The sequence below is a fragment of a genome, unplaced genomic scaffold (assembly GCF_019419815.1).
Source record: "Pyrus x bretschneideri cultivar Hongxiangsu unplaced genomic scaffold, Pyrus_bretschneideri_v1 Contig15, whole genome shotgun sequence".
In the NCBI taxonomy this organism is placed as follows: domain Eukaryota; kingdom Viridiplantae; phylum Streptophyta; class Magnoliopsida; order Rosales; family Rosaceae; genus Pyrus; species Pyrus x bretschneideri.
Window position 1 is genome coordinate 124,315 of NW_025999446.1, and position 62,624 is coordinate 186,938.

General features: G+C 38.8%; 5 protein-coding genes across 5 annotated transcripts; 2 read left to right on the forward strand and 3 right to left on the reverse strand.

Annotated features, from left to right (window-relative positions):
• The first annotated feature begins 1,286 nt into the window (after positions 1-1,286).
• On the forward strand, positions 1,287-7,406 carry LOC103945270 (calcium-transporting ATPase 1). The gene is given in 9 exon segments (XM_009355817.3): positions 1,287-1,590; positions 1,689-1,901; positions 2,959-3,013; positions 3,136-5,087; positions 5,491-5,649; positions 6,170-6,341; positions 6,449-6,747; positions 6,895-6,907; positions 6,910-7,406. Coding segments are annotated over 8 exon segments (3,048 nt in total). The 5' UTR covers positions 1,287-1,590; positions 1,689-1,727; the 3' UTR covers positions 7,134-7,406.
• Positions 7,407-7,979: 573 nt separating this feature from the next.
• Positions 7,980-9,803, reverse strand: LOC103945342 (cyclin-D5-1-like). Its single transcript, XM_048580154.1, has 5 exons — positions 9,068-9,803; positions 8,870-8,956; positions 8,454-8,778; positions 8,188-8,285; positions 7,980-8,096 (listed from the first exon to the last, which is right to left on the reverse strand). The coding sequence occupies exons 1-5, from the start codon at positions 9,245-9,247 to the stop codon at positions 7,980-7,982; spliced, it is 807 nt and encodes a 268-aa protein (XP_048436111.1). The 5' UTR covers positions 9,248-9,803.
• Positions 9,804-10,604: 801 nt separating this feature from the next.
• On the reverse strand, positions 10,605-12,186 carry LOC103945344 (cyclin-D5-1-like). Its single transcript, XM_048580189.1, has 5 exons — positions 11,752-12,186; positions 11,534-11,620; positions 11,168-11,450; positions 10,952-11,085; positions 10,605-10,866 (listed from the first exon to the last, which is right to left on the reverse strand). Exons 1-5 carry the CDS (start codon positions 11,890-11,892, stop codon positions 10,795-10,797), a joined length of 717 nt encoding a protein of 238 aa, XP_048436146.1. The 5' UTR covers positions 11,893-12,186; the 3' UTR covers positions 10,605-10,794.
• A 7,689-nt stretch (positions 12,187-19,875) lies between these two features.
• On the forward strand, positions 19,876-23,307 carry LOC103945271 (interferon-related developmental regulator 1). The gene is made up of 13 exons (XM_009355818.3): positions 19,876-20,119; positions 20,448-20,619; positions 20,743-20,823; positions 20,936-21,018; positions 21,108-21,223; positions 21,339-21,449; positions 21,549-21,658; positions 21,847-22,156; positions 22,233-22,310; positions 22,406-22,456; positions 22,588-22,677; positions 22,800-22,877; positions 22,979-23,307. Exons 1-13 carry the CDS (start codon positions 20,110-20,112, stop codon positions 23,024-23,026), a joined length of 1,338 nt encoding a protein of 445 aa, XP_009354093.2. The 5' UTR covers positions 19,876-20,109; the 3' UTR covers positions 23,027-23,307.
• An 810-nt stretch (positions 23,308-24,117) lies between these two features.
• LOC103945275 lies at positions 24,118-36,213 on the reverse strand. Its single transcript, XM_048580155.1, is given in 19 exon segments — positions 24,118-25,654; positions 25,759-26,177; positions 26,368-26,465; positions 26,877-26,942; positions 27,229-27,342; positions 27,436-27,530; positions 27,950-27,997; positions 28,000-28,010; positions 28,105-28,165; positions 28,168-28,263; positions 28,387-28,879; positions 30,647-30,844; positions 31,291-31,338; positions 31,435-31,516; positions 31,619-32,273; positions 32,377-33,531; positions 33,643-33,910; positions 34,587-35,326; positions 35,747-36,213. Coding segments are annotated over 19 exon segments (6,273 nt in total). The 5' UTR covers positions 36,048-36,213; the 3' UTR covers positions 24,118-24,329.
• Positions 36,214-62,624: the final 26,411 nt, after the last annotated feature.

Genomic DNA, 62,624 nt, shown 5'->3' on the forward strand with positions numbered 1-62,624 from the left:
CTTTCCCAAAAACACAAAAAACAGAAGAGAAAAAGTAACAAACAAAAATACTAATGGGCCCCGGCTTTAATAACGTGCTGAGTTGCCATCACCTCATTGGCTCCCAATTCCCCATCAAAGCCACCCCACATGGAACTGGAACCTCTCCGGATCCAACGATCTGAGCCCATTGAGCACCAGAGTATTGAAATTTGATTTAACGATTATAAACAGAGAATCTCTCTCAAGTTATAATAATTGTAACCGTTGGATCAAATTTCAATAGTTCGGATGTATCACTCAGTGGGCTCATATCTTTTTGTATCCGGATCCACCCCACATGGCCGAAACCTTCTAGTCAATTTCCACTGGCCAAACACACGGCTTTAGAATATTGTTTAAAGAAAATATTTACATTTTATTTAAATAATATTTTAAAATTGTTTTTATAAATCGTTTAATTGTACATATATGTCCAATACACAAAAAATCCTGCTTATATCTGTAATTCAACTCTCATTATTTTTTCTCTCCGTAAACTATATTCTATTAAAAAAAAAATTAGATAACATACTAGGAGCATCTCTAAAGAAAATGTCAAATTCAAAACATTAAATTTCAATTTGATGACTAACTTGACAATTTGATATATTATTAATATTTTTCTTTCATCCTATATGCAAAAATTTATTATTTCATTTATGTTTTAAATAAAAATAATAAAAGTTGGACTGTTGTTTGTTTAAAAATAATACTTACATATGATATCATTTAAGATAAGAGAGCATTTTTGCTCACCATGCTCACCACCCTATTTATCATTGTTAGATGAGTTTGAATTTCGAGATTCGTGTAGTAGAAAAACACAAATATCAAAATTCAAGCTCATTTAACGATGAAAAGTAGGTTGGTGAACATACACCATACTAAATGATGGTGAGCAAAAATGCCCTCTTAAGATAAAACAAGTGGAGTACGTTTGAAAATAGCAAAAACCTCATTTGACGCCAGCATTAATTTGACATCTCCTTATTTATGTTCGGTTAGTCTTCTTTTCTATATCAGCTTTAACATCTAAGTTGAATATGGTCTAACAACAAAAAAAAAATTAAAATAATCTACTAACGGTATCAATTTGACGATTATTTAATTTACACCAAAAAAAAAAAATATATATATATATATTAAATTTCTGGAATTTCCCAAATTGACCGCTCCCTCTGTTTCCTAAACGCGGTAACTCTGACACCACGCGGCAAAGACATTACTTTAATACTTTTACCCACTCTGTCACGCTCATCCCTCAACTACTATTCCATGCTATAATGGACCACTACCAGATTATGGTCGTTGAAATGTTGAAACGTTTCGTCCGAAATATTGATCGGAGATATTGAAACGTTTGAGGCCAGAGAGCTCCACAGTTTCTACAGCTCGGTCAACGCACAGTCTCTCTCCGTCTTCAGCTTTCCGCCGTAGCCGAAAGCTGCAAGAACAGTAAGAGAGAGAGAGGGATTTGGAGGAGAAGACCAAGTCAGATTCTGTGGCCGTCTGTGGCTGAATGCTATACCACATCAGAGAGAAAAAGCCGAAAAGAAAAAGCGATTCCAGGTACTGTCGGTAAAAGCACTTTTGGTTCAGCTTGCGTTTGAGTCTTTGGTGGTGTGCTTGAATGAGTAAGGGTTAGGGCGGTTACTGTGTGTATAAAGGCTAGGGTTTCTGGTTTGCGGTGAAGCTGAGAAGTTGAGATGGAGAGCTATTTGAACGAGAACTTTGATGTGAAGGCGAAGAACTCGTCGGAGGAGGCGCTTCAGAGATGGAGGAAGCTGTGTGGATTTGTCAAGAATCGGAAACGGAGGTTCAGATTCACAGCTAATCTCCCCAAGCGTTTTGAAGCTGAGGCCATTCGACGATCCAATCAGGTATAAATCGGTTACTATTTTGGTTTCTCTCTCTTTTTTTTGTTCTGTTTGGCTCCTGAGAAAATTTCATTTTTGGAAATTTTTTGGTTCTTTTTGTTGATCAGTTGAGTGTGATCCAAGTGCTACACTTAATTTGGATTTCTAATTGATTAATGTTCGTTTTCTGCGTGCTTATAGATTTACACTTCAGCTGGATTTCTAATTGATTAGTGTTCGTTAATCTGGATTTCTAATTTGTTAGTGTTCGTTAATCTGGATTTCTAATTTGTTAGTGTTCATTAATCTGGATTTCTAATTTATTAGTGTTCGTTTTCTAACAAAATTAAAGTGTTGTATATAGAAAGTTGGGAAGATCATCTCTCAATCGAAATTCGATGATAGGCTAGCTAAGTAGGGAAAAAGTAGACTCGCTGTTGTTCGTAATTTGGGATTATGTGTTTCTGGTGCATGCTGAACTATCAATGCTGTTCCCAGATCCATTTCAGCTTGAAATAGCCATTTTGTTCTGTCTCATCTTGCTGAATGTCAAAACGAAAACCTTGGCCAAGTACATATTGTACTAGATTTGGTTGATGGTATATCAACTGTTCTATTCTGATAATCTGTAAAAGGACTTAAAAATTGATGCATTGCGTGGTATGAGAGTTTGTTCAAGGGGGATGTGCGTGAACGTTGGGACTCGTGCATGATTATCATTTCAGAACCATGCACGGTAAAATTTTTAAGCAAACTCAACAGCTTTAAATGACCTTAAGGTGTACCGTCCACCATAAAAAGAAATTGAGGATAAGTTCAATTCTGTGGTGAACCATAGTTGCTGTTTGATAAGTTCAATTCTGTGGTGAACCATAGTTGCTGTTTGATAGAGTATGAAATTAAGGTATACCGTCCACCATAAAAAGAAATTGAGCAGATATATTTATACTTAATGGGGATAGTAACTAGTAAAAAATATATTCATGGGCATACTTCATGTAGAAAATATATTGCTGTCTTATAAAAGAAAACTTTATTTCTTAGTGTGTTGTCCTTCGTTCTTCTTCGGTTGAAATAACAGGAGAAGTTTAGAGTTGCAGTTTTGGTTTCACAAGCTGCGCTTCAGTTTATCCAAGGTTAGAATCTTAACCTACTTGGTTCTAAAGTTGTTTATACAGACGATATTTTTTATATTTTACAAACAATGTTTCTATTTGTTTTATATGTTTATTTGGTTTTCAATCTTCAATGTGTGCAGGCTTAAGTTTGCCCAGTGATTATACCGTACCTGAGGAAGTCAAAGCTGCGGGTTTTCAAATTTGTGCTGATGAGGTGGGATCGATTGTTGATGGCCGTGATTTGAAAAAGCTGAAAAGTCATGGTGGTGTGGAGACTATCACAGACAAGCTTGGAACATCCAGTATCAAAGGAATTTTTACTTCTGAGAAATTGCTTAATAAGAGAAAAGAAATATATGGGGTTAATAAATTCATTGAAAAACCGTCCCGTGGATTTCTTGTTTATGTGTGGGAAGCCCTTCAGGACACTACCCTCATGATACTTGCATTTTGTGCCTTTGTATCTCTGCTTGTTGGGATAATGACAGAAGGTTGGCCAAAGGGTGCCCACGATGGACTTGGAATTGTTGCTAGCATTTTGCTTGTTGTGTTTGTCACTGCAACTAGTGATTATAAACAATCCCTACAGTTCAAGGATTTGGAGAAGGAGAAGAAAAAAATTACAGTTCAGGTTACTAGAGATGGATTCAGACAGAAGTTGTCCATTTACGATCTACTTCCTGGCGACATTGTTCATCTTTCTATTGGAGATCTGGTCCCAGCTGATGGACTTTTTGTTTCAGGGTTTTCTGTGCTGATAAATGAATCCAGTTTAACAGGAGAGAGTGAACCAGTTAATGTCAACACTACGAATCCTTTTCTCCTCTCTGGAACTAAAGTTCAGGATGGATCATGCAAGATGCTTGTAACTACTGTTGGAATGAGAACCCAGTGGGGTAAACTGATGGCTACTCTTAGTGAAGGAGGAGATGATGAAACCCCCTTGCAGGTCAAACTAAATGGTGTGGCAACCATCATTGGGAAAATAGGCCTGTTTTTTGCTGTTGTGACATTTTCTGTATTGGTTCAAGGATTGTTCAGCCGCAAGCTTCAACAAGGATCACACTTGATCTGGTCTGGAGATGAAGCATTGGAAATCTTGGAATATTTTGCTATAGCTGTTACAATTGTTGTTGTTGCTGTTCCAGAGGGTTTGCCTTTGGCTGTGACATTGAGTCTTGCTTTTGCCATGAAGAAGATGATGAACGATAAGGCACTAGTCAGGCATCTGGCTGCTTGTGAGACAATGGGATCAGCCACAACTATCTGCAGTGACAAGACTGGGACACTAACGACGAACCACATGACTGTTGTGAAAGCTTGCATTTGTGGTAAAATCAGAGATGTGGGAACGTCTGAGGAAGCTACTAACTTTGCTTCTATAGTTCCTGAATCTGGTTTAAGGCTTATACTGCAATCTATTTTTAACAACACTGGAGGAGAAGTTGTTAAAAACAAAGATGGCAAGACTGAGTTACTTGGAACACCCACTGAGACTGCTATTTTGGAATTTGGGATGTTGCTTGGCGGTGATTGCAAGGCAGAACGGGAAGCAACAAAAGTTGTTAAAGTTGAGCCCTTCAATTCTCATAAAAAGCGAATGGGTGTTGTTCTAGAGCTTCCTGAAGGTGGCTTCCGGGTGCACACTAAAGGTGCTTCTGAGATAATATTAGCTGCATGCAACAAATTCATGGGTCCTGATGGCGAGGTTGTTCCCCTCGATAAAGCATCCATTGATCTTTTGAATGGCATCATTGAACGTTTTGCTAGTGAAGCCCTTAGAACTCTCTGCCTTGCATACATGGAGGTCGGCAATGAGTTCTCAGCTGAAAGTCCTATTCCCACCTCAGGGTACACATGTATAGGCATTGTGGGTATCAAAGATCCAGTTCGTCCTGGTGTCAAGGAGTCTGTTGCAATTTGTAGGTCTGCTGGTATTACAGTCAGAATGGTTACTGGAGACAACATAAATACTGCAAAAGCAATTGCAAGAGAATGTGGAATTTTGACCGAAGGAGGTTTGGCAATTGAAGGCCCAGTGTTTCGTGAGATGGGTGAGGAGGAATTACAAAAAATTATTCCAAACCTTCAGGTACAGTTTCTTATTTTTCTGAAACGGCACTTGTGCAGAAACATGTTATCAAATTTTCACAATCCCGCCAGTGAGCTGTCTCAGAAACATTTAATTAAATGAATTTTACTTAACAAATTCCCTAGACTAGTGGACTGTTAAACCTGTTGAAATTCCTTATTCCCCTGTTACCATTATTGCACAGCTAATTATGGTAGATATGCAACTTCATGTCTTTAGTGGGAAGTAGAAATACAAACAGTGACATAGCACTAACCATATGAACGATAAATACATTATTTCTTCACTTACGGGTGACGTGCACCTTTAACCATAAATAATAGAACAATTTTCTTGTCTAATTTTGCTGTTCCCTTCCACTTCAAGTGACTTTTCTAATGATGCAATTTGATGTTATGATCAGGTAATGGCTCGTTCTTCACCAATGGATAAACATACCCTTGTAAGACACTTAAGGACCACTTTTCAAGAAGTTGTGGCCGTGACTGGTGATGGTACAAACGATGCTCCAGCACTTCATGAAGCTGATATAGGACTTGCAATGGGCATTGCTGGTACTGAGGTATTTACGAAGATGTTGCTTCTTTTTGTGTCTTAGTAAAAGCCTCCTCTCTCTCTCAAATCGTAAAGTCGCACATTTCCACAGTTGATTTTCCTGTCTTATAAATATAACATGCTAAAAGATGTAACTTTTTTACTTCTTAGGTAGTTGTTTCTAGAGAAAAGTTCAATCACTATTTTCTCTCTCGTGTCATGCCTGTAAATCTATTTTCTTGCGTTACAAACATTCAATTCCGGTAGATTTTGATTGGAAACTATAGTTGTACAATCAGAGTTGCATGATCTTATTACTAAATTGAGATATCAGAAGAATGCACAAGGGTTGCAAAGTGGTGGTGGTGGTGTTAAGACTAAATTTTATGAGGTTACATTTGGATAATACAAGAAATAAGTGAATCCTTTGCCCAAGGACGTCTCATTTACTCTCTTCTTCTTGTGCATGGATACCCTGATCCTTTATTTTTAGATGAGCTTGATCGTTTTTGATATTCAGGTAATTAAGAATGTGCTAATTATATCAGGTGGCAAAAGAAAGTGCTGACGTGATAATTCTGGATGATAACTTTTCTACAATTGTGACTGTGGCCAAATGGGGACGTTCAGTGTATTTGAACATCCAGAAATTTGTTCAGTTCCAGTTAACGGTTAATGTGGTTGCACTTATTGTCAACTTCTCTTCTGCCTGTTTAACTGGTAAGCAGACTGCGATGCATTCTCTCTTGTTTAAGTTTCTTATTTTTTTTTCTCATGAAAATATTTTATTGGCTAACTTTTTGTTTTGGGGTTGATAACGCTCATAGGAAATACTCCCCTTACTGCTGTTCAGCTTCTCTGGGTCAACATGATCATGGACACTCTAGGAGCCCTTGCATTAGCCACCGAGCCACCTACTGACGATTTAATGAAGAGAGCACCGGTTGGCAGGAAAGGAAACTTCATCACTAATGTGATGTGGAGAAATATCCTAGGGCAGTCTCTGTATCAGTTTGTGATAATATGGTTTCTACAGACCAGAGGAAAAGAAGCTTTTCAGCTTGTTGGCCCAGACTCGGATTTGATCTTGAACACCCTTATCTTCAACTCATTTGTGTTTTGTCAGGTAATTATGAATCATCGGGGGATGTGATTTAATCGTTTTGCGGTTGTTAATGAATGGAGTATTGGAAAAAGTAAAATTCAAATTCAGGACATGACTACTCAATACTCATCCACATACATTCATTTGAATGCTACTGTCTTCTTTCAGGTTTTCAATGAGATCACTCGAGGGAAATGGAGAAGGTTAACGTCTTCAAAGGCATAATGCAGAACTATGTTTTCGTGACTGTACTCTCTGCCACTGTTATCTTTCAAATCATAATCGTCGAGTTCTTGGGTACATTTGCGAACACACATCCTCTAAGTTGGAAGCAATGGTTTGCCAGCGTTGCACTTGGGTTCCTCGGCATGCCGGTTTCAGCAGTTCTGAAATTCATCCCTGTGTAACAAGACTGAAATCAACCGGAACTTGAACAGGTACTTCTCCACTTGGCTACCGATGGATGTTTTGTTATGGCATCATTTCAAAGATCATTCTTTTGACTCCATAAACTCTGAAAAGCTCACAAATTCAAGGCTAAATGATAAACTCTCCCGCTTACAAAGTGATAGTTTTTGTGAACATGAATGCGTAGGACGTATTCCACCTGTTCGAGCGTCTAACCAGTTGTACTTTTACAAGGATTTAGTTTGTGCTAACAGGTTGAATGTTTTGCTTAATCGTGCTGTTCATTCCTAAATGCTGATCCTTCTCTTGTAATTGTTTGCGTTATTGTCGATAATTAAACCACCGATTGATGCATGCTGCATAAGAGACTGCTTGTACTATAGTTGGCCATGGCAATTTCCGGGCATATACCGGAAATTTTGCCGTAAAATTTACCATGGCATGCGACTCCAGCTCTTTCGTCGAGAAAACAAATTACATGATATGCCATGCAATCTTCTCGTATCTTCGCTCTCATCCAAACATCAGTCAAAGTTATCAATGGAGGTGTCACGTGATGAGAGAGATACTAACACAAGAATTTACTCCAATTACAATCTTTTGAGCCAATTACAGTTTTACCAAAGCTGTGAACAAGTAAGAACTATACACTCTCAACCAATTACGGTTTTACCTAATTTGGTCACATGTGATATTTACTATTACCAAAGTAATTCCACTCTGCTATCGAAATTTCTTTAGCAGAACAGAATCACAGTTCTCTGATGTAAATGCAACTCAAAAGAGTTCTCTACATCATCCATCCATGGGGATCGAATCAAACGGAATCAGCGGTCAATCGGTTTTTACAGACTTCTCTGCTGAACTGAAGAACTAACTGCAACATTTACCGGGATCGATCGGTCCTTCAGACTCTTTAGCTCCTTCTCCTGCATCCGATTGTAGCATAAAAACACAGCTTCCTGCAACACAAAGGCCAATGAGTCCAAGATTAATCAAAATCCAGTCTTTAATCTACTTAATTAATCAACTAATGCGATAAAGAAAACTAACAATGTCCAGAAAATTCAAGTCAGGAACCGATTTTATCATGACTTCCACTGCTTCCCTTGTTAACTTCTGATCCACTGCCATTAAGGTGGCGGCGGCTGCTACGGCAGACGGTCGATGATGCATTAAGTTAATCTCTGTAAAACATATGACGCATTAAGTTAATCTCTGTAAAACATAGTGTTAATTAACAAATTATAATTAACCATCTAAATCAACCAACAACAAATAAAAAAAATATTAATTAAGTGATTGATCAAACATGAAACATTGTTCTTGAAAATTAACAGAAATACCTGCTATTCCAGAAAGGAGGTGTTTCTCAATTCGAGATTTCACATCTGATGCAGGTCCCTGGCATAACTTGGAGATCAAGTAACCGAGAAACGCAAAGGGTGTGATCAAACTCAGCCTCCAATCTAAGTGATCGAGAAACGCCAACTCCGTCGTCCCAACGAAATGACATGGAAAGGTGTAGTCTCCGACGGCGTATTGTGACAGTGGTGGAAGTTTCACGTCCAACTCCTCCATCTTTGCCGCCAACGACAGGCACACCACCGAAAGCAACCTCTTTGCAGATTTTGGCTCTTCTTTCTGCAGAAAAAGAAGAAGAAAAAACCATAAAAATATAATCTTTAAAACCAGAACTGTTAATCAAATCAAATTGTAAAGAACAAAATCCTACAGGGTCGGAACTCAGCGAATAGAATCGATCGAAATATGCAATAGCCAGATATGCTGTCAAGGGCTGAAACCCAAGTTCTGCACTTCTCTGAATTTCAAGAACACCCGATTAAATTCCCAATTGAAACTTCACAAATGTTGGTTCAAATGATCGATATTTCGAAAACAAGAAATGGGGTTTTGGAGTTCGGAGACTAACCTTGAGAACCCATTTGATGGATTCAGATCGAGCTTCCAAAACCCAGCTGGGAATGATCACATTTTCGTCTTTCTTGAACCCGAATTCCATCTCTCTGTTGATTAAGTTCATCAGTTGCTCTTGTTCCAGTGCACTATCGGAGCAGTAGTTCGTGCTGATCAATGCGTTTTCATCTGCCATCTCTCCGTCCAAAAATGTTAGACTTTCGTGGCAACAAGCGTCCGGCGAGAAGGGATCGTAGTTATCACCACCGTCGACCTCCGTTGTTTCTTTCTTGGCAAGAAAGGTGCAGAAAATGTAGTAGAAAAAAGGAATCAAATAGTATGAACTCAGTGAGCCAACAAAGACTGAATACGACGGAATATATTTATAGTGAAAGTGGATGCAGAGATGTGACACCGTTTTGACGGTTGCAGGTTTAGCAGAGTAGTCTGTTCACTCATCTGTTCCTGCTTTGTGAGTACCGCAAGCTTGAACGCTAGGTGTTTGGGCATATGTTCGTGTGCGATTGATCCTAGCATCTCTTGTCCCTTCGGGGACATCCAGTAAAAAAGATCCTAGCATTTCTCATACTTATATGCTGCATCGTTTTTGCGAGAGCATATTTTGCTTCTACATCTCAAATTAACCGTCAAATTCTCTGGCTTCAAGTTTTCAACATTCACTGAAAATGCCCATATAATAAGGGCAACTCCAGTCGTTCTAGGAGGACAAGGGCAAGGCAAGGTGATGTCAATCCAATGAAATTGCTCTTATGATAGTAATTGACTTGGTGCAGACTGTGGTTTGAGAGAGAAAGAACAAGGGGAAGTGCGATTACTATTCACAAATATTTCTTTTTAATGTTTTATGCCTTGTAAGTGTGTAACTAGCAAATTTGTTCTTAGAAAATAAAACTTTATATTTAACCCGAACTTTAATTTTAAAAACAAAGTAAAACATAGTATTACAACAAGCATAATTAAAAATAAAAGGCAAATGAAGAAGATGATTGAACTTTATAAAGTTGTTAAGTGTGTTTAATTTTAACTGTGCTGTTAAAAAGCATTTGTACTTTTTAAGAATTTTTTGGTAGTTTTTAGCTCTTTTTATCTTCAAATTAATTTAGGCTGTTGATTTACTAAATTTTGTTTGAATCAGATGCACTAGATTGTGCCACGTTTGACAACCTTAAATTTTTTATTCTTTTTTAACGTTGGAAATCCAATGGTTTGCAAGGATAAGGCAACAATCTCCAAGGGACTAGGTTGTGCACGTGGGTGGGCCCACTACTGAATTAGGCAACTGCGATGGCACAAGCCAAGACAATTCTTGCAAGGGCAACTGAAAGGGTACAAGCCCTTGGCCTAATTGCCCTCCATTTATTAAACCGGTGGACCACCTTTTTTTGGGGCTAGGACAATTCAACCCAATTACCCTATTAATTAGACCATGAGTGGAAATGCGGTGTTTCTGAATTTCGGTCTACATGGTATTTACACAACTCTTTTTCTCTGTGCAAACTTGAAATGTGTGTATTAATTTCTACTTGGTGTATCTGAATTTCCATGTACAAACTGGTACTTAACCAATTCTGTTTACTCTGTTTCTCTGTGCTAGAATTAAGTTCTGTGTTAAACTAAAAAATTCTTAGTTGCAGACGTCTGGACCATGTGACCATTCAACCGCACAAACAAAGCATCCATCCACTGGGCTCGAATCAAGCAGCATCAGCGATCAATCGATTTTTACAGACTTGGTTCTTTAGGTTTCTCCGTCTTTAGCTCCTGCAGTATATTGTAGCATGAAAACACAGCTTCCTGCGACACAAAAGGCCAATAAGTCCAGTACTTAATTTATATGAAACACCAATTAAGTAATGAGAAAACGGCTAAATAAACTCACAATTTCCAAAAGTTTCAATTCTGGTATGGTGTTTATCTTTAATTCCAATGCTTCTATTGTTAATTTCTGATCCAGTGCCATCAAGGTGGCGGCGGCTGCTACGGCTGACGGTCGTTGATGCATCAAATTAATCTCTACATTAACATTAAAACATGATTAACTAACCATCTAAATCAACTCACAATTAATTAAGTGATCAAATAGGTATAGAAGTACCTGTGATTATAGAAAGGAGGAGGTCTACAATCTTTAATTTTACATCAGATGGAGATTCTTGGCACAACTTGGAGACGAAGTAATCGATAAACGAGAAGGGTGTGATCATACTCATCTTCCATTCCAGTGCTCCCAACACCATAAGCTCCATTTTCTGAATCAGTTTACGTTCGAAAAAATGAGGATTTTCGACTTCATATTGCGACAGTGATGGAATGTTCTGCTCCTTCATCTTTGCAGCCAGAGATAGACACGCCACTGAAAGCAATCTAACCATAGCAACCTGCAAAAACATGAACTGATTCTCGCTACACAATCACCATAAACACCGAATGGAATACAGTTCTACTAAACACATTATCTTACAGGGATTAGTCTCAGGGAAATGAACCGATCAAAGTATGTCATGCACAAATATGCTGTTCTAGGATGAAATCCAAGACCCGTTCTTCTCTGAAATCCCAAGAAACACCAATAACAGGAACACAATCAATTTCGACTCAAAACGACTTTATTTTATTTTATTTTTATTTTTATCGAAACTTGGAAAACAAGAAACTGGGTATTTGAGATTAGAGACTAACCTGGAGAACCCAAGTGATGGATTCCAATCGAGCGTCCAAAACCCAGGCGGGAATCACCAAATCTTCGTCTTTCTCAAACCCAAATTCGATCTCTCTGTGGATTAATTTCTGCAACTGCTCTTCTTCCAATGCAAACGCCATCGTAATAGTTGTTGAGATTGAGGAATGCCTTTGGCTTCTACAAAATCTCCGTTGAAGAGAAATCTGTGACTTTCTCAGCAAGAAAGGTCCGGCGATAAAGGATCACTATTTTGGTTTCTTTTTCTTTCTATCTGTTTATTGCATTCCGCGCAGAAAATCTAGTAGGAACAAAGTAAACAGAGTCGGATAATATAATCCCGGACTGAATAATCCGAGATTTAGAGAGAGAAAGAATGGTTGACCAGCAAGACTGAAAAGGACCGGAGACGAAATAGGGTTACAGTATTTAGCAAGAATGTGACACCGGTTTAACGGTTACGGATTCAGCAGAATCGGGAAACGGGAATTGTTAGGGATGAATATGAGATTATCTGTTTGTTTCAGAGCCCCTAGGAACGTGGCTAGATTGTATGGTTAACAAAAACGCTTATGATTAGAAGCAACTTTTTATGTGATCCGGCTTATTTGAGAAGTGTTTTTAAATTATTGAAAATATTTTTAGAGATTTTATAGAATCAATTCTTAGTAAAAGTGAAATTAATCTGGAAAAACACTTGACTGCACTAGTGTTTTTTGAAGAAATCACTTTCAAGTGCTTTTGGAACCTAAAAACGTTTTCTAAAGCACTCTCAATAATTTAAAAGCACATTCCAAATGAAATTTAAAGAAGGAAAATAATTTTCACACAACCTAACCTCTTACACAACCTATTTAATCATGGCCATTGATTTTGTTTTATTTATTCAATCTGATGGCTAAAAATAAAAAAGGGTGTGTGAGACAATTTTTTTTTTTCAAGCACTAGGTAGTTAAGCGGTACTCCACATGTCACAATATAAGTAGAGAAAATGAGATTTTTTTTTTTTTTTTTTTTTTTTGTGTGTCCTTCCATTTATTTTATATCACGTGGTGTACCCGATTGAATTCCAGGCACTTGAAAAAAATTTCTCATATAAGAGGCTAAAAAGTAAAAAGTGTGGGAATCACTTTCTTTGAAAAAATGTATTTGCACTTTTATAGAATCAACAACCTGTCATTGCGCATGTGAATGAACAGTCATGATTTTACAAGATGAACACTTCGTTCAAGTAGGTTTAAGAAAACGCTTACGATAAAAAGCAATATCTATGTGATGGTATTTAGAATAAAATATGACACCTTTGAATGAATATATCATTGATTTTACAAGATAAACTATAGCTACAATAAGAATGCTATTGTAATAGAATTTAAGTTATTAATTGCAAATTCTTATGTATTTGAATTTTTATAAATTGGAGTGAGTATTAGTTTTGGTAAAATGTCATTCCCGTCACGCCTTAGTGTCATATACCTATTTTGTAGAAGTCCTCGTATCTGACACTCATAATATTATAGTCATTATATTAATCATTTAGGATCTCCTAATATGTTTTGAACTCTTGAGATATCTTGTATCTTAAAATTTAGCGATTATACATTGCAGAATATAGAATTCTCCGGAGCACAACTTATTCTTGTAGTCAAGGAGGAGGGCACATGAATATGGGTTTTGTGTTCCCTATGGTTTGACTGTCCCAGATTCCATTCCAATTCAAACTTGCCACTTATAAAACAAAAACCCTGAATCCACCGGGCAGCCTGCTCACATGGCTAGCCAACTTCAAGCTTCCCATATTTTGTCCACCACCACCACCCATTTTTCTGCCAACACACCCTGTACTCTCAAAGGAGGAGGGCTATTGTAACCTTACAATTAAGGGTTAGCTGTAGGAAGGGTCTGGGCTTGTCATGATCAAGTCCCCTCCAACACATCTGGGCCTTGAAGTTTATAGTTTAGTGACCTTTCTTTCTTTTTCTTTTAGAGCAACTCCACCCCTATCCACTTTGCGCCAGCACCCAGCCCATTTATCCACTTAATTGAACAGTAACAGACTCAATGAACAGTAATAGGCCAAAGCATCTCCACCCCAAAAAAAAATGTGCTGGCACCTAGTCTAAAAATGCGCTGGCACAAACGATCTCCACTCCTACAAAATGCGCTGGCACCCAGTCCATTTAAAATATTAAATAATTTTTTTATAAAATAATAAAAAAAAATAGTTTTAATTTCGGATAGGATTTTTAACCAATCTCGTCACGCCACGTGTCATTATCCGAACGTACTATTTTTTGAATCGATTTCCGCTAAGATTTTCAACCAATCCCGACAACCCACGTGTCACTTCCTGTTTACAATAATTTAGGCAAGATTTCGATAAGATTTTTAACCAATCTCGTCACGCCATGTGTCATTATCCGAACGTACTATTTTTTGAATAGATTTCCGCTAAGATTTTCAACCAATCACGTAGTGCCACGTGGCATTGTCCTGAACCTCATCTTTTTTTTTTTGTCCATATAAACCCTACATCCCTACATCCATCCTCACACTAAACTCAATCCTTTTTTTTAGCTCAGAATTCTTCTTTATCATTTTCAAATCTTGAGTTCTTACAATGTCTTCTTCAAGGAGAGCGTATAAACAGTTGCAAGAGCAGCAGAAAAGGTTGTTGGCACAACAGGAAGAATTGGTCAATCTTGACCAAGGTGGAGGTGGAGATGAGGCCTTTGCAATGGAGGAGGATGACGATGATCACCATAGAAGGCGGAGGGCCTCACATTCCCGCCGTATCATGCAAGCTATGGGTCAGATAGCCAAACCCGGACGTGCGGCAAACATCGATAGAAGAAGGGAAAGACGAGGTAAAGATCTCTTGGAAGATTATTTTATTCCCAACAGCGTTTACCCTGATCATGTTTTTAGACGTCGTTTTAGAATGCAACGAAGTTTGTTCGCTAAAATCATGAGTGATGTTTGCAACCATGATCCATATTTTGTGTAAAAAGAGGATGCTTTTCATGTTCTAGGTCTTCTTCCTAAGCAAAAAATTACGGCTGCCTTGCGAATGCTTGCATATGGAGCATCTGCAGATCAAGTGGATGAGATCGCAAGGATGGGAAAAACAACAGTTCTGGAGTCCCTGATGCGGTTTTGCTCTGCAATTGAAGCCCTCTACACCAATGAGTACCTTCGGCAACCCACGCCAAGGGACATGCGAAGGCTTCTGAGGAAGGCTGAGATGCGAGGCTTCCCTGGCATGATTGGAAGCATCGACTGCATGCACTGGACATGGAAAAACTGCCCAAGTGCGTGACAAGGAGCTTATGGCGACAAAAAAGGAGCCAAAAGCATCATTCTGGAAGCGGTGGCTTCTTTTGATACATGGATTTGGCATGCTTTTTTTGGTGTTCCAGGAGCTCAGAATGACCTAAATGTCCTTGCCCAATCTTCAGTGTTTGACGAACTGCTACAAGGGCGTGGGCCGAGATGCACATATTGGGTTAATGGTACTAAATACGAGGGACCATACTACCTTGCAGATGGTATTTACCCAAGGTGGTCAACATTTGTCAAAACAGTGCCACACCCGCAGAATGAAAAAGAGAAACACTTCGCAAAGTGTCAAGAAGGGTGTAGGAAGGATGTCGAGCGTTGTTTTGGTATCCTGCAAGCTCGTTGGGCCATTGTCAGGGCTGCAGCTAGAATGTTTGATATCGAGGCTCTTCGATCCATCATGATGACGTGTATTATTCTCCACAACATGATTGTTGAAGACGAGTATGATTATGATGCCGTCGATGAATACGAGCCGGATCCGATGAACAACTCAAGAACACAAATCTACTATGCTCATGACCGGACCGAAGATCCCGTGCAACACGAGCCGTTGGAACGGGATGGACGTTACAATGAATTGATCGTTCAACGATACACTTCATTGCAAGAGCCATACTGGCACATAGCCCGCCAGAATGACTTGATTGAGCATCAGTGGAGCTTGCACGAAGGCGAAGATAATTAAAATAAGGCTTGTGGTTGAAGAATAAAGTGTATTGTTTTTTAAGTAATCTTATTTAGTGTGTTTGCTTTTTTTTTTTTTAAGTTTAAATGGTGAGGTTATGTAATTTTAAGTTTAAATGGTGTTTTAAGTTTAAATGGTGTTTTATGTAATTTTATTTGGTGTTTTAAGTTTAAATGGTTTTTTTTTAAGTTTAAATGGTGAGGTTATGTAATTTTAATTTTAAATTAAATAAAGTTCTAAAAATAAATAAGAAATTACATAAGAAATTAAATAAAGTTCTAAAAATAAATAAGAAATTACATAAGAAATTAAATAAAGTCTGTGGAGTTAGGATATGTGGTGCTAGGATCTTGGTTGCTAGGATTTCTGTAGCTGGAACCCCCTTGACTTGTTTCGGCATCTCTTGCACGCCTTCTTCGCACGACATCTCTTTTTTCTGATGTCCAAAAATATTTTGAATTCGGAGACAGTCATACTAGAGACTTGTTCATAGTGTCACGATCTGTTTGAGCCATCCTTTCTTCTCTAAGCATCTCATTCTCTCGATGAAGTGCTTCTCTAATCATCTCGTTCTCTCGATTAACTATTTCTCTTTGTCTCTCAGACGCCGCATCACGAGCCTCAGTAGCTGCAATAATTGCTGCCACAGCAGCAGCTTTTTCCTCATCTCTAGCCTTTTCCCATGCCATGTTCATTTCACCTTGACGAGTAAGTTCCTCCATATATTTAGTGTAGTCATTTTTGGAAGAACCACCTTTTTTCTTTGATGCCTTTTTACCTTGAGGCCTGAGGGACTGACGAGTCGGTTGGGTCTCTGGCACTTGTTCAGGCATCCCTTCCGTGTCTTCAAATGTGTTGGCTTCTTGTTCGGCTGTGTCTGCTTCTGGCGAACTGTGTAGACCCATACCGTGCATGACAACTTCTGGACCGGTTGCCACAATTTTGTATCTAGGGCAATCTTTGACAATTTGCCAACATTCCCATTTGTTGAATGATTTGTTATGGTTCTTTGCATTGTAGAATGCTTGTGCTTGTAGTGTTTATAAAAATTACATAAAAATTACATAAGAATTGTGGAATGCATAAAAATTATATAAAAATTACATAAAAATTACATAAGTATTTGGAATGCATATTACATAAAAATTACATAAGAAATTAAATAAGAATTGTGGAATGCATAAAAATTATATAAAAATTACATAAAAATTACATAAGTATTTGGAATGCATATTACATAAAAATTACATAAGAAATTAAATAAATTAAAATATTGATGTGGGTGGAATGCATATAAATAAATAAAAATATTGTTACCTCATCCGCTAAACTTGTCCCACTACGCAAATTACCAGAAGCATGAGAGAGGGCGTTTTTCCAACAAGTAAAGGATGCGTTGAGTTTTTTCCAACGACCTTGAAGACCTTGACTAGATTTGGCATCTTTTCCATGTACATCGTTGAACGATTTCGTAATTTTACTCCACATTTCTCGCTTATCCATCTCATTACCCGTAATCGGGTCATGAGTAGTGCGAACTCAACATTCACACAACGTAACATCTTCACTGAGCTTCCACGAAGTCATTTTTTTCTCTCAAAGTGTACAAAATATTCAAATGTAGAAAGTGTAGAAAGTGTAGAAAATATTGAAATGTGGTGTAAGGTGGAAGATGAGGGTTAGGTATTTATAGAAAAAAAATTAATTTTTTAAAATTTTTCTGTATTTTTTTAAAAAATTTTGACATTTTTTAATTAATTTTTAATAAATTTTAATGTTGTAATTAATCGGGACCGTTGGATTTGAAAAATAATCAAATCCAACAGCACTCATTACGCCACGTGGCCAACGGTCAAATTTCTGACCGTTGGGCCTTTTTTTTTTTTTTTTTTTTAAAATTTTTGGTGAAATAAACGTGGACCGTTGATCTGTGATCGGACGGTCCAATTTAAAATTGAAATTTAAATTTTTTTTACCGTTGGAAATCCAACGGCCAAAAAAACTAGCCGTTGGAAATCCAACGGCTCTGAGGAGGCCACGTATCATTCACCCGGACGCCTGCAAGTGGGTCTGCACGCGGGCCCCAGCGCCTGCAGAGCTGTCGGCTACGCACCCGCCTCCCGCGTGTTGTGCACGCGCCAGAAACAGACCGGGGAATGGGTCTGTCCATTTTGGGCTGGGCTCTTGACTGGCACGGGCTGGGTGCCAGGCAAGGTTGCGGGCTGGAGCAGAAAAATGTGGTGCCAGTCCATTTTCTTCACTTGGTGCCAGTCCATTTAGCATGGGCTGGAGTTGCTCTTAAATGAACAATGATAAAAAACACAAGTAGACTGTGACAAGAAAATGAACAATACTCCCTTTTAAGAAAGACGTCTGCGCGGCGAGCAACTTGTACGGAAGCAGTGTGTTCAAGAAGGAAAAAGATCCTCTCCGGAGCCGTTTTCACTTAATCCACCAAGTTCGAGATCCGAACCGTTGAATTAACAATTATTATAATTTTTAAAGAAAGATCTCTGTTTGTAACTGTTTGATCAAATTTTAAAGGTTCGAATCACGAACTTGGTAGATTAGTTGGAAAGGGATCCAGAGAGGATCCCTTTCCATTCATGAAAATGTGTGTGAGTGACAAGGAAGCTCAAATGTGACCATTTGTTACGTGTAACTGTCACATTTTATTGTGATTTGACCATTTCATTGAAAACTTTTTTATTCTCATCTTTAAAAGACTTTGATTATTAATCATGGCTATGAAGCAGGCTTGGATTGAATCACGCCTCTAAAACGCACCCTGGTATTGTTAGAAGAACCATAAGAAATTAAAAAAGAATTGATTTTTATACTTTCATTTCTTCTTTTTTTAAAAGAGGACTCCATGCTTCGATTGTGGGATATGGTTGGTTGAGAAAAGAGGACCCCTTCAACGTTGTTGACAGGGGAGTTTCCGATATTTCGAATAATTCCACCGAGATTGGGGGCTTCATATGTTATGGTCTTTCGATTTTGACAAGCCAAGAGCTTAAAAATAAGAAAAGAGGAATAGAGCAGTGGAAAAAATAAATCCAAAGGGCAAAGGCCCACTTGTTTTCTATTTTTGTTCTTCTCTTCTTTTTGTAAGATGCAACTTTTGTTCTCAATTTTCATATTGATTTTGAATTATTATTTTTCAGTTGTCACTTGTACCATCTTAAGAGTTATGATTGGTGAACTAAACAAGATTGAATATTGTATTTTGAAATAGTTAGGCTAGGAAGGGAAGGGATAGATTGAGATATGTTTCCAATGTTTGGTGTACACAATGTCATTTTATGGTCGTCTATTATAAAGATTGTCATTTTTTGCCCGTTCCTTGTACTATCTTATGGGCTACGTTTGGTGGGCAGGACAAGGATGAATATTATATTTTGGATTGGTTAGGTTAGAATGGGAAGAAATAGGTTGTGATGAAATTTGTAAGCTGTGTGAGTTAATCCACCCTATTTCGGATTTATAGCCTGTCAAGTCCAAATTTGAACGTGTAGCCATTTTAATTCGCTATACCCATTCCATTCAGCAGGCCAAGCAAACGTATGGTGTTTTTTTTAAGAGATGTGCTATCTACACACATTTTTTTACTTCTCACACACCATTTGTTAATTTCTGTTCGTTGATCTTCTTCAATTCATCTAATCTGACGGTCGAAAACCAAAAAGATGTGAGAGAAGTAAAAAGGGATGTGATATCTGTCAAAAAAAAAAAAAAAAAACTAGAAACAAACACCTCCTTTGTTCAGTCACGTGTCTCTTTTAAAATCCACGTGCCACACGTGCTGCACTTTTCTAGCCGCCTCCTGGCGGTCTACCACTCTCCCAAACTCGCGCGTCTGGCCGACATCGCCGACTCCGTACTACATAATATTCCAATACTCTTATAACAAAGCACGTCAAACCCAACGGCTCACAGCCCGCCACGTCATAACCCACACGACTCCGCGCGCCAGCGTGCCACATGTTGGCACCGAATATTCGATGCCACCAAATGTTCCACATTTCGATTTCCCCCAAATTTTGATTTCTCAAAAGAAAGAGGAAGCCCCTTCTCTAATTTTTGCCCCAAATCAGGAAACCCTAATTCCATTAATGGCTGAATTGGTCTCTCGATTTTCTGAATCGCAGTTTTTTCTCGACTCCGACCAATTCAATTTCGTCGATCTCGTCAGATTTTCTTCTCTTCGGCAGCGCTCTCCTCCACCTTCTTCTTCTCAGATTTTCAGTCGCCCTTGTAACTTTTTTTGACAGAGAAAGCGTGCTAGGGATTCAGAAAGTATAGTAGGGACCCCCCCATACGACTCACAGTTATGGGGAAACGTAAGCCTTTCATCCCTTTAGACTTTTCAATTGGATAATTTTGTTCATTAGGGTTTTCTTAATTCTGCTAATGCTGATGTTTCAATTCGCTAGTTTTAATTGTAATTTGCTTGTTTTATTGCTTTAGATCCCAATTTTGCAAGCAATTTATTACTTTTTTGTTGGTTGCAATTATTGCAACAAGTTTTGGTTTTGCTGATTTTAATGTTTGTTTGAGCTCATACTACATTTGGGTTTTTGATTGTCTCCTAAAAAAGGAGGAGAAATTAGTATATAAGAATTGTGGAATTTTCGGTGTTGAGGTTGTTGTGGATTTTGGCATTTGCAGGTAGTTCTCAGCGCAAGAATGCTGCAATGATGGATAGTGATGATGATAATAGTAGCGTGAGTTCAACGTCGACTACGCGCTCCGATCATGTTTCGGTGTCTGTCAATGAAGATATGCATGTGGATAAGAATAGTTTACTTGACCAAGCCGTAGATGCTTTGTATGAGAAGAGGTATTCTCTCTTTTAATAATCATATTATGTAATGATAGTAATAATACTCATACAAAAGTGCGAAGAAGCTCGTTTTATTGTTGCCCATTTTGCTTACTAAATTTATACTTTGTGTATGTGAAGGGGTTCCACAAGAGAAAAGGCTTTGTCAGCAATTATTGACGCGTTTAATAGTAACATGCAACATCAGTTTGTGGAAAAGAAGTAAGCAACTGCATTTGATTATGTTCACTTATGCTCTTAGGACCCAGAATGCCTTAGTTCTTACCGATTGTATTTTGCATTGATTCTCATGAACTTATTTGGTGTTCATCAGGTTTGCCACTTTATTGCATCAGTGTCTGAATTGCATCAAAAAGGGTTCGTCCAAAGAGATATGTTTGGCGTCTCATGTGATCGGTTAGGTCTTAACTCCTTTTTTGGCCCATTCGTATACTTCTCCCCCAAGTATCAAAATCAGGTTTTAATCTTTTCGTGTGTGCTTGTAGGACTATTGGCTTTGACTGTTGGATGTGGAGACAATGCTCATGAAATACTGGAAGAATCACTACCTGTGATTTCACAGGCTTTCAAATCTGGATCTGAAGTCTCAAAGACATCAGCGGTAGCTACGATATCATACTTCTTTAGGCTTTAGCTTCATATGATTTCTGGTTGTTGGACATATCATGATATTGAACCTGTTTTCCTTTAACACAGAATTTGTTTTCTAATTGCAGTTACTGGAGTGTTTAGCTATTATCACTTTTGTTGGTGGTAGTGATCCAGAGCAAACAGAAAAGTCAATGCAAATTATGTGGCAAGTAGTTCATCCAAAACAAAGTTCCAATGTAAGTAAGCGAATGCCGTATTTATCTATTTTTATTTTGTGTGCCAGCTAAAGGTGCTGTTTCACTATTTGACTGTTGTCTATTCCACAACTTTTGCAGGTAATTGCAGTCAAACTCTCAGCAGCTGCAATAACCACCATGGTGTCTGCGTGGTCCTTTCTTTTGACAACTGTAGATGGGTGGAATCTTAATTTTAAAGATTGGCAAGAGTGAGTAAAATATTGATCACTGATGCATTTCATTGCTTTGCTTTTCTTTCATTTGATAAGGATTTGTCTGCTTGGTAATGTGTGATTCAAACCACATCCCGTTTATGTATTAAGACTTTGGCTGCGACCAGTTTGATGCAACAACCTTGTGGAATAACTCCCCCATCATTTTCTGGCCAATAATGCAGGTCCATAACATACTTATCTAGCCTGCTAGATAAGGATGACCGGTCTATGCGTATAGCCGCTGGTGAAGCTTTGGCATTAATTTTTGAGATTGGAAGTTTAGAAAAGTTCTCTGCTGGAGCTAATACTTCAAGTGATGCCTCAACTGAAGAAGGAAATAAACCTCGGGAATTTGTACATATACAAGGACTGAAATCAAAGATTATTAATCAAGCCAGAAACCTCTCAGCTGAGGCAGGTGGAAAAAGTTCTGCTAAAAAAGATCTTAGCAATCAGCGGAACACGTTCCGGGATATCTTGGAATATTTTGAGGTATATTAGACCATTGTGATTAAAATGGATACTTAATTATATTGATCCTGTATACTGATCTTATTCATCAATGTAGGATGGTTATTCTCCTGAAATTTCAATAAAGATTGGTGGTGAATCATTACACACATCAACGTGGTTGCAGATGATACAGGTCCTCTTATCCTCCTCCTCCTGTTTTCGTTTCAAATTTTTGTTTGGTTAGATAGTTTCAAGTCATTAAACTGTTACGGTTCTAAACCATCGCAGTTGAACTTTTTGAAGCGTTTTCTTGGAGGAGGTTTTATCAAGCACATGCAGGTTGCTTTGCTTACCCTGCGATATGATTTCTTCGTCATTTTATTGGATAAATTTGTATCTATTTTTAATCATGGCACTATAATTCATCTTTAATTAGGCAAAGGCTAAATTAATACAATTTTCTGAAACAGGAAAATGAACTCCTCCAGGATGTTCTTGGCTTCAATCCAAAGAAAAAGAATCTATCTGATTCCGAACATCGTCTATCTGGAGGTGAAAAGGTTTGTTCTTACAACTACTCCAATTGATTTCATTAGTTTGATATTCCATAGGTCTGCAGCAGGTGTTCTTTTGTTGGTAGGTAATTCTCTGGTCATTCATTAATATTGTTTCTTCGTTACAGAGGATGTTTAGGTCACCGAACTCGGTTCAAAGCAAAGCAAGGACCCAGCTGCTTAACAAGCAGCGAATGTTATCTGAGGTATGCTTGCGAACGCTTGCTTCAACGTGTTCAGGGTAAACATGCTGGCTCTTCAACTATACTTTGCTTCTTACCTTTTTACTGTCTTTATGCGTTCGCAGGGTAAAAATATCGGCCGCTTTGCAGCGAACATGGGGGACGATGTGTAAAAATCGATGCGCCTATCTTTTCGGCTTTGCACTACTTTTGGTCCCCAGGCTGGATTTTTTGGGTTTGCAACCATCTTGTTTCATCTCTAGTCATGAGTCTCATGACGTTAGTGGTGAGTTCAAACCATTTGCTACTCTGGAAAATTTCAATGAAAACTTGAAATGGTTGGATAAGGCTATATCTGTCATTTTCTGCTCTGGAAAATTTCAATGAAGAATTTTATCTTGTATTTTAAATTTGCTACAAATGGATTATAATTTTGACCAATGCGCTGCTAAAATCTTCAAAACTTTGTCATAAGATTATTATTATTATTTTTTTATTTTTTTACAAACGGTATTTACACTTGCAATAATGTGGCTGACTCGTCAAAAGATTTATTTTCGTGGAAACTTTTGTCACATCTGACGACCTTAAAATACAAGTAGGGCAAGTGTTTGACCGAACGTAACTTCGTTCCGACTAAGTTTTGTGTCCTGCTAAAAATTTTATGAACATTTCTTGGGGCCTCAGCCTCCATGAAAATAATCTGTGAAAGCTCCACGCATTGTTTTAGATCAATTTATATTTGAAAACTTTAACGAAAAACTTTTGGTACTGTTCATTTTAACGAAAAATCATGTTTTTACACTAAAAATTCAATTGTGGTAATATTCACTTTATCTTTTATTTTTGTCCTTATCATCAAAACTCAAAGTTTTCAAGCTTTTTTCATTAGTTTTTCTTTTATATTTTCCATTTGAATATTGAGCGACCTAGACGTGAAGCGTTATTGACCAACAGTAAAAAGACGTGAAGTGTGTCAGTTGGTTAGAGTGCGTGGCCCTTAAACACAAGGTCAAAGGTTCGAACCCGTCTTCAAGCGTTTTCTTGTTTCTTTTATTACATGTTAGGCCAATTATTTCCATCCAGACCAATTTTTTTTCTTATTTGAGTTTTTACCAAAGCCAGTTTGAACTTTGGTGGATTCTTTTACCAGTAGAGTGGAAATTCATTTAGTACTATGGTTTATCCGCTTATTAAGTTCGATTCTAATGGATGACAAACTTTGATACTAAATATTAAGTTAGACTCTAAAAAAATTTCATACTTATCACAACTCTAATCCAGTGTCGGGGTCTTCACTTGATTAATGCATATGAAACCATAGTGATCGATTAATCGATGTAACTGTGATTTAATCAAATGACAAGTTAGCAAGCAACCAAAATTTACAGTGACCCAAAACTCTCGATAGATCTCATGCTTGAAACCGTTCCCTAAACAAAAAAACGGGGGAGATGTCGTTGTTACTCTGTATACCTAGAAGCCACCTAAACCAGAAAAGTGCTTATTCATGGCCCGGTCCTTCCTGAAATTGTTTCTCCCACCTCCTCCTCTGCCTCCTCTCCTTCCCCCCCTTCCCCTTTGATTTCCTGCATTCTCTCCGTCTTCACCTTCGGCATTATCGTTGTGTTTATTATCTTGCTCCTCATTGGACTCCCTTTGTCTTCCTCCCCTCCGTCCTTTGCCCCTAGCATTCCCAACAAACTCACCTTCGGCATTATCGTTGTGTTTGGTATCTTGCTCCTCATTGGACTCCCTTTGTCTTCCTCCCCTCCGTCCTCTGCCCCTAGCATTCCCAACAAACCCTCTCCCTCTCCCATCCATCTGACCTCTCTCTTCGGCTTGAGAATTGTCAAATTGTTTGTCTTGCTCCTCCGAGTATTCTGTCAGCTTCTTAACCGCGCCTAGAGGAAGATTGCCACCACGGCCAAGGCCATGAATAACTTCTCGTTGTGCTTCAGTAATTAATGATGCTTCCCCAGCATTTGCAACTGCAACCGAACCTGCAACTTTGTAACTATAATTCTTACCATCCTTGACATAATATTGGGGCTTCTTTCTGGAGCCCCATTTGGAACTAGCTGCATCCTGAGATGAACTTCCAGTTTGTGTTTCCCACGGCCTACCCGTATTCGAGCTGCTTTTTTCACTAAATATCTCACTTTCCCCCACTCCTGAATCCGCAACACTCAGACCCAGATCATCAAAAGAGTCATCATACTCATCGTCATACTCAAACTGTGAAATAAGAGTAGCAGTGTTTGCAACGTATTTCTCATTTCTGTCATCCAGGGTATCCGTATCAGGCACGTCTGCTTTAGACTTCCTAACAAACCTTCCTTGTGATGAGGAGGATGAAACCGAAGGGGCACCATTTTGTTTATCCCTCACAACAACTGCTGTACTAGTGGCGGGTGGTGCTGTAAGCTCACCTAGTTTTCCTTTCCCTTTATCATTCCTACCAACAGTCGCAGTCTTGGGTGCTGGCATCGTCTCTAATGATATATCCAAGGACTGCAGATCTTCATGAAGAGTTCCCTCAAGAATCCTCTGAATAACTTCCTCAGGATTCTGGTTATAGGCTTCAAGACAAGCAGCTAAGAAACCTTTTCCATAATCAGGGAACAGGTCCTTTATTTGACTGATTTGCGACTCCACAATTGCAACATCTTCATCTATCTGCACCTTCTTGTTTGTCAAAGCGGCTGTCGTACTGGGCTGCTCCTTAACTATGAGTTTCTGAGTAGACATAAGTATTCCATATACATACCCCAGCTGCTCATCATCCATGATTATCCATCCTGCATGAACAAAGCCAACTAAATATGAATTTGCTTCTTCAAGCATATTATATTAAACGAGCTTGTACAAGTACAATATACTGTAATAGCATGTAATAGCTCACCACTATTTTGTAAATTCTCCATTTTGCTCATAATGTTGAAGTTCTTTTCAATATTTTGAAGAAATGTTTGCCTATTCTGGTTCTCCTGAGCACATACGGAAATTCCATTAATCTCTCTTAAAGTTTGAACCAGTATATCTGATCTAATGAAAAGATCCTCCACTTTGGCTGGAAACATCTGCGCAGCAGCTGGAATGGGGAGGTTATCTTTGAAGGCCTCATCACTTAGATAGCACAAATCCAATAGTTTCCAACCGAATCTGACAATTCTCTTTGATAACATCTTCAAACTTAAAGCAATATTAGACACCATTTTATCTTCTCCATCTGCTGAAATTATTTGAAATCCACGCTGCAAAGATGGAAGTAATGAATCATGCAACCTTGCTAGAGTGCTTAGTAATGCCTCGTTCCCATGACTGCATAGAAAGAGAGAGCAATATATACTATTTCATTATTGAAACTTTTGACAGCATTATTGCTAAAAAAACATGATTTACCAAACGAGCAGGTTTCACTAAAAAGACTCCTAGACAATGACCAAAACATGCTGGTGAAATTCTCCATCAGATACTCAGCTTAGAAAAGCCAAGCCCATAGGAAAGATACCTGATTTCAACAGGGCACAACAAGAAGACAGCAGATGGTTCATATGCAGTTAAGAAAGCATCCATGGATACAACTGCATCGTTGATGAAGTCCATAACCTACCAAGAAAGGAGAAAATTCTCAAATAGAGTATCATAAGCATGTCAACATCCTCATGTCTTGTAAAAGTTGAAGCAGAAAACAGCAATGGTCCACTTGAAACATCATAGATCCAACCCGTAGAAGAAAACGAAAGGGGTCACTTGAATTCCTTATGAAAAGAATTTCCTTAGCTGTATTTGTAGCAAAAAATTGGTTAATAAAGCTTCCATATATAATATCCCCCATTGTTCTAAAAATTTAATTTAATTTTGTACAGCATGTAGCAGAACAAATCCAATATAAAACCCACTATTACTCTAAATCTCTTTAAAGAATTAATTCAAATTGCCACTAAGTACTGAAACGGAGTAGAGAAAGGAATCAGTTGTACTAATAAGTTCAGTCAATAAGAAGAGAAAGCAACTCACTTCCAATAAATCAGCAAGAAGGCGGCTGGATCCATGTTCTCCAGTGTTTCCAGAGGAAAAAAGGGTCTGCACATGATATCGGGAGTGCTTATAAATCCTTCCAGTAAAAACTAATTAAAATAGTATTGAAGATACATAACTAGTAAGACTTAACCATTGTTCGTTAGGCAGAAAAGTTCGATCAACATTATTTATGCGACAAATGAGTTTCATTGTTATTTTACTAAGCTTCCTCGAGTACATATCAAGACTGATGACTGTAGAAACCCACTTTCGCATCCTTATTAAACAGGATGAACGGAACAAAAGGTGGAATCAGTCACTTTTGATTTTAAAAGATTTGAGGGCATACCTCCAAGGCTGAGCTGCTACGTTGGTGCATTGTTTGCACAATGCTAAGGAAATGTGATGCTACTGCAGTCAAATTGTCACGTATCCTAGTATGAGCTTTTACTGCATTGCCAACCTGAAAAACATAATAACAAAGAATGACTGAGTGAGTGAGTGACCGAGAGTGCAATTGGAGAGGGCACTAGGCTGATATTTATGAAATTCCTACCAGCACTCTGGTCAAATCTTCATTTTCATGGCCATATATAGCACATATGTCTAACAGCTTAGGCAAGTCAAGCAACTTCTTCTCCTGCAAAAGAACTACATGTGGAATTAGTGAACAACTGTTATTACGATACAATATTAAACAAAAAAGAGAATCCTAAACGTATTTTCTCCAATGAGATGTATTCAACTCGAATACAAATATAGGACATAGATGCAGACTTTCACTGAGACCTAAAAGCACCTAACAAACTCTAATATGGAAGCAAAAGTCATCTCATCTATGGATACGGTATATGATTTGTAACGAACTACTATCAGTTACCACACTGCACAAATTTTGGAGAAAAAGAAGAAAGCATATGATTTCATGAAGGAAAATGACATAAAGTAATGCAAATAATATCCAAAATCTTTAAGGGTTACACTAATCATGTTCTAACAAAACAGATTATCTTGACCACCAAACTTTATGAAAAACAATTTACAGAGAAAAGCATATCTATAGAACACACCTTCATGGTCTTGTGGACTGAGACTATCAGCAAGACGAGCGCCAGGATCCTATTAGAAGATCTGCATTACGATGACAGAGAAAGTGAATATGAAAAGCGATAATAACAACGCAATAACAGAATATGACGCTATACAGCTGCAACCTCAGACTTACATTCGATATAATACCATAAACACACGGCGGCTCAATTCAAACTCCCCAACAATGACCCCGCCACCAATTCGTTGGCGCCGCGATGAGGGAAATCATACCACCTACTCCTAAACTGAAGAAAGCTATCCAGAAATTCATGCAACGATGTATCACTAGCCACTGACAACAATGGGGGCAGCAGCAACACAAAAACAGTGAAAATATTAACAACAAATTGAATATTCAGTGTGAAGTTTCCAGCTTTTGCAGGTCAAGATGAAAATGTCATAGCAGTTATTGTACCTTGTCGCCAAAACTCCTTAGGGTTTAACTTCAGCAGGCAGGAGAGCTCTCTGTTAAGAAGATCCACCACTCTCTGCGACTCCAGGGCGTCCAATCCGCCTTCGTCGGCGCCGAGCCCAGCCGCCACCGCCTCATCCTGGGGCAAGTAACTTACGAAATTGCCACCCTGAGCTCGGCTCGGCACCCACTCACCTTTGTCTCCCATCCGAACCCTGCTCCCCGACGGCGGCACCAAAGCAGCGGTGGAAGTTTCGGCATTGGATTGCTGCTTGGATAGGGATTGCCGGAGAGAGGTAGAGAGCGTGGGATTGGGATTGGGATTGATATTGGGCTCTCGAGCGATTGGATTGTTCTGGTCTGGATTCTTAGGGACGAAGACCTTTTGGGGTTTTGGGACACCCTTGCTTCCGGCGGTTCGGGGGTGAGAGTTTCGGTTCCACATGTTCTCCCTCGCACTGAGTCCGATCGGATTTCGATTGAGGGCAAGTGAGACTCAGAGGGAGAAGAAAAGACGGTGTGTCGAACGGAAACCAAAGAACTGGGAGGTCGGTGGCGCTTAGTTGCCCCAAATCCTGGTATTTGTAGGCCGGGCGCGGCGGCTTATCTTTTATTTCTTGGCGAACACTCACAAGTCACCAGGCATTGGCAACCATACCGACTATTGACTCTTGACATTTTATTTTATTTATTTTCTAATTTTATATATCATTTAATCCTATCCTACAAGTATTTTTACAACTATTTAAGGGCTCATTCGGAAATGCATTTGAAATGACTGAAAGTGCTTTTAATGAAAATGTTTTTGGGTTATAAAAGTATTGAAAGTGCTTCCTGCAATAAGCTTTAATTATATGCTTCTTGCATGAAGCACTTTAAATATTTTTTGAGAATTCACTTGCATTTTTACTTAAAATTGGTTTTAAAAACATTTTTAGAATACTTCTAACAGGGGGACACATAGTCAATTACATCCAGTAAGATTAAGGGTTGGTCAACAAAGTATTCAACTTTCTTAGAGTCGTGCATAGGGAAGGAATTGATTTTAGATTATACATAGGGAAATCCATGTGCAATGGGTGTCCGTCGGTGGAGAGAGAAAGAAGAATGGCAGAGAGCACCGATTGGTTGAAGGGTTACGTTCATTTGCCCTAAGCAGACTGCCGGTGATAAGTCGGAGGAACGTGAGGATGACGTCAAGTCATCATGCCCCTTATGCCCTCGGCAACACACATAAATCTATTTTCTTCCCTATGAGTTCTAGTCTCAATAAGAATGCTAGTTCTTACTGTTCATATGTTATGATATGAATATACCACACCAATTCATTATGTGCTTCTTGCATGTAACACTTTGAGTGCTTTTAAATGATTTACTTGCATTTTTACTAAAAATTGGATCTAAAAATATTTTCACTAGAAGTGCTCTCAGTCATTTTAAAAGCACTTCAAAACGAGCTCTAAATCTTATAATTTTAATTTCAGTCATTCATAAGAAACGTTTTCACTACTATTGGCAATAAAAAAAAAAAAAAACGTATCTCGTGGTTATACATTTCTAAGTTCTTTTTTCAAGAAGTTTTCGCTAAGAATTTAATAGAGTAAGCAGTAGGAAAGGGAAGGTGATAAAAATTATTTTCCGAGGTTTATGTAATTTTGAGACTTTCAGAGGGGTGAGTCTTTAATAGATGGGATTATTAGTAATCGGACTTTATATCCATTAGATTGGCAAGCAAACAAAATTAGTACTTTCTCAATTCCATCATGACTGTTCATTTCCGTACCAAAAAATAGTCCAGTCGAAGAAAATTACTTACCGAGATCAAAAAACAATGGCAGCATAGCTTCCGAGAAATAATCTTTACACAGCGGTCAGTGATATCTATAATTTTGAACACTAACATTAGAGAAAAGGTTAACATCTTCAGGGAACTAAATTCCACACAAGCTCCACATGCCAGGGCATTTCTATTCTACAAGAGAAAATTCTGTCGATCGGCCTCTGCTGCTAAGCCGAAACAACCCTTAAAACTATAAAGTTTGCTGCGATATGTACCGTGTACAAAAGATAAAAAGAATTATGTCACCGACGATATATAACATTCAAAACTTTCATCATTGCCTTCTTAGAAGAGAAGCAGGAAAGCAAAAACTCAACTAGTTTAGTAAGCATAAAGCATAGTCTCTTCCGATAAGCTATATAGGGCATAAGAAGCACATGTATGCCGAGACTTCCACCCGAATCATAAATTAGAACATCATACCCACTCGAAGTTTGTTTCTTTAGGTAATATTAGAGCAATGAGACAATCTGGTGGACTCGGTGCAATAGAGAGCATAGCACAAGTGTCATCAGACTGTGGAAGTATGAACAGAAGCCTCGCCCATAAGGATTTCACAGCCGGGATCTTGATCACTCCTGAGCAATCCCTCTGCTTCAAGTATGAAACGAAATCCTGAAACTGGAGAACAGAAATGAAAGACTTAATTTATGTGGGAATTCATTGGCAGTTGAAACAGGATAGCGAATTTTGGCTACGCTTATGTGTTGGGGGTAGATAAACATGTACAAATATGAATCTCAAGGATCTTCATTTACAAATCTTGGAATTGCATGAATCTCAGTTTACTTTGGGATGTTTACGAACTTTGGTTTAGACTGGTCTAAACAACTTCAACTTTTGCTTCCATGTCTACAAATCTTAGAATATTTACGTGTAAGACGTTTACAAGACATAACTAATGTAATCTCTAACAAACATGCTCTGGAAGCGTTTTCATGGTTAACAGTTCATCTTTTTCCTAGTCCAGATAAACAATGCTATCACTTTATCAAGGGGCAGCATAGCTGCCATCCCAAGAGAGAGGCTACAGAACTACAGGACCAATGCAAAAGAGGATAACTTACGCCTTTGTGGTCGCCTGCAGAAGCTGGGATCAATCTGCATACCTCCCTCTGCATCACAAGTAAAAGAAAAGACAATAAATATAAATAAATTTTGGAAATGAATGACAGATACCGAGTTCAGGATAGTAATATTAATGGACTTACTTTATGTGGTGGGGTGCTAGTAAATGTTGACTTCACATGCCGAAAATCTGTACGCTTGGTCATGTCTAACTTAGCAGGCCATCTGAACCAATTAGCCATAAATTAGGAATAGATATTTAGTTTATACTCAAAAAACCCTTAATGAGATTTCAGAAAGGAAACTGGTGAAAAGAAAAGAACTTACTCTATAGGTTCAGAAATGGCATTCAAATATTTGCATATATCTGAATCCACCCTATGTGCATAAACAGTACAGTAATGAACACCACTTTTGCATAACATTCCCTGCCACTGATACTGAGAGCATTGTCCAGAACCTTCCACACCAGATGATTCTGGAACAGGTGGAGGAGGTGAATGGGGAGGAGGAGGAACAAAAGGCGGCTGCGACTGAGGCAGAGGTGGTGGAGATGGGGGCACTGGAGGTGGCATTTCGGGTAAAGGAGGTGGTTGAGATGATAGCGGTGGTGGAACTATCGGTACTGAAAACATTTGGTCAAATTGCTGTGCTGGAGTTCCCTGTATTTGTGCAAGTGGAGTCACAGAAGCAGGAATGAAGGGAGCTACAATAGCATTCCCATGAAAATTGTTGGGCATTACACCTGGTGAGATTGGGTTCAAAGGAGGATTATGATTTACACCCCGTGGATCCCACGAACTTGGAGGGGGGTAAACAGGCCGTATAAATGGAGATGAGTGAATTTGGAGTGGAGGTGGGACACAGGGTCCCTGTGTTGGCACAGGAACACAAGGAATGCTCCCTGGTGCGGAATGCAGCTCCATTCCAGGTTTTGCATACATCCACTTTTGTTCAGCAGCACGAGAAACAGCATGACTACCTATAGTAAAACCATTCAATATACAATTCATTTAGTATCAAAGGACAGAAAAGGAATGAGAAGGAGGCTAATTTCAAATAAATTTCTACCAAAAGTATTTCACCTTGTGAAGGATCCACAGGTGAGTTATTGTCATAACCATCAAGCTTTGGGGTGCCAGATTCAAGCATCTCCGTAGAGCCAGTAGCTCTCTTTGACTGAAATAAATATCCACTCTGTACAGTATTCCCCTGATTCTCGGACGTTACTCTAGGGGATGCAAGCTCCATGGGGTGGCTCTCATGATTTACTGAAAATGGTGCAGCAACATGACTACTGGGCATGTTTCCAGGGGTGCTGCTTCTTATGTCAATATGAGTAGGGGTAGGTGCAGATCTTGCACCATCAGTTTGGGATATTACGACATTAGCTGGCCCTGCACCATATGGTGGCCTGTGGTTACTCCTTTCCTTGCGATGTTGTCTGAGATGTGCCATTACCGCAGCAGCTTCTTCAGGAGTATCAAATTCCATCAGTAACGCACCTTCATTGCTAAGATCAGTGACCATGTAAGGACCCTTGTAAATCACTTTTCTTGATTCATGCAGAGTCTCATCCTTGGCCCATTGACTTAATATATTTCCAACATAAACATGGCAACTAGAACCAACTGCAATGCCATTCATGGTACCTCTAGTTCCCAGTCCTATATCCATAAACTTCACGTGCCAAGGAAAATGTCCGCGCATATATTCCCGAGCCTTTATGGCATCCACAATGTTTCTGTACTCTACCAAGGCAAACCCTTTGAGTGGGAAGAAAATAAATTGTTCTACTGCACCAAACCTCTCTAACTGAAACCTTACATGAGCTTCAGACACATCAGATCCTGAAAAGCCCAGCCAGAGCTGTTTAGAGGCGGAGAAAATATCCATGGCTCCAATATCCCCATCCGAATACCAAACACTTTGAGTTGTTGTGGAAGTATATGGTGACACCAAATGAGGTCTAGGAGATTCAAAAGAACTATTTACACCACCACTTAAAGATCTCATGAGAGGTGAGCCAAAATCCATTGCATCTTGATTCTTGTCAAGATGACCATGTTTTCTCCCATCAAATGAATTACTCCTGAAATTTAGTGGAGATCTTGTGACAGGTGAAAGAACCTGGTGGTTCATTAGGTCCCTTGGCACAGAAGACCTGCCATGTGACATATCTCCATGCTCCCTAATCTCAGAGTTTGTGGACCTTGTTCCCCAGCTCTCCTGATTGGAACCTGAAAGAGTAGTTTCAAGAGGGATTATAGAGCTGTAGGGTTTCAGATGTTGACCTGAAACTCTGTCAGAATAAAAAACATGATAGGATCCATTATTAGTTCTTAACTTACTATCTTTTCCATACAGTTCACTACAGGCCTCATGTTGGTTAGAGAACCTAGGAACCAGATATGCTCGTTCAATAAATCTGGATGGATCAGAATCATCCTCATCACTATCCACTTGATCATCTCCCACATCCATTCGCCCTAAAAATGAATTAAATACATCTTCCAAAGAAGATCTAATATCATTAAAAACTTTGGAAGACGATGATTTACATAACTTTTTATACTTTGAGAACATCCAACTTTGCAATGACAGATCTTGGCTAAGAACCTGCATACGTTAAAAAAAAAAAAAAAAAGGAAAAGAAAACCAAAAAAGGCCCCAGGGCAAGAGATAGTCAGCAATATCAGAAAAGGAATAATTATAATTAAACAAATCACTACACAAAAGGAAAACACAAATTTTCATCTTCAAACCAAATACTTGAGAAAATTCAACTTATTTCTACCAATCAGTCAGAAGTACAAGGATAACCATTTTAGGAATGTAAAAGATCCCCATTTAGTGGTGTCTGCCCCAAATTACTGCATCTCCTCTACATATGTGTTGGTTTAACATTTCATTGGCAATAGTACCTAAATTTCTAGAACTTAGTCAACTCAACAATCATTTTCCTAAAGAAATTTGTTGCATTCAACTGAAGCTGAGTTGCAATTCCAAAACAGATGGTACAGAAGGATGCATGTGATGCATCATGCATATCAATACGCTTACTATCATACCCTACTATTACATATGATCTGTTTTTGTTATACAAACAATATATGGCGTAAAATTTTTCCAAATTCTGTTATAAAAAACAATGGTGAGCAACTGATATTTTCTCCACTATCTTGAAAATATTAGGATTTACAAGTACACTATCAGAAATCAATAGCAAATTGGTACAACAATCAGAATTGACAATGACATTACATATAAAGCATGGGAAGCTCAAAAGAATTACCAGTCCTAACAAGCAGCTCTCTGAAACTGTTGATGCATCCCCACAGACATGATTGCCATCTGATGCTACCTGCTCAGAGCTAACCTTGCAGCCTCTGGTGCTAGATTCAGTATAACCTGTACTTGATTTAGATTCATCACCATTTTTACCAAAAGGATAGCCACCATCATTATCAAGCCTGCTTGTCATTTGCCTTAGAAAATACTGCCCTTTCAGAACTCCATCCGATGCACCGGATTTAAAGAGTTCAAACCAGGCTGCGAGTAATTTTTGTGGATAACTAAAGAGAATCCATATTAAACTGAGAGCGCATAACTTGGATAATTTAATAGGTGAAGATTCATTTTCATCTAAAACCTTTTGCTTTAGCTCAGAAAAATTCTGAGAGGAATCTTGTATTCTCACAGTTTCTTTCCCAACAATAAGAAAGACATCCTTTCCCTCACAGGAGGATATGAAGAAGGTGAGCACATTCTGGAAAACTGCAGAGCAAATCCCCCGAATGACGGATGATGTTGGCGCCACTGAAGATGCAGTGTAGCAAATATCAGCTAGACCAAGAACACAAGATTTAGCAGTCTGAAATGCAACACCATCAGCATCCTCTCCTCTCTTTATTACTGCCATGCTCCAGTTATACATATTGATAACAACTTTCCCTGCAGCTTCAAGGGCAGTTGGACATTTTGAAGCATACCGAGGAATGAGATCAGCAACAATGCGTTGTACACTCGTACAACCTGTGAAGTTTAGACTGAGGATTACCACATTGAAGATAAAAAATTTATAATCTACACCCTAAAGTATGAATGTTACTAATGAGGGTTCGAACGAACAACCTCGTTCATTGCAAAGCATTCTCTTTTCCATTCACTAATTCAATTTTACGGGCAAAGTACAATTCAACTAGCAGCATAAAGTTGTTGAACACATAATCAGCACCTACTTTATCTGCGCAACATTCCGATAATACCTACTCGATCTCATGTAATGCAAATTTACATAGAACCCGAAAAAGAAACCCTAATCATGAATTTTTCTTTGATTCTTCACTAAAGTTTACACAACGAGAACAATCATTACATACTACTTGCTCTTCACATGAGAAAAAATATATAAATCGAAACCAACAGGGGCAAAAGAGTAAAAGCAACACCGACCTCTGGAAGCAGTGATGAGAGAGAGATAAGCTTGCTCGAGCTCCGGCGTGAGAGCAGAGTCATTCTTCGAAAGGCAAAACTTGATCCGCTTGTAGCAATCGTATACACTTCGAATCTCGTCTCTGTGTCTCCGTTTCTTCATAATCTCCTCCTGAGACAGAGATTGTGGAGCGCCCGCGCTCCGCGGCGGGGCTAGGGTTTGTAGTGGTGGCGGTGGTTGTAATAATGGCGGCGATGGCGGCAGTTCTGGTTGGGATTCGTGCAGCTTCCGCTTCTTCGGAGGTTGCTCTCCCGAGTCCATGGCCGGCGAGAGAGAGGGAGGACGGTGGCTCGCTGAGATTCTGGTGAAAAAGCGATGGTGGCCGGCGGTCCAGTGCAGGAGTCGATGTCGATGTGGGCGCAAGATTAGGAACTAGTTCTAATCAGCGAGAAGGGACCCACCGTTTGTGAAACCGTTGGATGTACGCGCGGAGAATTTGTGGGTCACACAATAACTATTACCGTTTATTTGTACAAGGAGGTCCTTCAATTTAGAGTTATTTGTGGATTTTCTCCGAATTGTAAGTAGATGTCAAGTTTTTCCGACTTCTAATTAAAAATTCAATTTAAATTCATTTTGTATATCTTAATTTTTTATTAACCGACCTCTTTCAAAAGAAAAGAAATAAGAACCAGTATCTCAGAAACAAAATTAAGATAAATTTATTTATTTATTTTTCCTATTGCGGTTTTAATTATAGGGAAACAAAAATTAATGAGCTTTTGTTTTTTATTTTTGAATGATTACTCAATCTAATTAGACGTTAAAAATATATCATTGCTTAACATGGGAAAAACTTTTTCCATGAGTGGATTATAAATTTCTTATGAGTGCTAATTGCCAATTTTCCTCGTTAACTTTAATTTTAGCCTATTGTCTTTCTGAACCTTTTATAATTGGCTAACTTTTTCTTGAACTTTTATATTTGACCAATTTTCTTCTTAAACTTTTATTTTAGCCGATTACCCTCTTAAATTTTTATAATGGACAATTTAGATTTTGAAAATTTTCATCCATCTGGTCACGTGCACGACACATGACAATGTCTGAGGACATACATAAAGGTAATTTTATTCCTTAATGTGACAACAAATTGTTTTTTTTTCTTCTTCTTTTCTGCTAATTCACTCCATACACTTTTTGTTTGACTTTTATCCCTAAAGTGGACAACTATCAATCTTCCCTATAATCTTGTTTTTTCAACAACACTGGGGTTGTGATGTCATGTCATTAGCCTTCATTGTGACTTGATTCACATGATGCCTTGGTTCACTTATTTCAATTCAAGACCCAAATTCACATAAAAAATTAATTACTTATCTCCACAAATTCATTACTAGAAACTGGCTAATTATAAACGTTCAGGGGTAATCAGCTACAATCAAAGTTCAAGAGGAAAATTGGTCAATTATAAACCTTATTATGATTTGATTCAATCTGATTCCTAAATTTTAACGAAAATTGAAAATATTGTTTCTGATCCGATTCTTCCGTAAAACACTCCTAAATGAGAGAGAGGAAGATGTCAAAAGAAAGATTGTAAGGGGGGTAGTCTAAGGAAAATTAAATCATGTGTTGGAACCAAATTTGCGCACCACCGTGAAGGGAGGAGATGCACAAACTCGGCTACTTGTAAAACAATAAACAAACCATAAAGTAACCTTCACACCGTTAGGGTGCCGGTCTTCGACTGTCAAGTTGGTAAGCAATAATCGCGTCTAGGGAGGGGACTCAAGCAGTGGTTAGATAATAAAGTATGCGATAATCGTGTTACCCATGATGAACCTCAGAAGGGTACCAATCGAGAGAGAGTCCTTTTAGGATATAGAATTCGTACTAAATCGAGAGAATCCCAGATGATTTCTAGAATTAGATATTAGGAGTGTGGTTACTTGCAGCATATGCCAAATCCCTAGATTGTAGGAATCTCTAAGAATATAGAAAACCTGACTGATTCCATATGATTAGTTTCTGTATCTTGCGGAGCAAGAATGGTCAATCTCAGTGAAGTCGACAGACTTCACCCACTTATCCAGAATAGGGTGACGATGGCATCGTTCATTCGTCTAGCAGCTATGTGATAAAGGCTATTGAGTCCTTGACCAGCCTTATGAGGTACTTGTATTTCCATCCATTTTACTCTGACCCTGAAAAATTGTGGTCTTAGAATATGCACAACCATGTGAATTATTCGGCCAAACACACAATTCCTAAGCTATTATATTTGGAGAATGGCATAAATAGAAGGTATTCATTGTCACAATCGTGTTCTGAGTTAATAATACAATGTTATTTATAAATTTTTCTCCACATAATATCATACTATTAGACTAAAATACTACGCAGTGATGAACTTGTTTCAAGAATACAACGTTATTTACTAGCTTATGTCCTCATGTAGTCACTCAGGGTCGGTCTTGAGAATTTGGGGGCCCTAGGAGAATTTTCGAAATTGGGCCCTAATATTCTCTGATTTCTAGTTCTTTGTACATTGATATGTATAAGAAAGAATTCGTTAAATACATAAATATTCTATTTCCACATCCAATAGCATTAAAAATTAATATAAAAAGAAGATAAATATTACAAACATTACTTAAACATTAAACGTCTCATGTTTTTAGACTCAAATGTACTAAATATTTGTAGTCAAGAGTCTAAGATTGAGAGTGAAGAACAATAAAACTTGATTGATGAGTATAATAAATTCAACAACGCCAATTGTTTCTTTTGTGTTTCTCATAGGGAGATTGGGAAGTTGAAAGAAAAAAGGATTGCAAAGGGACTTGAGTTTTATAACTTTATATGCATTTGGACAGATGGATTAGGAGTTGGACAGATGGATTGGCAATAAATTTTTGAAAAGTAAGAAAAATTTAGTGACTAAAAAAGGCAGTGTTTTGAACTCAACACTCCAAAGAAAAAGAAAGCCGAACATTTCCACTTCACCAACAAATGAATTATATCTCTTACTTTTTCTTTTTTTTTATTTATTTATTTATTTTTTTTGTAATTATATGTTATTTACAAGATCTAAATTTTTTTTGGGGGCCCCTTTGAAGTGGGGGTCCTAGGCGGGCGCCTACTTGGGCTACCCTCAGGGCCAACCCTAAGAAATTGGGGGCCCAAGGCAAGCCTTCGAGTGGGGGCCCTAAAATTCTTTGACATCTGACTTATTGTACATTTATATGTATAAGAAAAGGTTTCGCTAAATACATGAAAAAAGTTCATTTCTACATAAAAAATCATTAGAATTCATATCCAAAGAAGAAAGATATGCAAACATTACTTAAATATTACACGTCTTGCGTTTTTAGATGCAAATGAACTAATTAAGTTTACATAATCTAACTTTGCAACCAATTCCTTTTCAATTGACAAAATAGCTAACCCATTCAATCTTTCTTGTGACATAGTTGATCGAAGATACGATTTGATCAACTTTAATTTTGAGAAACTTCTTTCTGCAGAGGCAATTGTAACTGGTATGGTTAACAAAATACGATAAGCAACCCATGCATTTGGGAAATAACCATCCATTTGTCTTATATATTTCAGCACTTCCATTGCCCGATTTATTTCCTTCGGCAAAGTTTCTCGCAAGATTCTTAGCTCTATAAATAAGTCTTTTCCATCAATATCAGAATGCTCACCATGTTTTAGAAATCCTTCAAGATTGATACAAAAACCCTTCAAGCTATCATTGTCTACATCTTTTAACTTCTTCAAATTAAACAAAAGCCTAAAAGTTTCTTCGTATTTCTGAAATTGTTCAAACCGGATATGAAGTGAAGTACGAGCTTGATCAATTATATAAATAAAGTAATCAACTCTAAAAGCTTCAATTGCTGATTGTGTTGCCGCTTCGCTAGCACTCTCATCAAACTGTTTCTTTCTTCGAATGATGCGTTTCTCAAGAAAAATAGGCTTAATCCCCAATTCACTTGCTATTTTCTTAGCTTCATTCATTGCCTCTTCAAATCCAGTTTCTCTATACTGATCAAGAACGGATATAAGCCCTTTCAATTGATCAATAGCAACATCAATATATATGTCTTCTTTTTGAAGAGTTTTGCTAACAATATTAATAGCAAACAACAATTCATGCCAAATAACCATACATAACAAGAACTCAAAATTCTTCAGCTCATAGATTACTAGGGATTCGGCTTCACTCTTTAACTTAGGATCTTCACTAGTATTTGCCAAGTGAATCAAAGCATCTCTTATCTGTTGAGCACTTTCTCTTATGGGTTTAACGCTTTCAATATGACTTTCCCAACGAGTTTGTAACAACGGTTTGAGGTTGTGACTTCCTTGCACATGATCTGTAAAAACTTTCTATCGCTTTGTTGAGGATGATAACAATGTATATATACATTGTACCACTCCAAAAAAAGACACAGCTTTAGGACAACAGTTGACCATATCACAAAGTGCAAGATTAAGGCTATGATAGCCACATAGAGTGTAGAATGCTCTAGGATTTATTTCAAGCGCTCTGTTTTACATGCCTTAATTTTTGCCTTTCATATTTGAACCGTTGTCATAACCTTGTCCCCTTATGTCATCAACATCAAGTTTAAGAGTGTTCAATGCACCTAAAAGCACATCAAATAATGCACGCCCCGTTGAGTCATGTACATTCAGAAATTCTAAAAAGAATTCTTCAACCTTTATTGGAGTTTTTGTAACATCTACACACCTTATTATAAAAGACATTTGATCTTCATGACTGGCATCTGGAATGCAATCAAGTATCACTGAAAAATAATTTGCTTATCTGATTCTTGCTATGATTTCACTTTTGACCTCACTTGCCAACAGTTGTATCAATTCATTTTGTATTTTGTGACCAAGATAATGGTAATGAGTCTCATGTGTATCAATACGCCCAATGTGCCCTTGCATTGTAGGATCAAATTCAGCAATCATTTCAATCACATTTAAAAAATTTACATTATTCTCTTTATACAGCTTCTCATCGTCTCCACGAAATGCCAAAGTAACTTTTGCAAGTCTTTTCACAACATAATTATCCTCCATAACACTTGTCTCAAATGTCCCTTTTCTTTGCTGATTTGTTGTTACACACTTTCATCAATTGTTTTACATTTTTGCAATCTCCTTTCCAATTCAATCCATTCACTCATGTAGTGAATGTGTTCCTTGCCAGTTTCATGAGTTGTAAGCCTGTGACCAATATTCTTCCAATCCTTAAAACCCTCATTATCTAGGTAAGTCTTGATTCCAATTTGCTTGAATAACTTGCAACAAAAACAAAATACTATCCAAAGAACATGAGTACATTAGCCACTTCCTATCTTGCTTTTCCCCATTAGGCAATTTTCTAATGTAATGTACAGAAGAAAAATGCCTATCTGAATTATCTTTCGGAAATGCGACATCATCAACTCTTTTAGGACCTATTTCCACTAACATGTCCCTAAGATTTTGATCAATCTTATCCCAATTCCCTGGATCATCAATATTCAAAGGAAAGACAATTTCATTATCTTTACCATTCTCATTAGCTTGATCATGTTCTTCAATGTCAGTCTCAATCAGAGGTTCATCTTCTTGCACTTTACTACCATCGTCATATATAGGCTCATATCGCTCATCTTGCTCTTTGTTATCAGTCTCAGTCGTGAATTCATCTTTCTCCCCATTACTGTCATGATTCCCTTGTTCCTTATTTACTGAACTATCATCTTGTTTCTTGAAAAACTTACTAAGAGATCTAGCCTGAGACTTTATTAATGCTTCTTCCTTTTTCCCTATTTCTTCTTTTTTGAGACCCAGAGAGATACTTTCTGTTTCTGTTAGTGGGCTTACTAATTCTAATAAGAGGCATGATAACCAACTCTTTTTTAATCAGGAAATCACAAACCCACAATCAACAATCAACTCAATATTCTGTAAACAACAAATTGACAGAGAAAAAAACTAAAATTTAAATTTCACCCACTACCCTAAAACAAAAGTTTGATACAAATGACACAACACAAAATGAGGCGCATAAAAAATACGGTAAAATTCAACATCGAAACTTTGCATTATCTTGAACCAAAACTAGTTTGGAAGCAAAAGTAACCAACCTTGTTAAGTGCATCCATAATCCAATTATCTTCTTGAAGGGATTTAACCACTTTGTTAAGTGCATCTACAAGTTCGAATTTTATAACTGCAATATAGACACTTGTCAAGTGAATACTCTGATTTCGCATAAACAATGCGCATTAAAATAAACAAATCATAAACCTTAGAATAAAAAATCCTAATTATATTTACAAACACAACACTCACAAATTAAATTATAGAAAGAAAAAAAAAGCAGAAGAGAAGAGAAGCATTGATCGGTGAGGTTACCTGACCTCTATAAGTGGGAAAGAACCGATTCGCAGGCGTAGACTCGCCTTGCACTTGCTACCAGTATGTTGTGCGTTAAATTCCAAAAAAATAGTTGAATTATTGCTAAAGTTGCACCCCACCCCAAGACACTTTGTACGCCAAGTTTCAAGACAATTATATGATTTATATTTAAATATTTTATTAAATTCAAACTCTAATATATATATATATATATATATTCACATATTTAAAAAAAAAAAATTTGGGCCCCCCCCGGCACTCCAAAATTCTCATTCTACATTCCAAACTTTCTATATTTGGAAAGAAAAATACACTTGTGAAGAGTGTAAGATGAGAGTTTTGGAGTGTCAATAACACTTCTATATATATAAAATAAAAAAAATTATTTTTGGGGGGTGGGGGGAGGGGGCACCTACTTAGGCCATTCTCAAGATCGGCCTTGACTTATGTCAACAATTACTATGATATGTAGAGGCTTGTCAAGGGTGGCTACGTACAAGAAACTGTAAAGTAATGTTAAAGATTGCCAAGACTTGTCAACTAAGGCAATTAATCGAGCATTTGATGCGCTCACACACAAGAAGATAGAAGTAAGACATGGATGATCAAAAAATAAAAGTAGAAGGTGGAGGTTGTAATTTAGTTTGCCCTAGCTGTTTATAGGGTCAAATACAATAAATGTACAAATGTACATAGGGTTTTGAAGTTGTTGGGGTCATGCACAACCAATGACCCCATGCGACTCCACCACTGTCATATATGTGGATGCAAATTTTTTTCTTCTTATTCTTGGACAAAATTGCACCTACAAAACAATTAATGCCTCATGCGCCCATGATGAATTTGGGGGGGGGGGGGGGGAGGGCTTTGGCCGAAGAACCTTCGATGCCAAAGTTAGAATTTAAGGAAAAAGTGTTTAGAGAAATTTGGAGAATTTTGCAAGAGAGTTGAGATTAGGTTTTTGGAGAAATAAGGTGGTATTTATAGGGGTGTGGCAGGCCCATTTGGAGAGATGGGAACTGGCCACATTTGCTGGTTTTTGGGTGTAATTACAAGATATTATGTCAAAATAATATCTTGCAATCAATTAAGAAACTAATTAGAAAATTAATTAATTAATTAGGAAATTAATCAATTAATTTAGGTAATTAATCCTATTTTGAATAAATAATTTGAAGGTTACCTTGTGGAGAGGATTTGATGAGGATGGATGAAATAGGTTTTGAATAAATACCTATTTTGATCACTTTTGACCTTGATTGAGTTGTGATTGTCCGCTGCTTGCGCGTAGGAGTTCCGGTGTGCCTCGAGGGTAATTTTGTCTATTTTACCCAAGAATCCACGTGTCGTCTCCATATTTTCTTAATTATTTTTGGCTCCACAAATGCCCCTACACCTGTTGGGCTGCTCGCAAGAAAGGGCAACGGGTGTAAAGATCTTCTTGCATTAGGAAACATATGATTGTTTCTTATTTTGATGTAGATTCCCTCTTTAATAGGAAATTAGATCTTTCTAGGAAAGGGAGATAAATTTCTCCCAAAGTTTATTTAAGTCTACCTTAAGTAGATTATTAAATCAACTTTAGAGAGCAATTTATTCTACCCTACAAGAGAGAGAGCTAGAGGATATTTGTTCCCTATCCCTTTGCAATATTCTACACTTGCATGTGCAAATGACAGTCTTTCATTGTTTCCTTCGTCTTCATGCCACACCAAGGTAAGAAGAAATTAATTTTTCCTTGTCTTTGTAATTTTTAGGTGCCTTGAGGCTTGAAATTTGGCTCAACGGGGGTCAAGGATGTGTGAAAAAAGGCTTGGAGAAGTCACGGAATTGTTGCCATGAGTGGCAAGGTGCGGCGTGGTGACGGCTCGGCTCGGCTTAGGCCGAAGGTTGGCGTGGCTGGGATTGGCCAGGAAGCTGGGCTGGATGAATAGGCTTCGGCCTGCAAGAAGGAGTGGAATAAGGAGGCGTGGGGCACTGGCCCCTTTTGCTTCTATTTGGGCCGTGAGGTCTGCGGGCTGAGGAAGTTTCTGGCCAGGCCGTAAAGCTTGGCATAGTTGCTGGCCTTTTGTGGCTTGGGCAATGAGTAGGCTCTTTTTTTTGTTTTTGTTTTTGAATGCTGGGCTTGGGCCTGTGCATGAGAGGTGAAAGGGAAAGTAGTGGGCTGCTGGGCTTGGCTCGATTGATTGGACCAAAGATTGCTTCATTTTTTTTTTGTGGCTGGGCTTATGCCCGTGCCTGAGGGAGAAGAGAGAGAAAGGCCGAAAGCCTTGTTGGGCCATGCCTTTGTAGATTTTTTTTTTGTGTGCAGCCGTCTAACGAATTTTCCTCGCGTCTTTGTAGAATTTCTTCAAGCATGTCTTCCTCAAGCCACAAGAATGACGATGGTGTGTCGCCATTGTATCGTCAAGGTGAATCCTTGAGCAAGATGGGCTACTTCAAGGATGCTTACTTCAAAATTAGCTCCGATGATTCATTTAGATACTTCCTTGAGACATATAGGCATGCCATTCCGTCTAGGGTGTATGTGAGACGCGTCAAAGAAAGTAGTAGCCGTGAACTATGTGGTCGGAATCAGAGAGCCATCAAGTTCCATCCTTATTACTTTATATTGGGATTCACTTTTTGCATGCAACGTTTCTTCCAAAAGATGCTCTACTCCATGAAGTGTGCCTCTGCCCAATGTTCTTCCAATGCGGTTCGCATGATGGTGGGATTTCACAATCTAAGCCAATTCTTTAACTTGGATTTGACTGTCAATGAATTTTGGTATTTCTTTGACATTGGCCACATTGAAGGAGTTGGGTAGCTACGATCTCGCCATAAGCTCTTTGACCACTCAAGTAAGGGTAACCATGACTGGGCCAAGGCGACTTTGGAGATAAACGGAGAATGGGCGTCTGATTTTTCCCTCTAGCTGCATGTTCCAACAGTCTTCATCCCTAGTAAGTAGACTGCTTGGTCATTCGACTGCTTTGTACTTTTGTTAGGCTACTTTCCGGTTTACTAATCGTCTTTCTCCGTCCTTGCAAATTCAGAATTCGACTCAACTCCCAAAGCTTCTTCAAATATGAAGAAGGTACATGTTGCCCTCGGTATCCCTTCCAAGTATTATGAGTAGTCTTGGTTGCTTATTCTTCTTCACTAGGAGAAATGTGGGCTGCCCTCGAAAGAGAAGATAAAGCGAATCAAGGCTAAGGCATTAGCTTATCCAATCACCGTTGTGGAGCCTGTTGCGAATAAAGGTGGGAAAAAGAGACCTTCTTCGCCTGCTTAAGAGATGTCGGCTAAAAAAAAGCAAAAGACTTCTTCCGCTGCTCGAGAGGGTTCGCCAGTTGCCCTCAAGCTTGTGATCGACTTGACTTCCTCCAAGGGTGAGAATGATGAAGCTGCTAAATCCGTGCCAGTGACGCATGTCGTTCCGAAGGTGGCTAGTTTGATTGCTGATAGGATTGCTCAACGTAGAAGTTCCGATGTGCCCTCAATGCCAAAATTTATACCTAAACGTCCATTTGGGGCTAAGTCTAGTTCACATTCGGATAGGCTTGCTACTATAAAGAGCAACAAAATGCCTTTACTTGCTAAAGTGGTGCCAAAACTCATTCCCTCTATTGCTGAGACCAACTTGTCTGCTGATAAGAAGGAGACTGCTTGTGTGGGCAGTTATGAGAAATCCACAAAGTCTGCTTCTGGAGAAGCTGCTGAGATTTGTGCGCTCTTGAAACCAGATCAGCTTGAATACATGGATGTGTGTGCCAAGTTTATTGATGGCATCAAATGGGTTGTTGGCCTAAGTTCCTTTGCGAAGCGCATGACTGAGTATAGGAGGACTGCTCTGCTGGTTATGATGCAGAAGACGACGATTCTAGCAGCCGAGTCTATGCTCCTTGATCAAGAGGATACCAAGGCTACCAAGGCTGCCAAGGAGGTGGTAAGAATTATGGAAGCCGAATCTTATTCCTCGACCGAGAAAGTCAAGAAGTTAGAATTTGAGCTTGCTGCTTTGAAAAGGTCTAATATCTCTGTGAGAACCCAAAATTTTTTTTAATTAGTTAGTAGTGCAAGTGTTTGATTTAACTCTCTAAATTATATAGTTTAGACTAATATGTAAATTGGTTCATATATTTGAGATTCATTATATATATTATATACTATATACTTTTAACAAAAAAAGAAAAAGAAGACAAATACAATATTTTGTTATTAATTTATTGATTTTTATTTTTTTTATTGTTTCCTTCTTCTGGACGATAACTCCAATAAGGAGTTCACAATCTCCTTATCTCCTTTAGTCTAAAAGGGGGAAAAGAAACCCTAGCTTTTCCTCTCTTCGAATTTCAGAAGCAAGAAATAAGTTTTTTTTTTCTTTTTTTCTTTTGGTCTTTGAGTCTTCAATTCCATACTTATCTATAGTCAAATTGGAGTAGCCAACAAGTAATTCATAAGGTAAGTTTGTTTTTGTTTCCTTATGACTGTACATTGAGCTTGTGTTTTACATGCTTCTTTCTCTCTTACCACCACACAGGAATTTGAAATTAGGAGGTGTGTTATTTTCATTTGCTAGGATTTTCATCTCAATCTAGTTACCATGTGGGTAGTCAGGTAAATCCTCCTTTTACTGCTAGCAAGCAGGAGGTGTTCAATTTTTGTGGCTTGGTGGTTTGTGTCACCTGAGCATTAGTTCCAGGAGAGCTTGTGGAGTCGATGGAAGCAGGAGGTAGAGGTCTAAGAAGCAGGTGGTGAAGCGTCTAGAGTTAGGTATCATGATTGTTAGGGATAAGTACGAGTTTTTAGCCAGTTAAAAAGAAACAAAAACCTGTATAAATAGGGAGTCAATAGTTCTTTTGAGAATCAACAATAATAGAAATGCCAGCCAAAAAGCTTTATAGTTTCAGAAGGCTAGTGAAGGAGAAAGGATGCTAAGAGTTGAAGTATTTTTCTTTTGGTTAGACTTCTCATTCCTTTTATTTGTTTCATTTCTATTTTAGGGGGGCTTTGAAGAGGTTGGTTAATCAATAGTCAATCTCTTTCAGCCAAAAACCCTCATAATTTTGTTATAGAATGTTCAGTTTCCCTTTTGATTTCAAATATACTTATGTTCTGTTACTGTTTAAAACAGAGAGCTTTCATAAACTCAAAAAGAAAAAGTCTTTTATGTTGAGGTTTTGGTTATGGATTGGTATGAAGGAAGGGATGTTAAGGTGAATTTTTGAAACATGAAACTGTTGAACTAGTCATCCAATTCAATAAACAAATTTTGGTGTTGGAAACGAGTTCTGATTGTAATAATATATTTAGATATTATTGTGGATTCGTACAAATATCCAATATTAATTTTGCATAACAAATTTCCACCATACAAAAACTTTTAGTTTTAAAACTATTTTTACTAGAAAACTGAAGTATGTTTTGTTTGGGTTATTATTATACATACTTATTAAAGTATGTATTCTACAAAGTCTATTTATAATACGAGTTATATTGTATGCTTAAATAGTGATAGTTTATACTTTGAATAGGAACTCACGAGTTGGACCAAGATACTTGATCAGTTTGGCAGTTACGTGGACTTACATTGTAGCTTTCGAACTAGGTAGGGGGTGCTTGGGAAACCTTATAAATATTTATTTGTTTATTATCTTATTAATACATATTGATTGATATTTATCTATGTGGTTGGATTCATAAATTCATTGCCTACACGATTACTTGGATGGATTGATATACATGTTTTTCATTCATTTGTTAAACAATGAACTGATTACATTGAGTTGAGATTCTTGTGAAGGAGATAGGGAAATGGGCATTGAGGAAGACTTTTGTGTAGTTGAGCCTAATTCTTGGCAGGTACCAAGTCTCAGGATAGCCCCAAAGTGCACAATAATTTAAGGGTAATACGGGACTGGCGAAAGGGAATTAGGCAAGAGCACTAACAAAGGGAAAATAAGGTGTTTGGGTTTAGGTTAATAGGGTTTGAAGAGAGTAACTTTGTGCATTCATACATATCATTTTTCTAATGTGTTTTAACTGCATAAAAATAATATACTCATGGTTATATATATATTGAGGTATAATGTCCCTACTGAGCTTTATGCTCACCCTAATTAAATTTGTGCAGGTTCAGAACTAGAGAATTAAGTCATGTGCTAGAGATGTTACTTGTTGTATGATATGTGTAAATAGAAATAAAATAAAGAGCTTGGTGGTGTTTGCTATTTTGTTTGAATAAGGAACAAGAAGCTTTATGTAAATTTATGTAAAGTGTACTTTGTAAAACTTGAGAATTATCTCTTGGTGAATAAATGTGAATTATGTTTGAACTGATTTATATCTTCTAAATAATTTTTTTTTTCCTTTTCTTTCTTCACTATTTAACTATGGATTAATCTATTCTTAAATATTTTATTCCATATTAAATTGTGAATCATGCCTTAATTAGAGTTTTAAGTTAATACTCCAATTAAGGTGTGACAATCTCTGCCCCCACTTCTCTGCAGCTTAAGGTCGTTCGCCAAAAGATCGTGGATTTGAAGACTAGGCTTGATGCGATCCAAGTAAAGTATGAAAGTGTAGAGAAGTAGATCGGGTGTTACATACCTCAGATTCAAGATCTTGAACGTGCCATTTTTGAGTTTCGCCCTGCTGCTTACACAAAGGACGAAGAACTGATCGCTGCTTACAACCAAGTAATCCACTCCAAGAAGGTCGTTAACAGGCTTGAACCTCAAGTGTTGGAACTCCAAGGTGCATTGAAGATCAACAACAATCTGAAGAAGGAAGTGGAGGAGCTGCAGTAGGTCCATGCTGGTCTGCTCAAAGAGAATAAGCAGTTGAAGGGTGAGAAGGCCGAATCCGATGCTTCGCTTACTCAGAGTTAAGCCGATTTATACAAGCTGAGATATGTAGACTATTACTTTGGGAGGCCATCTAACTTTGATTTTGTTGGTAAAGACTTCGAGACATTCTCCATTTCTCCAGAAGACTTGCTCGCCTTTACTTTTGAGGCTTCCATCGATGAGGTAGTCAGAGAAGCTGATGCCCAGGTAAGAGCAGCCAGAGGTGAAGCGTCAAATGGTGCCGCTACTGAGGATGTCGCAGCTGCTGAAGGTGTGGTGACCGAGTAGTCATAGAGTGTCCAAGCTACTGAAGAGTAGTCTTTTGGGTATTCTTTAGGATTTTTTTTGTTTTCCTTGTTGTTTTTTGCTTGAACTCCTTCAATCTTTGCTAGAAGTTTACCAATTTTGCTAGAAAAATTAATAAACTTGCTTCATTCACTTTTCTCCATCTTTGCTTCTTTTGTTCATGCCCTAACCTTTAGACTTTATAAACCAGTGGCAAGCGTGCTACTTTTTTATAAGCAGACAAGCCTGCGTAGCCCATGCGGCTAGTATGTGTTGGTGTAGAACTTTGCAAAGTTATTAGCCATAGGGTTGGTAGCCGTATGCCTTCCAGAAGCAAACAAGTCTGCGTAACCATAAGGTTGTTAACCCTGACTTTCTCTAATTTCATAGGTTGAGTAACAAGTATCACAATACTTTAGAACTTAGAGTAGATCATTTCGCGCTTTGGCAGAAATGAAGCCCATCGATTGCGTAGCATGTCGACAATAAATGAGGTTCGTATATGCGTGCTTAACGTTTAACCTCTCACAGAAACGTGCGGTTGTATAAGTTTAGCGCGGTTTACTGCTCGAAGGGCAAGTCATAGGCAGTCTTCTGGAAATCGTAGGCTACCTTAGTGTACTAGGTAGCAGCTATAGGGTTTTAGGACAGCGGTCCATAAGGCATACTGCGTTATGTGCCCTCTCCGTCTCTAGGGCTCGGTTCACCGCAGATTAGGCCAAAAAATCCAGAATCCTTTAGTTAGCTAAGCATTGAAAAAGACCATTGTGGCCATTTCTAGGAATCCCAGCTCAAGCCATCGTGCATCTAGTTATACTAGGGTAGTCTGGCTCGTCCACGTCTGGATATTCAAAATGTTGAGTTTATCCTCCCGCTTTAGAAAGCAGACCCATATGGGTGTCAAGGAATTGGTTTACTGTCACATCCCGGCCCAAACCTCTACCACATTCCAAGCCTGACTCCACCGTAGCACGATATTGTCTGCTTTGGGCCCCTACCACGCCCTCACGATTTTGTTTCTGGAACTCACACAAGAACTTCCCAGTTGGTCACTTATCTTGGGAATGCTCTCGCACGAACTCGCTTAACTTTGGAATTCCAATAGAACTCGAAGCCAGTGAGCTCCCAAAAAGCCTCGTGCTAAGTAGATATGGAAATATACATATAAGGCTTACATGATCCACTCCCCCGGGCGATGTGGGATGTTATATTTATCCTCTCACGCTGGAAAGCATGGTTGGTCCCTTGAGGGGTGTAATTCCTGCAATGAGTCCCTAAGAAGGGCGCGATCTTCTTTTGAAGTGCATGAATGATCAGTTTTCGTAAACATGTAGTTAAGCCAAGTCATAAATTACTTCTCAATTCCTCATTGAAAAACAAGTGAAATGAACGAAAACTTAGCTGCAAAGTAGAGACTGCATAACAACTGGATAATCGTCAGCTCGCAAGGTGGTGCCCGTTAAGCTGCTTGAGTTCTTCGGGCTTTAATGTGGTGGGAGGTCACACATGGTACTTCCTCAGATTGTAGGCATTCCACTGCTTTTCGATCTCTTTATTGTTCATGGTGGTGATGGTGTAATTACCCTTGCTGCTTACTCTGCTGATTTTATATGGCCATTCCAAGATGGGATCCATCTTTTTGGAGCTTTCTCTGCAAGTAGTGATGAAGGCTTTTCTTAGGACTAGATCTTCAAGTTGGAACTGCCGGATCTTGGCCCTTTTGTTGTAGTTGGAGAGGAGCTGCTGCTGGTATGCTAGGATGTGGGTGATGGTCTACTTGCATTTCTTTTCTGCTAGATCTAAGCTTGTAGCTATCTCCTTACTATTCTTCTCAATGCTTGGCAGTAGAGTGCTGCTACTTAGCACGATGACATTGGGAGATATGATTGTTTCTGAACCAAATGCCAAAGAGAAAGAAGTATCATTGGTGGCTAATCGCTTGGTCGTGCAATATGCCCATAGAGAAAGAAGTATCATTGGTGGCTAGTCGCTTGGTCGTGCAATATGCCCATAGACACCCGGGGAGTTCGTTTGGCCACTTTCCCTTCTTGTCGGAAAGGGATTTCTTGAGGCAGTTGAGAATCATCCTGTTGGATGCTTCGGCCTACTTATTGCCTTGAGGATATCTCGGAATGGACATGTGCTGCTTGATGCCATATTTTTAGAAGAACTTCGCCAAATCTTTGCCTACGAATTACAAGCCATTGTCAGTGACAATGGATTGAGGGATGCCAAATCGGTAAATGATGTTCCTCTATATGAAGCGTTCTATGTCTGCCTGAGTCGTGGTTGTCATAGGCTCCGCTTCTACTCATTTGGTGAAGTAATCAGTTGCCACGATCATCATGCCTCTGCCTCTAGTAGCGGGCGGCATTGGCCCTATCATGTTGATTGCCAACCGCATGAACGGCCAAGGACTCGTCTGCGGGTGTAGTTCGCTGACAGGCAGTACGGGTACCGGCTTATAGCGTTGACAGCAGTCGTACTTTTGTGCTAATTCTTTAGCATCTTGATGCATGGTAGGTCAGTAGTAGCCCACATTAAAAGCTTCATGTGCTAAGGATCGGCCTCCAGAGTGATTTCCACAAATGCTTTCGTGGATTGAGCTAAGAACCTTTAGGTCATCGGGAAGCCTTAGGCAACGAAGATGTGGTCCAGTGTAAGATCTTCCGACTAGAATGCAGTTCCATATATAGTAGCATACTGCCTTTATTTGGAGCTTTCTAGACTCCAACTTTTCCGTGGAGAGTGTATCATTGACCAGGTAGTCTATAATAGAACTTTGCCAGTTAGGAGTTGTACTAACCTGTGACACTTCGGCTGCCAGCTTCGCTTCTATGCTTGGCTTGTATAGTTAGTCCACCAGAATAGAGTGTTTGAGTTGGTGATCGAGGACGGAGCCTAGGCCGGCTAGCGCATCTGCATGGGCATTGTCTGCCCGCGGAACTTGAGTGAGGGTGTAAGTTCGAAATGCCTAAAGTTGCTTGTGTACCTTCTCTAGGTAATACACCATTTTTGGATGTTTTGCCGTGTACTCCCTAATAGTCTGGTTGGTGATTAGCTAGGAATCAGAATGAATTGCAAGCTTTTTCACCCCCAAGTCTCTTGCCATTCGAAGGCCTACTAGCAGGGCTTCGTACTCCACTTCGTTGTTGGATGCTTTGAAGCTTGGAGTGATCACCTGCTCGAGCATCGAACCGTCTAGGGTGACAAGGACCATGTCTGCTCCCGAGCCTTTGTTGTTGGATGCGTCGTCGACATGCAAATGCCATAAGTTTACATTAGGTGGAGTAGGCGAGGCTAAAGTGTGCTCGGCTACCTCCAGGCGTTGTTAGGGCCGCTCTGTTACGTTGCCTAGGCTATGCGTGAATTCCGCTAAGGTTTGAGCCTTTATCGCCTTGTAGGGTCAGAAAACTAAATCGTATTGGCCAAGTTCCAACACTCATTTCATCACTCGTTGAGAATTATCCAAACCATGTAAGATTGATCGTAGAAGATATTGAGTCATGAAGTATGGTCTGAGCTTCTGAGCCGCAACAACTAGCGCCAAAATTAATTTTTCAATCTTCAAATATATAATTTCCTCATCGAGAAGAGCTTTAGAAGTGTAGAATACTGACAACTGGGCCCTCAACTCTTCTCGTATGAGGACAGAGCTCACTGCTACTTCTGAGATTGCCAAGTAGATGTATATGTCCTCATCTGCCTCCGACTTGGATAATAAGAGATATGATGTGAGATACTTCTTCAGGTCTTGGAAAGCTCTTTCACATTCATTATCCCATTTGTCTCCTTGTGCCCTCTTGAAGGCCTTGAAAAAGGGTTTACATCGATCGGTGGATCGCAAGAGAAAACGGTTGAGAGCGACTGCTTGTCCGGTCAAGCTTTGAATCTCCTTCAAGGTAGATGGAGATTTCATCTCTAATATCGTTCTGATTTGCTTGAGATGTGCTTCGATTCCTCGTTGGGTTACTAGGTACCTTAAGAATCTGCCTGAAGATACTCCAAATGTGCATTTGGCAGGATTGATTTTCATCTTGTACTTTCTAAGGATGTCGAAAGTTTTCGCCAAATTACCGATGTGATTTAATCGCTGTTTGCCCTTCACCATGATGTTGTCGATATAGACCTCCATGGTTACTCAAATTTTCTTTTTGAACATCATGTTTACTAATCTTTGGTAAGTGGACCTTACGTTCTTGAGGTCAAAGGGCATGGCCTTGTAGCAGTAGGTGCCTTGCTCGATCACAAACACAGTCTTTTGCTTGTCGGGCTCGTACATGGCTATTTGGTTGTAGTCAGAGTAGGCGTCCAAGAAACTGAACAGCTGGTTCCTAGAAGTCGAATCTACTAATTGATCAATTTGGGGAAGTGGATAAGGATCATTTGGGCAAGCTTTGTTAAGGTTGATGTAGTCTACGTAAACTCTCCACTTGCCATTCTTTTTCTTCTTCACCCAGCACGACGTTGGCGAGCCATGCTGAGTATGCTACCTCTTCTATGAATCCGGCCTCCAGTAGCTTGTCAATTTTCGCTTTGATGATCGCCACTCGCTCGGGTGCAAAATGTCTTATCTTTTGGATCACCGATTTGGCAGCGAGGATCGACGTGCAGCTTGTGGTAAGCTATCTTGGGGTTGATGCCGGGTACGTCGGAAGGTAACCACGCAAAGACGTCAAGATTTTCCTTAAGGACTTCCTTCTCTGCCAGATTCAATCTTTCAGACGTGAGCCAATTCTAACTGTCTTTTTTGGCTGTTAGGTTTCCATCATATCTCATATGCTGTCGCATTAGTTTGGACACCATCTTCTTGATCCGCTTGCTATAATTGTTATTAGGTAGCTTCGTCATCCTTTCGGACCTTGGTAGCCTCTATGAGGGTAAATATCTTCTTCTTTGATTCCTTCAATACTTGTCATCGAGATGTGGCCAGGTCAGACTTGATTTCTCTGACTCCTCATCCCAGGATGCGGAATCGGATTTTTTGATACTTGACGGAAGTGATGGCATCCAGCTTTATTAGCCAAGGTATTTCTAGAATCCTATTGTAAGGAGACAGGTTGCTTACTATTGTGAACGTCTGCTTTGAGACAACTAGTGGTGTTTTCACATCAAGTGTGATGTGACCAATGACAGTCGAGATGTCCGTTGAATCCAGTGAGTACCTCCGCTCAGTGTATGATTGTGCTTTCCATGCGCATCTTCTGAATTAATGAGAGTTGAAGTAGGTTGACTGCATTTCCATTGTCAACCATCATTATGTCGACTATGGCATAGGTTAGTTGGACAGATACCACCAACACGTCGTCGTGCGCAAAGTCGACACTTTCGGCAGCTTGCTCGGTGAATCCAAAAATAGGTCCAGGTTGGGTGTCAACTGATTGGACTTACGAGACTAGTAGAGCCTGCTGGATCTTCCGCTTCTTTGAATTGTTGGTGGCCCCCAAGTGTTCAAATTCGGCGAAGATGTCGTTAATCCGAATCGTCTTGTTGGGCGGTTCTTCGTCAGCATATGCGTTCCTTCTAGGCTGCGCAGTTGGCTTGTCTAAGTACCTATTGACTTTGCCTTCTTTCATGAGCTTCTCTAGGTAGTTCTTCCAAGTGTAGCAGTTGTCAGTTGTGTGATCGAAACCTTGGTGGAATACGCAGTACTTGGTGTGATCTAACTTGGAAGTATCTTCATTTGATTGTTTCAGCAACTTAAACCATGGCTCATTCTTGACGTCACGAATGATTTGGTGGATCGAGATTGAGAACTTAGAGTAGTTCTTGGTAGTCGGACCTTCTTTGGTCATGGGTCAATCCCCACGCTTGGTCTCCTGCCTACTTTTGTTGTACTGTTTCCCTACCTTCTTCTTTTGAACCACTGCTGACTCTTTTCGAGGCTGCTCGGGCGCCTTGTCTACTCGCTAAGCCTCATCCCAAAGTGCGTGTTTCTCTGCCAGAGCGAAAGAGTCTGCCAGGGTTAAATCTTCATTCATGATCAATTCTCCAAACAGTGAGTGGTCTATTGGGAGTTTTTTTTGGAAGGCTGCGTTTGCTATTAAGTCGCTGTATCCGACTATCTTCGTCTTCTCTGCTTTGAACCTCTTCACGAATCACGAAGCCACTCATTTGGGATCTTCTTCACGTTAAACAGGTGGTTGAACTTTTCTTAATTGAGCGGTAGGACGAGTATTCTTTGGTGAAAACCAATGACAGATCATCAAAACTCCAGATAGATCATGGGGGTAGGGTGTGGAACCAATCTTGTGCATCGTCTTGTAAAGTGGTGGTGAATATCTTGCACATAAGAGCATCATTGTTCCGATAAAGGACCATTGTGCTTTGGTAATGCTTCAAGTGCATTTTCGGATCTCCATCTCCTTTGAAAAATGTGAAATGTAGTATGCTAAACTTACGTGTTCCGTCGAAATGTTTAGTTGGCGACTTCATTGCATTGGAAATCATGCAATCGCTCGTTTAAGAACCTCTCTACCTCTTTCCGAATCTGCCTTTGTTGGGGTAACGGAGCTCTCGGCTGCCCCCGGTCTTGACCTGCTGGTCTGGCTACTATTCTACGTGCTCAGCTCGTATACGCTGCGACTGCGGTGCAAATGGTTCGTTCCTAGCAGGCGAGGGAATCCCTCGTAGGTTGCCGATTGAACTTGAGCCAGATTGAGTGACTGCTCCTCTTCGTCCGTCGTGCTGTCTACTCCGTTGTGAGGTAGAAGATACTCCTTGCGGGCTTAGCCACAAATGAACACTTTGCCTTGAAGGTTGCTCACGTTGATTATAGGAATGTGGCCCCAATCATGAATGTATACTCGTCTGTGGGCCTAGTTGAGGGTTCACGCTTATCCGCAAGCTAACACGAGAGTATATGCTATCTCAGGGGCCCAGTCGAGAGTGTACACTGCCCAAACACTTGGTTCGTGGCTGGTCGAGTGGCTGCTTGTTGGGACGCCACTGCAGAGGTTCTTCATCTGCCCTTGTCTTACTTCGGGACACCTCGTCTGGGGCACGTTACATCTCGGTGCGCTACAAGAACTGATTCACCAAGTTCGTTTGCTGTGCGAGGGTACTTGTCAACTCTATGACTTGTCGAGACAAGTGTTGTTCTCCATTTGGGTTGGAAGCGCTTGGAAGGAATGCGTCTGCTTAAGCAGTGGAAGTGTGGTAGACTCCGAGCATGAGATTTAAGTTGGGGAATGTAAAATCCATGGAGAAATAAGGTGAAAATGCCCCCGGTTCAATTGTCGATCCAGAAATTTGGAGCTGGGATGGTTGAACTAGTCTTGGACTGATTTGGGTTGCTTGGAAGGCCACGGGAGTGGGTTGGGCCACGAGAGTGGGCTGCTCGGCGTGCAGCGTATGTGGGTACAAGGCTAGGGCTCGGCTCGACAACATGTTAGCCTTGTGTTGGGCTTGAGTGGTTCGGGCTGGCTCGCCTTGAGCTTAGGCCCGTGTGGGCTTAAATGGCACGGCTTGGGCCGTGGTTGTGGCATCGTGGACCTTGCCAATGGTGGCCATCGTGGTGGTTGCCATGGTGGAGCCCCGTAGGGGTGGTGTCGCTCAAGTCATCGTCATGTTGAGTCTTGTGGATCGCTATGGTCCTATTTCTTGAACATTGGAATTTCCATTCGTCGAGGCTTCTGAATCTCTTATCATTATACTTCTCTTTTATGTTTTATCTAAGAATTTTTATAAATGAAAAGTCCAAGAATAAGAACATACAAAAAATCTACAAATGAACAAGAAAACGAAAAACCTTGAATGTGAGAATCTTTTACGAGTGTGTGACTCAAACTCTCGATGAAAGCACCAATTTGTGGATGCAAATTTCCGCTTTCTTCTTCTTGGACAAAATTGCACCTACAAAACAATTAACACCTTAGGTCAAGGCCAAGAGCCTCATGAGCCCACGATGAATTTTGGGGGGGGGGGGCTTTGGCCGAAGAACCTCCGATGCCAAAGTTAGAATTTGAGGGAAAAGTGTTTAGAGAAATTTGGGGAATTTTGCAAGAGAGTTAGGATTAGGTTTTTGAAGAAATTAGGTGGTATTTATAGGGGTGTGGCCGGCCCCTTTTGGAGAGATGGGAACCGGCCACATTTGGTGGTTTTTTGGTGTAATTGCAAAATATTATGTCAAAATAATATCTTACAATCAATTAGGAAATTAATTAGAAAATTAATTAATTAATTAGGAAATTAAACAATTAATTTAGGTAATTAATCATATTTTGAATAAATAATTTGAAGGTTACCTTGTGGGGAGGATTTGATGAGGATTGATGAAATAGGTTTTGAATAAATACCTATTTTGACCACTTTTGACATTTCTTGAGTCATGATTGTCTGCTGCTTGTGCGTAGGAGTTCCTGTATGCCTTAAGGGTAATTTTATATTTTTCACCCAAGAATCCATGTGTCGTCTTCATATTTTTCTTGATTATTTTATGCTCCACACGTAGAAAGGGCAGCAACCTTACAAAAGGTTCTGTTTTATTCAACCTTTTAGGGTTGTACATTTTTTGAATGGTTGCAAGTTTTGGTTAAAAGACATGATGCTTACTCAAATTATATGAGTAGAATTAAAAGATATAATTAGTCAATATTTATTCTGAAAATTCTAAATAGAAAACATGTCTTTTGAATCAACACTTTTAAGAAGAGTTGTATATCTTCAACTAAAATGAAAGGACTCGATGAACGGGTGCCTTAATGCCTATAAATACCTATTGTGGCATAATATTTCACACACAATTTTAGAAATTTGTTTCTACATTCCTTACTCTCTTTTCTCTCCATCACATTCATACAATTTCTTTCTAGTTATTTCTAAGGGAATACAATTTGGTTTTGCTAATCGAATATTCTATACTTTGTTGTATCCTGGAAGTGATTTGCCAATAACCCTTTAGCAAACTCATTCAAGTGGAGACAAATAACACTTTAAGGAAACAATTCAAGTCGTACCTCAAAGTCATCATTCAGATTATTCTCTACATTTCTACATTTACTCTAACACCACAATATACTACTAATTGATTAATGTACAATGAATTCTCAGCTTTCTTCTATAAAATTATATATTCGAATATCAACATTCTGTGGTCAAGAGCAAACAAATTTCCATGGCCTTTAGCTCATGTGGGATAAAACAAAACGACAACTTCCTTCCATGTTGCCAGGGCCGAGAGCAGACAAATTTTCCATTGCCAATATTCATCAATGTACGTAATTAAATACAAGATGCAGCAATCGATCAAACGTGGTTTATTCACTTTTTATTTGTATTAATCATTAATTTAATATTGATTAGAAATGGTAAACAATGGCGCACATACGAGGGCTAGCAAGAAAGCCTGCAGGCAGCTCAGCTGCTGAACAGTGTTCAACATATATATGTTCTTCTAGATCTTTTTCAGAATCTGAGAGAGTCAGATCAAAGATTATGTTATTTTTAGAAGCTTAAATATTCAGATTAAAGGTACAAATGTTTATTTTATATGCACATTATAGTTTATGTGATTAATTTCTATATTTGCCCACGTATTTATAAGGTAACCACCACGACCTCCTTATGTGTAATTATCTATACATCTGCTGAGGAATATTGAGAAGGGTTATATAAAACCAAGTTCTGTTTAATTAAGAACTACAAAGGGGGTCACCTTGTCGAATACCCCCTTTCTAGTTTCTGTTTGTGTTATGTGCGGAAGGTTTTTCGGCTCTTTTTGATGCTTGGGAGAAGTAGGGACGGATTAGAGTGGTCAAAGTGTGTAAGGGGGCTCCGGCTTAAATCATCTATTGTTTGCAGATGATAGTTTCATTTTCGCCCGGGGCACAATTCAGGAATGCCTACAGGTGAAACATTTGTTGAAAACAATGAAGATGTATCAGGACAAGCTATTAATTATGCGAAGAGTTGTGTAGCTTTTAGTGGAAACTTGACCGAGTATGATGGACAGTTGTTGGCGGATTGCTTGGGTATGATGCGGGTAATATTCCATGATCGTTATCTTGGTCTACCAGTTCTTGTGGGAAAATTGAAGAAGAATATGTTCGCATACATTAAAGATCAATTGTGGAAAATTTGAATGGTTGGAAATGAAGCCTTCTGAGTAGCGCCAGGAAAGAGATATTGATAAAAACTGTAGCCCAAGCTATACCCCTATACACCATGCAAACCTCCATGGTACCAAAAAACTTTTTGTGATGAGTTGAATCAAATGGTGGCACAATTTTGGTGGGGAAAGGAACAAGGGAAGCGACAGATACATTGAATTCGGTGGAAAATTTTATGTAAACTAAAGGGAGAGGGTGGTCTTGGCTTTAAGGATATCTATGCCTTTAATCTAGCTTTGTTGGCAAAGCAAGGGTGGCGGTTGATACATGAACAATCCTCTTTGGCATCCCAAATTTTTAAAGCCAAGTATTATCCACAAACTGATTTTCTTTCGGCATCGATGAAGACATATTCATCTTATGGTTGGAGAAGTATAGTGGAAGCCTGCAAAGTAATTAGGGCTGGAGCTCGGTGGAAAGTGGGGGATGGTGCATCTATTAAAATATGAGGGGATAGTTGGCTACCGAGGAAAAGTTTCTTCAAAGTGCTCAGTCCTATACCCGTGGGGATGGGCCGGTCAGACACGGTGTCTAAGTTGATCTCACAAGAGGAGGGCATTAGTTGGAATCTGGACATTATAAATGAGTTATTTTGGGAAGGTGAAGCTCTCTTGATTCAAAGTATTCCCTTCAGTACACGGAAACCACTGGACCGGTTGATTTGGAATGCGGAGCCGAATGGGAATTTTACAACAAATGCGGACCGGTTGATTCGTGGATGAGGTGCATGGTCAAGTAAGTAGTGGATCCTCAATTACCGTAGAAATTAATTTTCTATGAAAGGCCTTGTGGAGGGCTCAATTACCTGAGAAAGTGAAGATTTGTATTTGGAGGATTTGTTGGAATGCTTTACCAACCTGCGATAACCTGAGAAAAAAAGAAAATCACCATGGACGATGTGCACATGTTTTGTAATAGAGAAAATGAAACTTTGGTGCATTTGATGCGAAATTGTCCAAGAGCGGCGTCGGTGTGGTTGTCTTGTCCGTTGGGGCTACGGAGTCGGATGAACACAACAGAGCATATGATGGATTGGATAGCTAAACTTGCAGGTAAGTTGTCAAGAGATAGTTTCGATTTATTCCTTATTCTTCTTTGGAGTATGTGGAAAAGAAAAAAAAAAAAAAAAAAAGGAACTCTTTTTTGTGGTAAGAAAAGGCACTCGAACCGACATAACTAATTTGTCAGGCAATTAGTTGGATGAAAGAATTCTAAAATTGGCATGGGAAAAATATGAAAAACGCGCCTGTAAAGTTTCTCAAAAATGGACGAAGCTGGGAGAAGGATGGTACAAGTGTAATTTTGATGCGGCTTGGGATGAAAATAGAACTATTGGTGGCATTGGGGTGGTGATTCGGAATGATATGGGTGATTTTGTGGTACCCTTGGCAAATAGGCATGATGCTATTCTTTCCCCTCTGCTGGCCGAGACTGTGGCAACTAGGGATACGTTACTTGTGATGGCAACTCTTCAACAGGATGGTCAACATGATCACTCGCCATTTGGAAATATTCTAAATGATACTCGCTCGATGATTCAGGCATTGCCCAATGGAAAGTTGTTTTTAGTGGTAGGGAGACGAATAAAGTGACGTACATATTAGCACGAATGAGTCTGAGTTGTGATAATCCTATTCTTTGGTTTAAAGAACCTCTTGATGTAATTGTGAATCTTCTCTTTGAGGATAGTAATTCCTAATTTGTTTGGTGCTGGACACTCTTTTTCCTTTCAATCGGTTTGAAATTCCCGGCAAGGTTTTATCGAGGCCCATTGTATGCACCCTATCCCCATTGATTGTATGTATTTCTATTGTTAATGAATATTGTACATTTTCTCAAAACAAAAAACAAAAAAATTTAAGAACTAGGAATCAGCTGAGGCAAAAAGTACTATTATTCAAATTTAAAAAAAAATAAAAAATGATCTAGGGTTCTCCTTTCGGTTGAATATGTACAATATTATTAAGGAAACTTTAACGAAAAACTCCCGCTACTGTTCACTTTAATGAAAAATCATATTTTTACACTAAAAAGTCATTCCTGGTACTATTCACTTTACCCTTTATTTTATCCTTATCGTTAAAACTCAAAATTTTCATGTCATTTTCATTAGTTTTCCTTATTAAGAACCCATATTACAAGTTGTTATTAAATATATATATATATATATATATATATATAGTATAAATTAATTATAATTAGGGAATGAATGATTTTGCATTCATTCTTTTTTTCTCTTCTTGTCGATAAGTTTCTCAAACTGTATTTCGTAATAAACAAAAAAGGTTTAAAATAAAATACCAGTTCGTATAGAAAGCCCCCATTTCCAACAGTTGTTAGATGAGGGTTATTTTTGTCTGTAACTTGATACTGAAATGGTTAAGTGCTTAAAAGCAACAGATTTCTTCTGTGTTGCAGAACTAGAGAATTATGTTAAGATCGTTTAATCATTCATACGTAGCATCATAAGATGGTAATAAAGAGAATAACTAGTTCTGATTATAATTTTTAGACGGTGACAATTTATTAATCGTAAAGGGGGACAAATAAGTTCTCCAATAGAAGACACAAACATTATCCTTTTAGATTGTCACAGATCTAGCTACTTTTTTCATGTAGCTAAAGCTGAGGGAAGACAAACGTCGCTTGACATTGATCCACATATATATACTTACATGCAAGATCAGAAATATATACCAAGTTTAAATTCCCATCTCATAAATATAGTGGAAGAGAAAAAACACAAATGCCTTGCTCTTTTCATCTTCTCACAGCAAATGATAACCCTAGATTTATTCTTTTTTGTAATTGATACCCAGATTGATTCTATTTTGAATTAATTAATTACATTATTTTCTTTATTAACCATTATCGTTGACTGTCAATACTAAACAATGTCGCACGAAGCTAGAAATCCATCTGCCAACTTCCAATGAACTGTGCACTTTCACATATGTTTTGGATCTTCATCATCAGCATCTGACATCAAAGATTCTATTCTCAATATTTATGCAAATTAGAACCATTAACGTGAAGATAGTTATTAAATATAATTTTATTGTGTATCCAAGGGGTCGCATGTCTTAACGTTCAGTACATCCGAGATTTTTCATTGTGCCACGAACATGGTTCGGTACATAAATTGTAATAATATAATATGTTGAAAACTTGATTAAATAACCAACTATATTATGATACTTAGTGTATCAGCTGTATTCTCGACATATTGAACA

Coding starts and splice junctions, on each gene's coding strand:
- LOC103945342 (XM_048580154.1), bottom strand. CDS start 9,247: ATGGCAGATGAAAACGCATTGATCAGCACGAACTACTGCTCCGATAGT. Junction 8,957..9,067: donor CCATCAAATGGGTTCTCAAG/GTTAGTCTCCGA, acceptor CTTGAAATTCAG/AGAAGTGCAGAACTTGGGTT. Junction 8,097..8,187: donor ACTTGAATTTTCTGGACATT/GTTAGTTTTCTT, acceptor TTTGTGTTGCAG/GAAGCTGTGTTTTTATGCTA.
- LOC103945344 (XM_048580189.1), bottom strand. CDS start 11,892: ATGGCGTTTGCATTGGAAGAAGAGCAGTTGCAGAAATTAATCCACAGA. Junction 11,086..11,167: donor CCTCCTTTCTATAATCACAG/GTACTTCTATAC, acceptor ATGTTAATGTAG/AGATTAATTTGATGCATCAA. Junction 10,867..10,951: donor AATTGAAACTTTTGGAAATT/GTGAGTTTATTT, acceptor TTTGTGTCGCAG/GAAGCTGTGTTTTCATGCTA.
- LOC103945271 (XM_009355818.3), top strand. Junction 21,659..21,846: donor AATTTTAAAGATTGGCAAGA/GTGAGTAAAATA, acceptor CCAATAATGCAG/GTCCATAACATACTTATCTA. Junction 22,678..22,799: donor GTCTATCTGGAGGTGAAAAG/GTTTGTTCTTAC, acceptor TCTTCGTTACAG/AGGATGTTTAGGTCACCGAA.